General features: G+C 45.7%; 2 protein-coding genes across 2 annotated transcripts; one reads left to right on the forward strand and one right to left on the reverse strand.

The window, feature by feature from the left end:
- Positions 1-6,551: 6,551 nt before the first annotated feature.
- Positions 6,552-36,889, reverse strand: LOC135376593 (uncharacterized). Its single transcript, XM_064609121.1, has 4 exons — positions 36,646-36,889; positions 21,562-21,663; positions 17,645-17,677; positions 6,552-6,723 (listed from the first exon to the last, which is right to left on the reverse strand). Exons 1-4 carry the CDS (start codon positions 36,871-36,873, stop codon positions 6,604-6,606), a joined length of 483 nt encoding a protein of 160 aa, XP_064465191.1. The 5' UTR covers positions 36,874-36,889; the 3' UTR covers positions 6,552-6,603.
- Positions 36,890-69,447: 32,558 nt separating this feature from the next.
- Positions 69,448-69,999, forward strand: LOC135394599 (uncharacterized). Its single transcript, XM_064625419.1, has one exon. It carries the CDS (start codon positions 69,448-69,450, stop codon positions 69,997-69,999), a length of 552 nt encoding a protein of 183 aa, XP_064481489.1.
- Positions 70,000-72,089: the final 2,090 nt, after the last annotated feature.

Here is a 72,089-nt window from a genome sequence, read left to right on the forward strand (position 1 = left end):
CAGTGAGGTACTACACATATGCATATTAGAAGTGGATATTGGTTTGGTTCACTATTTTTGCACTCAGCTATTCAGGACATGTTGAAGACAGGCACAACACCAAATTAGAGGCATTGTGGCATTCGCGATAAATAGAAGCATGATTGCAATGTGCATGCGGGAGTATATTATAAATCGTTTAGCATGATTCCATAGGAATGTGTTTTCCCATTCTTAAGATTTACCTGTACAGGATACGAGACTACACAACAAGAGTGCACTGATCACACCACTGTAAAGCTGCAGTGTCGTCGAGTAATTTTTAACATTCCTGCTCACAGAAATGATGCAGAACAGCATGCATACATTTTAGCTTGAAAGAAAAGAAGGAGAGCTAGTGTAACATGGGTGCATGTTTACCCTGCGTTGCTACTGTCATCAATATCCACACTGAACACATACACACAGAAATTAACTATGGAGCCATACGTCAGCTGTCTATAACGTAAAAGAACGATAGCTACTGTTAACATGGGATTGTGCTTTCATGTTCTCGTGTGCTCAGTGTATATATAGAAACAGCTGCACTGGCAGGACAAATCTGTACCCATGCTAACAGAAGCTAACTTTCTTTTAAGTAGTTGACAACCGTCATGTGGCCATGTACAACATTTCCATGCACTCATGCTACAGTTATGGCAGAACCACATTTCCATTTTGATGTTGCATGTACCAGCTGGCTATTATTATAATTGTCAATACCAGATAAGTCCGTAGCCTACATTTTGTTATATTTATCTGGAAAGTGTTATATGTAGTAATTGCGGTTGATCTAATTTTCAACTTGCAGTGCAGTGCAATGTGAGCAAGGGAGCTCAAAGTTTCTGTACACATTGCCCTTGATTCCTATGCAATTCAGCTCTTTTGCAGTACACCTCAGATATATTAGTGGAGTCAGCATGTGGAATGTAGCAAGGATTTTTTTGCTTGTGCACCGTTGCTAATGTTTTGTATGTTGCTTACACTGTTGCTTATGCTTTCACGTGACCTCACGGAGTAATTGTGCAGGGTATCGAGAATGCATGCCTGTATGAAAACAGTCATCCTTGTGGAACTACGTAATAGCCTTTATTGTCTGAATATAAAGAAAAATCTCACGAATACAAAGTTGTTGTGACGAATGAGTCCACAACAGATATTTTTTAAGATCTCCAGAATATCTGTGCTTATACAATGCAGAAAAACTGTCAGTGATTGGTTATGGCTATGTACCTGCAATAGTTAACCTGAAAAGGTAATGATGCATCCAAAAGGTCTCCAGCCTCCTTTAGCACACTGCTGTGTAGTGTCTTTTGCAGAAACAGCCCTACAAAAGCAGATCTACTGTTACCATACGATAAATCAAAATAGAAGTAAGGAGCTGTCTTTTTGAATGTGTTTCAATGTAGCAGTAGTAACACAATACCTGAAGAACTGTTTTTCATTGGTCTCCTCTGCTGTGGCATGCTGAAATAAGTAAAACACACATTTCAGTTTCATCTATGTGAACTACAAATCTATTACATGTGAATTCAGAAAAAATGGGGACCTCGTTCGGTTTGATCCAGTATTTTCATAACCTGGGAAAGCAAAATCTGCTCAAATTCCGTGCTAAGTGTAGTGCAACAACATGCATATTTCCATGCCTAGATAGTATCCACACAACAGCCGCAAGACGCTAATGCACTTTATGATCAGTCCTATTGCACGGTTAAATGTCTCTGGAGATAAGACACGCTGCAAAGAGATGATAGATACTGGGACGGTTAATAAACATGCGAGTGGATAACGCCCGTCAATTTCTCCATCGGGATCGCAAAAACTATCTAGCACGTTATTGCTCTTACTGTAGAATGACGGGGTGCTTACAGTGTGTATCACAGGAGATGACATCATAATAAGCGCCAGCGCTATGCTTTGTTTTTGATGATGCACATTGACGTTCGGCCATCCGCACGCTCTATTGGTACATTGGATTGGTATCTGGATTTTGTCCAGTGGCACATGTCGATGTCTCTTTGACCACACTTTAACGGTGTTTTTTACGTTTGTCATGCAAAAGTTCGCGATAGCGCCTTCTAAATACAACAGCCGCATTTCGTACCCCCGGTCAAGCGTTACGCCGTTTTCGTTTACTAACCATGCATTTAAAACGATTCTGCTTAATTTTTACCAGTTAGATTTCGAATTAGTGAAACATCACCTACCACAACCACTCTACAATAGTTTATTCAGCACACGTTCACAGTTGCAACGTACTTAGGCCGACGTTAAACTAGCCTCTCGCCTAGTTTAAAATACGTCCTATTCAAATACATGCGTCTTAAACCACCGGTTTAAGTAGCTTGGGTGGATGATCGAAATGGAATATTTGAATCGAATATTCGTCCCATTGCGATAAAATCTACCTCCTGGGCGCTTCTAGTAACTGTATCAATCAAAACTTACCCAAGATTTGATGAAAAATTCTTCGTGAACCGGGGATTAGGCCTACCGGCCTCCATCGCTTCTGGCAGACCCTGGCGAAATGCGCATGCGCCGTGCAGGAAGCTCGCTATGTGCGGTGCCATTGGCTTCACAGGAGCAGGTTGTAGAGCATGGGATGGTGATCCAGGATTGGCGAACGAAAGTCTCACGTGATCAATTTAAACCCGACGTCACTAAACCAATGGTTTAAGTAAGTTGGTGAATACGGGTAGGATTGTCTGAGTGAGGCCTCCACATATTTTTGATCATCAGCATGACAACATCAACGTTACACAAACAATCTTTAACAAAGTTTAACACCGCATAACTTCATTCAATAACCATCATCATATTTACAACAGAGACAATTGATACGTTATCCCATCCCAAAGGAACGGCTCAACCGCTGACTACTTATGTCTATGAAGGTTGAGCATGTTGATAGTTGACAGAAACACCCCTATGAAAATGCATTTTGCCTTTCTGCAGACTTCTTGTTGTCTTCTGTGGCCTTTCTGCAGAATTTGTGGTCTTTCTGTGCACCTATGTAACAAGTTTTTATTTCGACCGTTTTATCTTATAGATGGACGGATAGCAATTTCAGAGTGAGTTGCAAAAAAAAAAAACAACAACACATATCGGGTATACACCCCTCCTGGGAAGTAAACATACGCTGTCAACACGATGTCTACAGATTCGTGTTATCGGCTCTCTAAACAAAGCGGTGTTTGAATCTGAATTTATGATCAAATGTAGTAGCTTGAATGCCACTTTGTCACCTTTTAGCTGCACATTAAAACTGTAAATTAAAACTATAAAACTAAAACATTTTTGTTGGCTTTGAGAAGGCTGTTCCTCGTATTATTTATACTTCAGTTCAGCATACAACGACCACATGAGGATCATGCACATGCGACCGACAGGTTTGCTCCACATTTTGACTCTGCGCCTCCGTGCTCGCCCTCGCCTTGTCACGAAGGAGTCATCGCGATTAGCATCATCGGAATGTCGTTGGAACGGTTACGACATGTTTCAACTGGCTCGTCCATTAGTGAACAAAGGAGGACGTGATTTTGCGTCGTAAGGGGTAAGCTGTGTGATCGAAGTGTGTTCTTAGGTTTCACTTGTATTCACACCATAACTGTTGTGCTGTAGGCTTTTGTTGTTGTTTCGAGTAGCGCCTGCAGTCTTGAGTCTTGTCAGGTAAGTGTACAAGTATCACTTCGTGGTCGGTGTTGCTTCTGCTAATTTCATTCTCGTTTTTGCAGGCCATGAAAGAACAAAGGAGGATGTGACTCTGCGCCGTATGGGTAAGCTGTGTGATCGAAGTGTGTGATTAAGGCTCACTTGTATTCATACTATGACTTTTGTGCTGTAGGTTTTTGTTGTTTGCTTCGAGCACCGGCAGCAGTCTTGCGTCCCGTTCGGGTAAGTGTACAAGTATCAGTTCGTCGCCGTTGTTGCTTTAATTTCATTCTCGTTGTTGCAGGCCATGAAAGAACAAAGTAGGATATGATTTTGCGTCGTAATGGGTAAGCCGTGTGACCGAAGTGTGTGATTAAGCTTCACTTGTATTCACACCATGACTGTTGTGCTGTAGGTTTTTGTTGTTTGCTTCGAGCACCGGCTGCAGTCTTGCGTCCCATTCGGGTAAGTGTACAAGTATCAGTTCGTCGCCGTTGTTGATTCTGCTAATTTCATTCTCGTTTTTGCAGGCCTTACTTTGTTAAACAGTAAGCTGGGTGAACCAACCTTGTTGTTCCTATGGACATTTTACTCAGTTTTACTCACCTGCGTTTGAACATTATTAATTTGCAATTGCACGCCCTATTTCAGACACATTTCTCCCCTACGCTTGGAGACGTCGCTTTCGCCGAAATTCAATGAATTTTGAGGCCCAGCGTTTAGTGTTTCATCGTGGGTCGCCAGAAGAACAGCAGATCATTGACTGTCAATTGTGCGACGCGACACTGTGTGGCACGAAGCATGTGTACTTGTGAAATACTTCACTACTGTGTGCCCGGGATGTATTGTATGATTGTGTTGGTACTGGATACTTCTCTCAAGGTATGCATTTTCGGAATAAAATAGATAAATATAGTTTTCGAGTACTTAATTTCGTGCAATTTATGCGTGCAGCGAGTGAGTGAACATATGCACTCATAGAAATAAAACTTCACCGCATAGCACGCTCCTAGCCGATCATCAACTCGAATTATATTGCTATGTGCCCTGATTTGTTCAAAACGGTAGGCGTACGCCTTTTTTGTGACACTTACGCTGTTCATAATTGTCACAAAAATGGCGCACGCCTCCCGTTTTCAGCAGATCGGCAGATAACGATATCATTCGAGATGTTTGGCCAGGAGCGTGCTATGCGGTGAAGTTCACTTCTAAGAGTATAGAGTCACAGGAAGTCCACAAAAAGTCTTCACATCATACGCCGGATAGTGTGTTGACAGTACACATAAAGTGAACAAAAATCGTACATCTATTCTGTAGCCAAATGTCTACAGAAAGTTGAGGGCCATAAGTCAACAAGAAGTAAACATACGCTGTCAACACGATGTCTACAGAAACTCTGAAGAGAGTTTGCTACCCATGTTGACTAGGGTCTGTAGAAAGTAAACAGAAACTAAACACCCATTTTCATAAGGGTAGCTCATAGCGGCGGACGTGATCAACTCTTTTGTTATGACGAAATGACGAAAGATTGTTATCTGCTAGCAGTGACGGTGCCATAGAGGGACTGCCCTCCCCGCCACCGAAACGGTTACCGGTATTTTTCTAACGGTTCAGTTGTAGCTCAGCTCCAAAACTGCGTCGGCGGTTGCGATTTGGTTCAGTTCCAGCTCGGCCAAAAATAACGGTTAGTAACAGTGTTCCTTTCGGATTATGTTCGACTCTCTGACACAAATAGTCTCAATAAACAAGTGCACTGTTTATAACCTATGCATGGACGCAGGAAAGTGGGACACTTACACTTTTTGTCCTCTATGACGAAGCAAAAAGCTCAGGGGAAGAAAAAAATGTGCAGTGAACCACTCAATAAGTTTGTGAAGGGTACCTGCTATCAGGGCGCAAAACTATTCCACTAGTAAAACCGCGATCTAGCACGTTGAGTCTGCTGACACGGTCCCTTGATAGAAGTAGAAAGTAGCCAAGAGGTGCACGAGGCAAGTAACCTATTCGCTTTCTCCTGCTACGTATACATAAACTGACAATATATAGTGTGCATGTTTGATGGATTGCTGTTTGCGATCTCACTGATAAAAAATGAACGGCCACCGTGTCTGCGAGATCACGTGCGTTGAGCCATTCCATTCTTTTTCCCTGGTAGTGCACATGGACTGGATGGCGTCACAGCCCGGGTGTCACCCGGCTGGTGTGCAAATATTTGCTGGAGAATGGTATAGCTGACTATCCGGACAAGCAAGCTGCTTTGAAACAAAACTGAAAATAGCCACTGAGGTCGAACACCCTAGTACGCAACTTTTTTTTTTTTGCTCTTCACATTTCGGTTTGAGTGTGCTATTGTCATCATTTACCAATTAACTACCGGCGCAAAAAGAATTAGTTTGCTGTATTCGGCACTGAGGAGTGCTCAGTGTTCGGTGTGATGCTCACTTTTAAAAAAAAAATCCTTGCGGAGTCTCTCTTTAACCTAACCCAACCGAACCAGGTGTACAAGTACAAGTGTTATTGCGTATTTATAACGCGTAATGTGTCATAGTTATCTCTGTCCTGTCGTTCGCCATGCCATTCGCAAACCAAATTTAAAACCATTCGGATAACCTACACTTACAAAGTAGTTTGATGGCACTCACAGCGCGTAATGTAGGATCACCATCCAAGAATCAGCCACGTTTCGAGTTGCCTCAAACTTTACGCAACCTCACGTTATAGATCTTGTAGCACAGTTTCAACGATCATCACACACAAGTGGCAAAGGAGAATAATAGAGCCATAAATATAGAGCCACATAGTCCACAACTGTGACCAGTTCTGAAACAGTGTCTCAATGCTATATTGAACACAAGACTGCGGCAGCAGCCACTTAGTCGAATCGAAGTAGAAAGCACGACACGACCAGGTAATCTTGAGCTGAGTAACGCCACGTCAGGGATATTTAGCACAGGCATCCATTTCGTCGTAATGGCTGTCTGGTATGTTCCAGTTACGACGGGACAGCGCTTTTATCTCGCTGTATTTCTTTGCACATTGCTTCCAGAAGCACAGCTGTAGGAAAAAAAGGAGAAACGATTATTGCTTAGCACGGAAAGTAGAGCGACTTTGTCCAATATGACATTCAGGTGACTTGTGACAATTCGTGCGTAAGCCAGACGGGGAGGTACGTTAATGATAGGCTTATGTAACATGCTACATCTCTGAAATCAGGGACAGGAAACAATTTGGCGCTGCACTGAGGAGCGTCTGGCTACTGGCCGATGTTAGGGAGCACTCGGGTTTTCGCCTGACAAAGAGATCAGTGCACTAGAGCGATATTCGAAGCTCTCACGATGCGTGACAGAAAAGAAAGCTGTGTCAGTGCACTTTGCATTGAGTTTCAACTACGGGAGCTTGCCTATGTAGAGGCGTGTAGCCTGTGTAGGCCTGTGTAGCCAATGTGCCCTGTATTCCCTTGTTCCCTCCCATTTCCCTTTTCCTTTCCTACGGTGCACAGCATAAACTTCAGCTGTTACTCAGCGCCTGTCGTCGATGGTTGCTGCGCTGTGTTGTTGTGTTCATTAAACATATCGCACCGTGGACGTACACATAGATGAACGCCTGTGTCTGAATCCAAATCGCGGTCCAATAACGTGAATCGTACGAGAGTTATTCAACTTTAGACCCATCGTCATTTCAGCTGACTCGTTGAAATGAAAGCATCGGCACGCGAATTCTCTTTTTTTTTTGGCAAAAATAAACAGTCATGTGATATACGTAGAACTGTACATGAAGACGTGCGACGTTGTCCAAACTCACTTGGATAGCCAATGACTTTTCGTCGTGTATTGTGCGCTATTTGAGTACAAAATGCATCTGCGCGGCTATATGAATCTGTTTTCTGTTTCGTGCCACGCAACCAGGGATTGTGACGGGAAACAGATGCTGAAACTATGAATTATATCTACCTGAATTTCATCGGAAACAAAAGTAGAAACAGAAACGATAATGGTTTCGTTACTAATACCAGAAACCGAAACAAACAAAAATGTATTTTCTTTCGTCTTACCAGAATCGGGAACAGAAACGAGAACGGAGCCAGACACTGAGCTGAGACACAAAAAACAACCGAAATACATACTGCAGGAACGGAAATCGTTACCAATATTTAATCACCAATGAATGAAAACGAGTACAACCAGCGGGGAACTTCGAGGGACAAAAAATGGAAGACTGGCTAGTCGCTGACGGCCGGTAATGACAAAAGCGGCAGTCCAGATTATGTCCCCATTGGACCAAGATCGATAGTGATGGATAAAGCTATTGAACAGCAGGCGTTTTATGAAAGACATTAGCTCGGTAATAGGTAGGACGAGCTTGTCCTGGTAGAGCGACTGATTTTCCCGAGAGACTTCAGTGGCAAAGCGTTCCACCGAACTTGCCCGTAAGATTTAGAAAAAATAAAAATAACTTCTTGTTAACACAATCATCTGTGATCGAAGCCATAAAATGACGTAAATGCGTCACGTTAAACTCGCATATATTGCTAATCAGCCTTAGACGGTGTTCCGCGGCGGCGAGAAAAAAGTACAAGGTAAGGAACTTTCCTGATCTCCAAGAGGTTACAGCTTGGGAGACAAGCTCGCGAAAATTCTATTCTGCTCCGAAAAGGAGGTGAACGCAACAGTGACTACTGAACTGAAAACACCCGGTTTGACTTGAACACCCCTCGTATAATACGAACAGAAAGACCATGCAAATATTCCAATGGTCCCTGTGTTCACACAACCATCCGCATTCGCAGTCTGCAGCCAAAGTCTGCAGCCTGCTTGTTCTTTTCCTGGTCGTGTCCCGATCGCTCTGAATCGCAGGGAATCGGAACCGACCGAATATGGAACCATCTTACCCCGTAACAGAGTGGAACTCCTGTCGACCGCGCCATGTAAGGCACAAAAAATTTAATGACGGTGTCGCCCAGCTGGTCGCGTGATGGCACAGTGGTGGTCCAGATGATATCTCCATTTGGGAAGGACAGATATCGATGAATAAAGGTGTGAACAGCAGGCGTGCTAGCAAAGCCGACTTTTATTCAAGTTAGACGTTATAGAGGATAGCATTAAGACTTTAGGTTCGTAAAAGGTCGAATTAGAGCTCGTAGATAATGATGCGTCGATTCTGGCCTATGAACTCTCGTGTCCTCTCCCATCGCTTTTATGAACGCGACGGTGAAAGTGATGAAATGTCAGAGGGAGTGATGACGACCATGATGATGCTCACACAATGTTCTTTTCAGTAACAATCACTGCACATAACGGCAAAGGTGGCTTTCTTGAAGGCCAACTAAATCATACGGATAGAGGTTAGAAGGAAAGGCGGGGAGGAAGACCAAAAGAGAGCAAATGAGCTGAACGGGGCTCTAATCTCTCTGTGGGTGGCCGCAGGAAGGCATACCGAATCAGTCGAGGGAACGTAGCGCATTTTTAGCTGGTGAAAGCAGGCGCAATTCCGAAACCAATTGGCAACGCTTGCTCCGGAGCTTCCGTCGGCTACGGATTTTGTCACAGTGTGCTTCAGTCGAGGATCGTAGCCAAGGCTAGTCGGGGCAGTGGCGGTGGTGTGGCGGTGGTGTGGCAGTCTGGGATGTGTCATCCACCCGTCGAGATTCAAACTTGTTCGACCGCGTCCTGGCGGGAGTGGATGGTTCTGCGGATCACTTTCGAACTTACTTTCGCTGAGCCTCTTGTTTATATTCAGTCTCAGCTGCTTAGCATTTCTCTTAAATATATATCGAGCGACCAGACTGTACTGAAAAAGCGCTGTGACATCTATAGCGCGTGTTTTCAGGAGACACAATATTGACCCACAAAGGGAAAGCGTTGCCAGGATTTTCCCAATATTGGCTGAAACTTGACACAAGGGCTCCATATTGCCATGATAGGCAAGCCTGAGCGATGGGAAAGACACGTAAATAAACACTAACACGAGGGCTCAAAACCAGCTAGACGCATAATACGTAATAACGAACTTCCTGAACACGTAGACGGTGCGTGGGAAGACAGAGAGGAGGAATAGGGAATTGAGGACAAAGTGAGTTGAAGGAAGGTCAGGCTTGAAGGCCGGGTGGATACATACAGACGGCACACTAATACAATTGCCCACACTCTGTATGGCCAATGCTTCTCTCAAAAGACGTTTTCGCCTGTCTGGTTCCCACGCCAGCACCGCCGTCTGGGACCATAGGGGTTGACAATTATTACAGAGTCTTAGATGATCCGACAAATTTGAATCTGGGCTGTTTTTATGCTGGCCCAACCTTGAGCGCGCATTGAGTGGATTGACCTATGTATACAAAGCCATAAGGTAGCGGAATTCTATACACAACATTTTTTTTTTGCGGATGGAACAAACATGATGGTTCTGTGTTCAACATTAATTGCCATTTTTTCCTTTATTTCGTTCATTGTGCTTCTTAGAAGACTCGTCTTTCCTTTATCTCCAATGTGAGAGGGAGAAAGAGCACACTATCGCCTCCCGCGTCCTGGAAAAAGATTAAAAGGAAACAGAACATGCAACCCAAGATAAGGCCAGTTCCGATAGAGTCACCCGATACATTTGTTTTTGTTTTGTTTGCGCAAGTTAAAGCTCATCTTCGACGCAAGAGGCGGCACTGTGCTCCTTCCTCCTCTCACGTTGGGATGAAGGAAATACGCATCTGCGAAGATGCGCAATGAATAAAATGAAGAAAAAAATGGCGTTCCTTCACTAATTTTTTGCGGGCGATCTATGGAACGGATTTTTGTTCTGAAAACGGCTGCGATATCAGGTGACCGAAAGGAACAGATGATCCGTTGGGACAACTTTGTAGCTTTTATAATTAACAAGCTAATTAATGAAAACTAATTAAGACATTGCCTTTGGACTTTGCTAATGCCCTCTTAGGGAGTGCCCTTCAGCATATGCTACATTGCAATTGATTTCATCTTGGAAAAAGTGTTGTAACGGCTCTGGCGTTACAGTGTACGAACGGAGCCTCAGATAACCACACCCTGGTACGGTCACGTACGGATAACCTTTTTTCTCTTTCCTTCTTCCTCGTCCTCACACATCCTACATTACATACTCTTCATCGTCTTCCCAGATCTTACATCACATGCCCAGTTTTAAAAGGTGCCGACCCGGCATCGTATATACAATAGTTACAGTGGCAACATTAGATCATATACATATTTACATCATAGGAGGCAAGAGGCCTCAGGTAGGGCTTTAGTCTTTCAACATGAACGATGTCGCTCCAGGCACAGTCCTCAGGCTCGATTTCATAATTGACCGGAGACAGACGAGACACTATGCGAAACGGTCCGCGGAAGCTCTTGGAGCCCTTGAAACCGGTTGGGGGCGACTTGAGGAGCACCAACTGTCCCTTCTCGAAAGTGACGTCCTGACGTCGCCTGTCAAAGTAGGACTGTTTTTCTTGAGCCAGTTTGATGTTCTCGGCAGCCAGCTCTCCTTGCACAGTTCAGCCTCTCATGAACCACGGTGGTGTATGTCGCGGAGTCTTTCAGCTCGGCGAGCTCCTGTCGGTTAAAGCCAACATCGAGGGGCAGCACCGGATCGCGGCCGTACACAAGAAAGAAGGGAGACTGTTTGGTGGATTCTTGGAATCCAGTGTTGTAGCAAAATACAACATAGGAGATTATGTCTGCCCACTTCTCTCCCCCCGCCGTTGCCAGCGTTGCCAGCGTTGCCTCAGCTGTTCACAACGGCGCTCCTGTAATTTCCGGGATACGGAGAAAGCGCCCCCGTTGGGAACCTAGTTTAGAACTGGGTCCTAGGTTAGTTTTCAGAGGTTAGGTTAGTTCAGGCTTGTTTTTGACAGTCCACCGTCCACAGTTCATCGCATCGTCCTCATCACATTATAACTGGATATTCCGATATCCTAAGCTGTTATTTGAAGAAACGTAATTGATAAGGGTTTCTTCGAAGGGAGTTCTAAGCTCGCAGCGTGTCCTAAGCACCTCTTTTTCTGTAACTTTTCACTCGAACATACGGAGCAGGCAATCAGTGTCCTGTCCTTTTTTGTTTGTTTGTTTCTTGCTTCTTTTTTATTCAGCTAAAGACAGGAGGCCACTGGTTATTTACAGACCTTGTCATTCGCGAACAGCACGGCCTTCTGGCTTTTTACGCTCTCCCATCCGAAAGGAAAATAAAGTTGAACAGAACAATGCGGAAGTATCCCACGAAATTGTAACGGGACCCATTACTTCAATTCCCGCTTCACCTCCAGCAATGCGGTAGAGTATCGCGCCCGGCGATGAAACTCCCGACCCATCATCCTGAAATAAAGTTGTTGTTGTTGTTGTATCCCGCGAACAAGTGGGACGCATACCGAAGAAAATGTCTTCAAGTTGGGAACAGCCAATAGTGTGTGCTTCTTCTGTGCACCCTTTTCATTGCTGGCGACAGGGAACGATGATAGTGATGTGTGCACGAAAGGCACTCGAAGTCTGAATGCTAAGAAAAAAATTTCGAAAGCAGATGTATTAACAGCCATATAAAATTTTAGTTCAATATTGTTTAGAGTATGCATGTGTTTCGAACGAACCAATAAAGAATCAAACGACCGCTGCTGTCTCCATCAAACGGTGTTCGATCAAATGGCTTTCGACCAAATGCCCCGCGTTCGATCAAACGGCTTTCGTTCTTGCGGAGATTGCTCTAGGGGACATTTTTTCCTGGGGAGGGTTCTTCCCGGGGACATTTTTTCCGGGTAGGAAAATCCGGCATCTCGGGCGAGCTTTGAATATATGAAACGGCTTCTCCCTGATCATTCCTCCATTTGGCAACTAGCGCTCATATTCATCTCTGGAAACGCCAATTTTGTAATTGCATCTGTGTTGCCCTACAAGAATAGTGATTTTCCTGACCCACATGATAACGAGACCGAACTGCAGTTTTTGCAACAGTCAAGCAAGAACCTGTTATGTTGTCAGGTGATTATTGTTAATATCTTTCTACTCTGTGTCCTTTTATTTTTTGTCGAATCGTTCCTCTTGGCGTCCAGAAAAAAGAAAAAAAAGTTGGGAATATCGCTGCGAGGCCCCGCCGCTCGACCTTTCCGTATCTTCCTTGGTTGGGTCGACCCGAAGCGTTTATCGCCCTGGGCCTCCTTTGTACGGTTTTGCAGACTGGCACACGAAGGCGAGAAGAAGGGAGTCCCCTGTCACTGGGGGTTGTCGACTGACATTTTTCTGAGCCGATGTAATGTGAAAGAAAAAGAAGAGGGAACTTGGGGGAACGGAATACTGAAGTTTTTGGGTAAAGAAGTCTATTCTGCGATGAAAATTTTGAAAAGTATTTTGCACCAACGCCCTGTAAATGAATTCAAATATTTGATAATGCTTACTTACCAGAAATATACATTCCAAAATGTCATTTTTGCATGAATAATAGAGTTATTATCAAGGTAAATTGCATGTAAGCGAGTGCAAAAAAAAAAAGAAAAGAAAAAGGGAATACTGTTTCGAGCACTAGATTTACGTGACTTGCATTCTAAGCGCTTTGTGTTTATAGCCTAATTTACAGCCGCTGGTACATCCAGTTGAGAGCCTCCGAGATACCGACATCTCGGGCGAGCTTTGATAGCATATGAAGTTACCTTTCCTTGGCTAATTCCTCATTTCTTAATTGGCAATCGCCTTGTGCTCAGACTCACTGCTGGCAACTTTCTTTTATAATACCATCGGTGTGTGTACTGCCCATATTATAATACATTTTGTTTCATTGTTACGTCGAACCAGTGTGTGTAAGTTTTCTCAAAAAATTTATTGAAGGATCACACACCCAATATACCCCTTATAATTGTACTTAATGAAAATAGCGCTTGGCAGAAGTTGGTATCAGCGTTCATCCAGAAATCATTGACAGTTTTAAAATGCCAGAATGTCAGAATTTGTCAAAATGCTTTTGCCATTTCATGGCTCTGAAATGTTCCCGATGTCGTTGGATGTCAAAGATCTGTACTATTCTTTTAAGAAACCTTTGCTGTTGAATCGCGTTTGGGTCTTTTGAACGAGAATTTCGTACGTTTCCAGTCTCAGGTTGGCATAGCTATAAGTGATTTTTTGGAATTGCTGAATTTGTACTTGAATTTAACGTAACTTTCATAGATGGCGTTTTATACACCCAAATAGATAGTGTTTTCATAGGTTCGTCTGTTTGCACCGTTCTTATCTGAAATCTATTTAGGTTGCCTCGACTCTCATTTACGTGCTTTTGTAAATTCGTGTTCGCCTGACGCTGTTTTGGTGGCTAGATACGTTGATGATCTGATATTTATGGCTCGTTCCCGATCCTGCTTGGTAGAACTGCAACGTGTGGCTCGTGAATCGGCCCCCGAATCTCAAGGTTTTAACCAAAGGTTGGGCCAGCATAAAAATAGCCCAGATTCAAATTTGTCGGACCACCTAAGGCTCTGTAATAATTGTCAACCCCTATGGTCGCAGACAGCGGTGCTGGCGTGGGAACCAGACAGGCGAAAACGTCTTTTGAGAGAAGCATTGGCCATACAGAGTAGGGCCATAGGGGCCATACAGGGCAATTGTATTAGTGTGCCGTCTGTATGTATCCACCCTGCCTTCAAGCGGCTCCTCTAACCTTCCTTCTACTGACTTTGTCCTCAATTCCCTATTCCCCTCTCTCTGTCTTCCCACGCACCATCTACGTGTTCATGAAGTACTACATATTGAACATCTTGCTGGTTTTGAGCCACCGTGTTAGTGTTTGTTTACGTGTCTTGCCCGTCGCTCTGGCTTGCCTATCATGGAATTTATCCACGAGCTAGCCTGCATTTACGCCATTTTGTCTATGCTCCATATTGCCAAGTGTGAGCACTAATGGGGAAAATGTCGCCCCCCCCCCCCAATGTGGGCTCATATTGCAAAAATTCAACCAATATGGGGAAAATGTCAGCAAGATATTACTCATACCTATATTACCCACGTGCACCCCCTAATGATGAAAATACAGATAATGGGACGAACCCGTATTGATACCTGTTCCAAATGGCCAAGTCGCACGGCAATATCGGAATTTGAAGCGTGTGAAGCGCCCTACTCAACGCGTCGTTACATTTCAATAACTTCCCGCAGACTATACACATTGCTCGAAACAACATATCTGGCAATGCCACTGTAATATGCACTGGAACACCTGCTGGTATACCTGCTGTAATGAGTCACCACCTTGATTGATGCCAATCGGTCGAAACCGCAGAATAAAACAAAACGTTTCAAATGTCATTTCAGCGAAATCGCGGTAATTATAGAGGGGCGTAAAAAGTTTATAGCGGTGACGAGGATGGATGTGCCTTTGCAATTTCGCTACACCTGCATCGAGTCAATGCCATGCTAAAAATAATTCCGACATAATTTCCTGTCAACTACTGTGTTTTTAATTCAGGATGTCAGCTCTACTGTGAGTACCTGCTAAGTAGAGCTGTAAGGCCATTCATCTGTTGCTTGAAGAATGCTACGTAAATGCTTTGCAAAGCGAGCAACACGCGAATACTACGTATTCACGCTGTATCGGACGTTCAGACGCTATTTTTGCTTGCTCCCAACGCTATCGAAATACTACTCAGTAAAATAAGACTGACAGTAAAAAATAGATTGTATAAACATCCTACAGATCCGTATCGAAGACGACTTCCCGATGACATTCGAGCGACATTCAATGAGTGTTCATATCCTGGTCTCTTGGATAGTCCAGGAACTTCCCCAGGATATATGAACTGCGCTTTATACATCGGAATGCAAACATCCAGAGCGCGATATTCTGTACACAGACATGTGCTGAGACATGTGTTGTTTACTGGGTAGAATCACAAGGTAAATGGATTTGTGGGATATCCCCTACATGTCACAACGATATCCGGATTTTCAGGACCTTCGTGACCAGGTAGAGATGTTCAAGGGATATTAATGAAAGAGGTACATTGATTGTTGAATTTGATTTGAATCAATCGTTGAATTTGAGCAACAAAGAATACGAAGAGGACAACACAGGACTCAAACCAGCTGTGAAGCTTTAATGCAGAGGGTACCGGAAAAGTGTTTCGTGGAATATCGTTGTCTCCGGCAAGGCTCGCAAGCGTAGGAATCCTAAGCAGTCAGAGGTATATTCTTTTTTTGTGTTACAATTTTCTTCTCCACTTCGTTCTCTTTGTTCGTGTTTAGTATGTCATAGGAGAGCTTCAGGTAATTGTGCTTGTTGATTTTGCGGAATACGTTGCAACTGACAACTTAATGCGATAAATTTCCTCGCGCCACTAGGCTCCCCAACGGAGAGTAACACGACACGGGTGCTACGTGGATTGGAGACAGACCCGCTTACAGCCAGAAATGTATGACCGAGAACCGTGGCTGTCGTACGATTTTTCTGTTGCTAAGGTGGTCGAAAGTGTGTAATGATTTCGAGTACTAGAAAGGCATTAATAAAGTTCGAAATAATCGAAAATATATAATTCATAAATAACATGATAAAATAACGGAAGGACAAACAGGAATGCTAAGTGTGAACTAAGTGGGACTAACGAAGGAACCCCTAAATTCGCACTTACTATGCTAATTAATTTATGTATTCTATCTTTCAACACCAAACAAAGTGCAATACCATTTTATGTTTTTGTATTCAAGCTCCCGAGTTGGAAAATCGTGACAGTCTGAGTGATGTGTGAAGGGCCGGAGAAAAAACCTCTCCGCTCCCTTCCTCATTCAATACCGGCATTCCGCATCAGCGCACTGGTAGGTGGAATACCTCTCTACGGCAGCGAGGCCAGGGGGAGGGGGGAGAAGGCTGGCGTCCCTGTTGTTGCTTTGCAGTTAGTGGTAGTTAGTAACAGCTAGTGATAGTGATTCTTACGGGTAGATAGATTGGGTAGTGGTGGATAGAGCTGCGTAGTGGTAGTGGGTGAACGGTGCGTCCGCAATAAACGAAAAAAAAAAAGAATACGCGCATCCCGCCGCATTAATGATGCATCATTTAATCGTACTTCGATTTTTGCAGTGAACCCGTTCCCTGGGGTAGCAGAATTTTGTAGTAGAAATTGCGTGCGTAAATAGTGCATACGTAGTTCAGTTGTTTGAGATACTGGCAGTGGTCACACGCACACGCGCGCACACACACACAAATACACACGCGCACAAATTGTTCATCAGTGTACTTGTTTCACGTATTTACTGTTTATTTTCACAGGTGCCTGCAGTATCTTGGATGGGGTGATGGAAAGTATAGCGGTCTGTCCATGAAGCGTCTGCTTGCTAAGTTGTGATTGTGAGATCATCCTATCAACTTGGTATCAGTCAACTCAGTAACTCAGTCTCAGTATCAACTACGTGGTGACTATCGACGTGGTGACTCTCTTGATGTTTCAGTGCCCTCTCGTCCTGGAGGTTTCAACCAAAATAGGTCGAAGTCAGGGCTCAAGTATTTGCCATATTAGCGTAGGACAGCCGCGTTAAGAGAGCCAGGAGAGTGGTAGCGCACAAGTACAAGACATTTTAGGCCCTCCTGAGGGTTGTGTTACATGTCTATCACCTCTATATTTAGATATGTTTTGAAGGTATACTAGTCGAATGACGATTGAAGGACAGAGCGAGCTCTGGAAGGGACGACGTTTCTCAGACGCTTCAAACGAGTGCGTGAGCTGCAAGCTGCGTCACCGGAGACGAAACGGGCACTTCTCTCTAGACATAAAGAAGCTAGGTGTCTGCGTCGTGTCTGCCTGTGTCTAAGCGTGCGTCCTTTGGGTTGTTTTTGGCGCTTTGATTAAAAATTTGGTATCAATGTCCTATAGTGCCACCATAAAGCATTCAAGAGTGTTTGACGGAATGCCAAAAGATGCAACCAGTTTTCACGAAATATTTTGGTGCTTTCATCTGGTCATGGCTTAGCTAATAAAGTTGGTTGTCCAATTAGAAGATAAAAGTGCACGTACCACATGGTCGTCGTCGAAGCATGCTTGTCGGGACTGGAAGGCAATAACGAAATGTTAAACAGTTGTGTGACGCTCTCGTACATTTGGATCAGATCATAGCACACTCAAGGGTACAAAGGAAAATGTTTTTTTCTGTTTTACAGGAAAACATTTTCTATGCCCCATCGTGTGATAGATCATACAAAGTTCGGCACCAACCCCTGATGTGAGAACAGATAGGGTATCGACCATCGCATTTGTTCTCGTTAGGACGCTACGCTACGTCACCCTACGCTGCATGACGATACGTCATCCGTGGATGTCTCACTGACGGCGATGTCTGCCGTGGCCATGGCCGTGGTATCTCACAGAGTAAGCTTCCGTATTCGTGATACATATTTACACCCTGCTACCCCGTTTACCCTGCTACTTCGTATTGGGTTCACATCAGAGCAAATGTACCATGCTTAAATTCGGGTATGTAGTTATTCCTCGAAAATATTCTGGCACAGCGTCGATGTATTGTGTGTACCGGACTGTACTGAAAAAGCGTTCTGACATGTGTTCCCACTGTTCGACATGGTCCAGGACGGTTCTCAGCACACCAAAAACCCAGGCAGCACACGACACCGGGCCGATATCGGCAGCTAGTTGGGCATGTCGGCCCAACATATCCCCGACACTGCCAACTTGTGACCGATATACGACAGAAGTTGGCAGTGTCGGCTCGATGTTGATGGAACACGCGACATCTAGCCGACACTGCCAACTTGCGACCGATATCACGCTGAAGTTGGCAATGTCGGCTTGATGTTGACCGACACCAGCGAGATGACGCTGACAATGTCAACGCGCGATTGACATCTCATAGCTTGACAATGTCGGCTTGATGATCACAGAAAGGAGAGACATGACGCCGACACTGCCAACTTGGGACCAACATCCCACTGAAGTTGGCATCGTCGGCTAGATGTTGACCGCAGCAAACAACATGACGCAGACACTGGCTTTCCATCGACCTACTTGGTGTCCCGCGCTGAAAGCAAGTAGGAAACACATTCGTGTCTAGGTACGTTGATGTCGAGTTAATATGCGAAGCAATTCCTCATTCGAGCCTTGTTTGTATGTATGAGCGAATCAAAATGAGACACGTCACCTCCACCATTTTGATTCCGAGACGAACAGGGCTCTCGAATTTGCGGAAGCTCGTAAGACATGAAATATATAGTATGTGTTTTCGTTTCGAAAGGAATACCGGTACCTTTTGAAACTTTCTTGCACTTCGTTTTTTATGGAGCAACTTTTTTTCGTCTTGCTTATTGTAATGCCGCGCTCATTGCACCATGGGAAATACGAGAAATAAAGGAAACCATCAGAAAATAAAACGAGTAATAAACAATGGTAGAAATAATATGTAGTTTCCTCGCAAACAGCCAGTCTCACATTGTTTTGATCCTTATGATTGCCAACACACGAATAAAAATACAAAATTGTGTTGGCGCAACATCGGTCACAAATCGGTAGCATGTCGAAATGACATCGGCAGCATGTCCCAATCATATCTGGCCAATATCCTGACCCGACATCGGCCCAACTCTGAGCGGTGTTGCAAAGCGTATGTTAGGCCGATGTAGGGAGCGTCGGCAGCAGCACATAAGGTTTTGCCAGGAGTTTCCCCGTATTCGATTAGACTTGGCAATAGGGGCTCCATAATGCCAAGTTTGAGCCGTTAACGGGGAAGTGTCGCTAATAGCGCCCTGTATTGCAAGTGTGCAACCCGTCCCAACGTCATTCTCTCGTATGTTTAGCGGCACATAAAATAACTTTGTTCTGTTTTTCTAAAGGCGTTCTGGAATTTTGACACGGCAACAGCCAAAAGACAGCAGCGTATTCGTACGAACGGCACGATTGTTATCACCCAGCAAGAGAACACTGATCATGTGTAATCCCTGTGTTCCGCACATGGTGCTAAGGCGTCGCATCGCTAATGACGACAACGGTGTAGTGGAACTAGACGCCATATAACAATGGCACGGGGAAAAAATCCGCGCCGGTTACGCTGTATTGCGCTCTTCCAACACCAACGGTTTGGCGGCCTCTGCCAACGCCACCTAGATACAGAAGGTCTGCTTATTACCTTGTCTCCCTCCTTCTCTACGTGGACACAAAGCCTGACTTCGTCTGATTGCGGTTTACCCTGTTACAAACTCCGAAATGATTGCAACTAACTTGGGGCCTGTAGACACGAATCTGTCGATAAAGAGAACGCTTTCCACAAAATTACTCACGATAGAAATATGGGACAGTTTTGAGCTTGATTTTGAAGTTTTTCTATTTACTACGCCTGGACGGCAGTGGTTCGTCTACGTGGCTACGACAGCTAAAAGCTTTGATTTGATTTGATTTGGTTTTTTTGTGGTGCATTAGTTAATAAGGCCATAATGCGTCAAATAGTACTGCATGTTTTACCTAGGTAAAATTTTTGTGCTTACTAAACCTGTGCTAAGTGCTAGGTTAGTAATTAAAATCACAGATCCTTTAAAAACTCGGTATCTCTAAAAAAACATGTATACCTTTTCAAAGGGTACAAAACTTTCATTGCTGAGCTAAAGAGCCGGGTGCAGTGGCTCGAAGTTTCTATTGCACGAAACAAAATGGCGTTCACGGAGATGCTGGTAGGCTGGGCATACAATGAGGATGTGAAAGATTGAGAGTTGTTCCCCACAGTCACTGCATTCGGGACAGTCTACTTCCCGTAAGAGATAGGTGTGTCCCAGGCGGAGCCGACAGGATAGCACCTCATACAGTTCATTGGATGCAGATGGAGGAATAGGTTTTATAGGTTTTATAGTGCGTAATAAAACGTCCCGTCTGTTGGTCCCGAAAGCTCTGCCAGTGTCTGCTGCTTTTTAAACATAGCCTGAGATCTTTTGATGGAATGTCAAAGGGCGTTATGCTGTATGTTAGGGCAGTACCAGCTGCTCGATCGGCTGTTCCTGGTATCCCAACATGGCAGGGTACCCAGCAGAAAAGTAACCGAAAAACTCTGTACTTGCTAGGTTCCTTGCACGATGGACAATGGGGTCTTTTGTGCAATAAATGCTACAGATAGTCTGCGAAGTCAAAGAATCTGGGTATATGACTGATAATTTCATACGATTTTGTAAGATATAATTAAGGGCTAAAATTATGGAATACACTTCTGCTGTGAAGACAGACATGGTGACCTTCACACGATGTGACCATAGCGCATGATACCTCGGAAACACCCTTTGAACCATCAGTGTACAACTCTATGTCGCTGCCAAAGCTATCCTTTCGCACCTCAAATTCCTGTTGCAGTTTGTTGTTTCACAGTTTCACGTTTGTTGTATCTGGAGAGGTACATGTTACATTTTGGAGGGGCTGCCATGAATGAGTTTTTTACTTGACTCAAGGATGATAGAGTTGTACTCTGGAAAGCCATAGTGATCACCTGGTTGTGACATTCGAACGCTAAAAGAAGACAGGGTTGAATGCCTGTTCAAGAAATGCTGTCTGAACGGTGTGCCTCTCACACATTGATATGTTGGGTTCTGATGGTCTTGATTCTTAATGCAGATGAAGCAGCCAGGTAAAACCTGCGTTGCTCTAAAGACCACTGATTTGATTATATGTATAGACATTGTATTGGCGAAGCTCTGAAAACTAAACGTAGTCTTTGGAGGCCTACTGGGCCCAGAATTTTAAGTGTTGATGGCCGTGCTGAAATGTACACAGCACATCCATAACCCAATTTGGAAAAAAGAGTGGAGATGCTCCCCAGGACCGGTGAAGCTGAAGTTTCGACCGGGATTTGCTACCGCCGTGAAAAACACTGTTCTGATTGGCTACGCCACATCCACGGGTGACAAGGCTTTATCCATCTAGATAGTGTTGACTCTGCCCTATGCACTTACAGTCTGCGGAGCCTTGCATGGACCAAGGAAGTTGGTGTTATACGTGTGTCCCGAAACCCCACACAGCGTGGTACACGATTCGCTCACTGTAGAGCCTTGGCCCTAGAACGGTGACAGACGAGACGTGTATTCATCACTCACCATATCATTGTCACACATCCAACATGAAAATGACACCCATGAGCATTTTCAGTAAAGTTTCAGAATCAACAGCATTAGATGAATTTTCACGGGGCCCGGGATTGGACTGAACTATAACGTCTTATTTTTAGTTTACTTCGCGCTAGCGCCAGGACTTCACGCAGCGCATGACGCCAATTGCGTGCTTCGGATCAAGCCTGAAATCAAATGCATGTGATCATCCCTACGGCTATGCGTCTTTTTTACTCGACACCTTATGTGGCACACTTGTGTGAAGTTTAAAAGAGTATTCTACTTTCGGCATGGATATAAGGACGGTTCTCGCCGAAGTCGGCCTAACAGGCAAGGAAATTCCCCTGCCTCGACGGCACAGGTGCAGCGTCCAATCTTGCTCCATAGACGAAAACGTGCTGGGAGAAGGCAATGCATTTGGGACAGGTCCTCGTCGCACGTCACAGGAAATGTCAACCCACACGTGACTATAAATATGGCCGCACCCGTGAGTAGTATAGAAAGAAGTCCTATAGCCAAGAGTTTTCTCTAATCCAATTCCAATCCAATGCTAATCCAATTCTAATCCAATTCCAATCCAATTCTAAGCCATAATCCAGTTATAATCCAACACAATCCAGTTCTAAGCCAACGCAAGCCAAATCCAAAGCCATCTGATTGGCCGCCATTAGCTCCGCCCACTTCACGTTGATTGGCCCATGCTAAGCCTACTGATCTGATTGGCCTCCATTAGCTCCGCCCACTTCACGTTGATTGGCCCATGCTAAGCCTACTGATCTTTGATTGGCTGCCCGTAGCTCCGCTCCTTTATGCTAATTAGTTGGCTTGGCTCCGCCCAGTTCACGCTGAATGGCCCGTGCTAAGCCTACTGATCATTGATTGGTTGACTGTAGCTCCGCCTCTTTATGCTAATTACTCGGCTCTGCCCACTTCACGCTGATTGGTGCATGCGTATCGCTGAGCACAGCTCCGCCCCTTTACGCCGATTAACTGGCTCCGCTGATTGGTCCATTCGAAGCCTACTGATCACTCTCCACATTTTCCAGACTTTCTAAGCCCTCTGATTGGCCGTCCCCCATTTAAGCCTACCGATTGGCCCCATTCTAAGCCCACTGATTGGCTGACTAAGCCCGCTGAACATAGCCTTCGTTAGCGCCCGCCAGATGGCGCACTCGGCAGCGACCCTGCCGCGGCTTTATCTCAGACGTCCAAACTTACCTCATGCCACCAGATGGCGCGACTCAGGTGCATCAACTCCACGCTGTTCCACTTCGAGGCGTCACAGAAGGCGTCACAGAGAACTTCGTCGAGATGTGCTGCCACATATTGCGCTCCCGTATCACCGCAAACAAGTTGCGGGAAATCATACGCGAAATCTTGGATGAGTACCTGTCGGCTTACAGGGAGCAATCACTGCGCGAGCTTCAGGAACTATGTCAGGAAGTCCTGGAGACGATCATCAATCACGCTAGGAGCTATGGATGAAAATAAAGATGCATCACACCTCGCTACACAGTCTGCTCGAGTTATTCCACGATGCGCATGCAGTTCCAGCACCCCGCTCGAATTCTCATCTCCGGCGCCTCCATGTGTGGGAAGACGGTGCTCACGCAGAATATAATGAGACACCCCGAGTTATTTAGCGTTCCACCGCAGAAGATACTCTACGTACGAAAGTATGCAGCCGGTTGGGAAAAGGATTTCGACGGTGTGGAGTTTATGGACAGGATACCCGCAGATTGGGATGAGCGATATCCCACTCTCATAGTTATTGACGATCAAATCACGGAAAAGGGGGTTCTATCGGAGGTAGAGTCGTCGTTTGTATGTGGTAGCCATCATAAGATTGCGTCCGTGATCCTGATCACACAAGCCTTGTTCTATCACAATGCCGCTTTTCGAACGATATCGCTGAACGCCAGTTATATCGTATTGTTCCGGAACGCTCGGTCCATACAACAGATTGAAACCTTCGGACGTCAGGTGTTCGGGAAACAGGGGCTCTCCTATTTTCTCGACGCATATAACCAGGCGACGGAGAATGCGCACGGTTATTTAGTTGTGGATCTGCACGCGCAAACACCTCCCTCTCGTAGCCTGCGAACGGGTATTTTACCGCACGACCGGCAGTTCCTGTTTACGCCCGCGAAATGACGGCCGATCTTAGAAGACATCTCACGCTCCTCAAAGTATTGGCCGCCAGCAAACCGACGCACCGCGCAGAGTTACTTAAAGAGCTCAGCTGCGACGACATTCGAATCCTTTCGGAAATCTGTCTGAATATTCTACGCGGAAATATCCCACTTTCGACGGAACTTGATACAAACCTGAAGAAACGCAAAAAAATCCTCCGCTTCCTCGCCTACAAGTCACTTCATAAGTGCCCCCGGCAGTTGAAGAAATATATTAGGGGACAACGAGGTGGTCTCATTCCCATACTTCCACTGCTCCTCTCAGGGCTATCAAGTCTCGTGGCGGGAGTCGCCGGGCGAGCGATATCCAAAGCCATCGGTCATGGCTCATAGAATAGAAATTGGTGAAGTTCTGAAATCTAGCGATTCGGACGATGTAAAAGTGGGCAAAATACTGGAAGCCCTCTATTACTTGCTGAAGCGCGCTCACTATCATCCTCCTCCTCCTCCTCCTCCTCTCTGGAACCTGTCCATTCGGAGCCTGAACCGGAACCCAATCCATTCGATTTTAATCTTCTACCCTCCGGCGTTGATAAAGCACGCGCAAAATCTGTGCTAAAAGAATTGAAGAAAGTTTTCACCTGGCAGGCGGATAATGTGCTAGTATATAGAGGGAAGCGAATCAATCGCTCAAACATTGTGGCTCTCGTGAGCTACTTAGCACGTCGTAGCGCACTCATCAAGAAACCCCGCTGGTACAAATAAGTATCGAAAATTATAAGCGCTCTGAAAATACACCGCATTGCTCACTGGAGCAAATATGGGGCCCTATAGAAAGATCAAGGAGAAAGGGTTAGGTGGAGTGGATCGGTACCGACGTTATCACAAGCTCACGCGCTCAGAAGCCGTGGAACAGCTGAAAAAAGAAGATGCTTACACCCTTCACAAGCCAGTGAAGAAAAAATTTAAGCGGCGCTCCATCATCGCAACTCACGTGCGGGATATATATCGGGTAGACCTTCTGGATATGCGTAAATATCAGAAATTTAACAAGGGCTTCAGGTACATCCTAACGGTCATAGATACGCTATCGAGGTATCTGTACATGGTCCCCATTCGCACAAAGCGCCCGCAAGACGTAAAGAAAGCCTTCCAACGAGTTTTCCGTCACGGAATTCCGAAGAATTTGCTCACTGATCGCGGGAGCGAATTTTGGGGTTCCCCCGTTCGTCAGTACTTTCAGTCGCTACTAAATCACTATAGCACACAGAGCGGAATGAAAGCGGCCTCCTGTGAACGCGTCCAGAGAACAATTAGAGAAAGAATAGCCAGGCATTTCACTAGTACGGGAAGTTTAATTATATCAACGCGCTGCCGAAGATAGTGGCCGACTATAATGACTCGTTACACTCCGTCACGGGCGAAAAGCCGAAAAACGTGAACGCCGGAAATGCAGTAGCTCTGTTCAACAGATTGAATCGTAAGACGACCCCGCGCGAGAGCAAGTATAAAGCAGGGGACCAGGTGAGGCTCGCGTTAGATCGCGGCGTGTTCGCCAAAGGCTACGATCAAAGGTGGACGGCCGAAGTGTTCGAGGTGTCACGAACGAGAAAGACCGATCCGCCCGTAGTGTACGTGAAAGATTCGACGGGAAAAGAAATACTGGGATCATTCTACGAGCAGGAGCTGCAGCCCGTCCACCATCTTTCCTCGTACGATAAGAGACTCATATCCGCGGTGATTAGAAAGAAGAAAATTAACGGGGTATTGCACTACTTGGTTTGTTGGTTCGGATACGCCAAAGATGACGATTCATGGGTGCCCGCCAGCGATGTCAGAAAATGAATTTTACGTGTATCTGCTCTCGAACGCTAGCATGGACCTGTACCCGTCCAACACGCTGAATGACTTAACGATCGCGTTAGATAGGCCGCTACACCTGGATGATTCGTACGTCGTCGGTCTAGAGGGATTTTCCATTCCCAACAGCTTCCTGAACGTGAACCAAGCGCCTGATAACCTGATAACGCTATCAACGGAGAAGTGGCAAACAAAACAGCTCACGTTCGAAGACACGGACACGCTATTGAATAAAATATTCCCCGAATATGGGATAGAGTGGACTTACGAGGAAGATCACTACGCGTTTAAGCTACCGTCGCGCGTGCGCTCGGCGAAACTAATCGACAGACCGCTGCATCTCGCCTTTGGAATCGTCGACATCGATGGAGATCATCCGGAGGGCGGTAAAGTACGCGCCGTCCCAAACGTGTTACCGCTCGCGGAGGAAAGAGCCGTTATGATGCGAGTTCGCCGGGTGATAGTGATCAATAACGATCTAATTTTAGAACCCCAATCGCTCATTACCGACACATTCAACGAATTCTTCAGAGCGACGAACGATACAGAATCAAGGGTGGAATACAAAGACAACACTTACTCGCTCTCTCTCCCGGTGAATTTCAACTTGTCGACCGAGTTCCTGGACCTCATTCAGGGGAAGCACGTCCGTGTTGAAGGATCCCGAAAGCGCATCACGTGTAATCCCATAGTGAAGACGTACCGCATCCACATAAACACTCGAGAGACGGAAAGTCGGCGCATTTCACTTCTACCGAATTACTACGAAACACCCGAAGCTCTCGTGAGCGCCATCCATGAGCGTGTGCAGCCAGAGGCTTCCCTCAGGTACGATGCATGGGCGAGGAAGTGTTCGTTGAGCTTGCGGGAAAACGTGTCGCTTACATTATCCGATTACTTTGCGTACCTACTGGGTTTCGGCGCAAAAACCGTATTTGCCGAAAACGATACGGGCGTCGACGAAGTGACCATAGATCTTCCCATTAGCTGTATTATGATATACACGGATCTCGTCGCGCCCTCCGTAGTGGGAGACGGGCGGCATCCGATACTGAAATTAATTCCATTCGTATTCGATAGAACGAAAGAACAACTGAGTTTCAGCTTTCTTCCCGTTCAGTATTTTAAGTTAGTGCAGCGCGAAATTTCCTCAATCACCGTCTCCATACGCGACGACACGGGTCGCAAGCTACCGCTACAAAATCGCGGTAGATCGACGCTGACGCTGCACTTTAAGCATGTACACTAAAGCGGTACCAATCTACGGATTTGGCGTTCCAACGGTATACAGGTCGCACGTGTACCAGAGGGGAGGCAATTTCTTTTCTCAGCTCGGGCGTTTCGCTATTCCACTCTTTAAACGCGTATCGCCCTACTTAAAAAAGACGGCTGTTGCGGCCGCTAAGCGCGTGGCCAAAAATCTGTCGGAGGGAGACTCTTTCCGAAGTGCGCTTAAAAGATCGGCGAAAGATACGGGCCGTGAAATTCTCCGCGACCTCGGAGGGGCTGGCGGGCGAAGAAAGAGGAGAAAACCGGACGTCTTCGACGGCATAAATCACGCTGGTTGCGCAGCCACAATTTAGTTGCGAGATGGACACGATTAACGTCGTACATCCCGACACTCCTCTGTTGGATAAGTTGGAAACACAGTTATTTTCCGTGCCGGGAACGCAGTGGCATATACTGAAGGGGGAATATGAGGTATTCTACCCGGTCGCTGACATATCCTCCGTCATAGAGTTCCAGCTTTCGAATTTGGGGCACCACTATCTCGATTTGAACTCCGCGTACATAGTGACGAAAGTCCGCATCGTACGTGACGATGGTTCGCTACCGGAAACACAGGCTGGCGATCGGACGACCTACGACGAGGTCTACCCCGTCAACGCGTTCGCCAGCTCGCTTTTCAAGAACGTAGCCGTCTTCTTGAATCAGACCATGATTACGAATAATGATTTGTATAGCTATAGAAGCTACTTGGATATTTTGCTTCACGCCAGCACCACGGAGCAAAATACCGTGCATAAAGCAGGTCTGTACACGCAAGAAGAAGCGCGTCAAACGGAAAACAACATTCGCGCTCGTGGACCGGCCGAACGATACAACCTCACACGTGGCGGCAAGACCATCGACCTGGTTTCCAAGATCAACTCGGACATTTTCCTGCAGCCTAAGCTACTCATATCGGGAGTGGAAATTAGGCTTGTTTTTTATCAAGGCTCCGACGCGTTCCGCATTATGAAGACCGATCAGGAGCAGCACACGCACAAAGTGGAAATCATGAGTGCCACCTTGTACATAAAGAAAATCACCGTGTCTCCCAGCCTATTCCTCGGACACGAAACGGAATTGCAGAAGCGCAAGGCTCTCTACACACTGGCCGGAAGTGAATCGCGTATTCGTTCGCTACCAGTTGGCAACCTGGATGCATGCCTGGAAGATTTATTTCCTGAGAAGATACCCTCTAAGGTGGTGGTCGCATTCGTGCCCACCCTAGCCTACCAGGGAGCATTCAATCGGGACCCGTACCGATTCGTGAACTGCGACATTGAGTCGGCGACGCTCACCGTGAACGGGACGCAGCGAATAGACACGTTCGACTTCAGCAATAACCTGAACCACCGAAGCTACTTCAACTTCCTGGAGCAGCTCTGTGAGAAGCACGTCTCCTACGAATACGACCACTACGTTGGAAACAAGTTCCTACTGTACTACGACCTGGATCCGGATCAATCCTCCGTCCACCTGTCACCGATCAGGCGTGGAAACGTTCGTCTGCAACTCAAGTTCCGACGTGCCTTGGCCGAACTCACGACCGTATTGATACTGTCCGAGAGTGTGCGAATTATGTCCATAGATAAGAACAGGAACGTCACACTGGATTAGCAATGTTCGAGCAAGATATCGAGAGACTCCTGAAGTACAACGATTACACTTCGGCGCTCTTTCGCGGTGTATACGCTCGAGACGACCGTCTGCCCGCACTGGATAGACCGGGTATAATCGTGGTGAACACCGATCGGCGACAGCAGGCTGGGGAGCACTGGATTCTGTACGCGAAAATGAAAGATGACCACATCTACTTTGATTCCTTCGGATTGCCGCCCATCGAACCCGAGTTGAAACGCCTCACCGTCGACGAATATAATGATGTCTGTATCCAAAGCCTGTATTCTCCAATGTGTGGTGTGTACTGTTGTATCGCGGCGACATTGTTGGCGAAAGGAAAATCACTGAAGAGCATTGTATCCCTGTTTTCCGATAATCTCGCCGCTAATGACCTAAAATCAATAAAGCTGCTAGAAAAGTTGTTTGTCGCTTAAAAACGCCTGGTGTCCTTTATTCTCTATAGCTCCCCCACAAACTATACTTGCTTAGTCAATGAATACACGCTATAGCTCCCTATCATATCATTCTATCAATACAGCTTCCCATCATATCAGCCTATCTTCCTAATCCATTACAATAACGCAACACTTAAAATGAGAAATACATGTATTTTTATTTTACTGCTAATTACATATGGGACGCTCGCTGGTCTCGCGGTCACTTCTTCTTCGCGTGAGTAAAGATGATGTCGGGCGATGCGACTCTTTTACCATCCCTGAATCTCTCCTTCTCTAGTTTCAGATCTGGTAATTCTCGCATTTCTTGCAAATCTTCATCTGTGAGTCGCTTACAACGACTGGGTAGGTACACCTTTACGCGTTTATCGTTGTCCGTCAGGAGTTCCACGTACACGGATTCCCCGTACATAGTATCCACTTTGCGCAAGTCCAACACGTCGAGCTTTTCGTTGTTCGGAACAGTGCTCATTTTCTGAATGTCCCTATCACCGGGTTTCTTCAGTTTATCCAGCTTCTCGAAAATAGATGACATATCTCTCAGCGCAAGTTTCTACGCACGCCAAATGAACTGAAAATGAGGACAACTATTACCTAACTTTCCTCATCTTGAAGACAATAGTGAAACATACCTTTCTCGTTGTGCGCTTCACCGAGAGTCAACCGACGGAAGTAGCTTCACAGACCTCAAATGAGTTGTATATATTGCAACTTTTATATAAAGCACCCCTGGAGGAGCGCAAGGGTGGTGCGATTCTGTTTACACAATCACGCAGGAACAGCATGTGATTTATGATGCGCGCGCGCACGCGAAGGACATTTGGAACTTCTTGGAAACCAAAGTGCATAAGCGAACCCTTTGTTTTTGGTTACAGAAAGCTTGCTGATATAAAACAGATGGCCCAACTTGTTGAGACATGCAGCGCCGCGGCCGAGGCTCCATGACCTCATTTCTTGACAAACATGATTTACGACCTCCAAAGCATGGCAGTACGCGAGCTTTGATATAAAACAGATGGCCCCAACGTGTTGGGATGGCCGATGAAGCTCCGTGACCTCATTTCTCCTCCGTGACCTCATTTCTCGGAACACATGATTTACGACTGCCAAAGCATGGGAATATGCGAGCTTTGATATAAAACACATGGCCCCAACGTGTTGACACGTGCACCACGACCGCGGAGGCCCCTTGACCTCATTTCTTGGAACACATGATTTACGACTACCAAAGCATGGGAGTACCCGAGCTTTGATATAAAACAGATGGCCCCAACGTGTTCTGACGTGCAGAGTGGCCGATGAAGCTCCGTGACCTCATTTCTCGGAGAACGTGATTTACGACCTTCAAAGCATGGGAGTACACGAGCTTTGATATAAAACAGATGGCTCCAACGTGTTGGGATGGCCGATGAAGCTCCGTGACCTCATTTCTCCTCCGTGACCTCATTTCTCGGAACACATGATTTACGACTGCCAAAGCATGGGAATATGCGAGCTTTGATATAAAACACATGGCCCCAACGTGTTCTGACATGCAGCATGGCTGCTGGTTTATAAGCCGCGCGATCGCCTCAGGGGGGAACAGTCTGCTTTCACTCGCTTCAAAAGTAAGTTATTCGCCTCACTTGTTGCACGTTTTTTACGGATCCGTTTATTTTCAGTGCCTCGGTGTGTGTTCTGCTTTTTTGATCCGCACGATATCGAGGATGAATCGGACGACGATTCTCGGGACGGCGCACCTCCTACACTGTCTGCTCACGTGATGCGATCGCACCCCGACGTGGATACATCTTTCCTGCCCTTCTTCCAGACTGACAGTGCATTTAGAAGTGTCGTTAAAAGGTACGTGCTATTGGCATCTGTTCACGATCAGGGAGTAGAGGATTTGCGACAATATTTAATGAGTCACTTTCACGATATGGTCGCTATATTGAGAGCGCAAAGAATACCCTTTAGGTTTTGCATTTGTTCGGATGTTTTAATGGTAAAGGAAACTCGTGGGGAGATAATCGCGCACATTGCCCACTTTATGGCGTTTGCTCGCGAAGTCCACAGCGACGGAGCCATCGCGAATACCCTGATGGATGTGATTCAGGAGTCCACGGGACGCGTAGAAAATTATCAGCGGGAAGGGAGCGGGTTCGTGTCCACCGACGTCCAAAACGTTCAAATGTGCATTTCCGCCGTGAAAACGAAAAAAATCGGATGCAATGGGACACTTCCCGATCATTTGGCTAAGCGCAGGAACGTGCTAACAAATATTCATTTACCGTCACGTAAGGAGGGTGAGTGTTTTAAATACAACACGCTCGCCCTCCTGCATCCACAGAGTTGGAATACATGGTCAAAAAAATATGAAAATTATGCAGCGGAGTACTGGTGGCCTAGTCGCTTCCCCGTTTCCTACTCTGACCTGGACGAATTCGAAGACAAAAACATGATATCCGTGTACGTATATGACTACGTCGATCAGGGAGTGCACGTGTCGCGACCTCCAAAACTCGAGTATGAAAAGAAAATTCACTTATTGGCTATAGACCAGCATTTTTTTGGAATCAAGTCCCTCGAGCGGTTACTGATTAGGAAAGACAAGCGTTTCGTCTGCGAGCGTTGCACGCGCTCTTTTAACAAGGAAGAGAGCATGGCGAAACATCGTCGCCTGTGCGCGGACGTAAACGAAATCATATTGGAATTTTGCGAACCTGGCAAAAACTTTGTAGAGTTTACTAAAATACAGTACAAGCAGCAGTACAACTACGTCGTCGTGTTGGACACGGAGAGCGTACTCGCGCCCAGTGGTGTTGGCATGCAGCGTCACGCCACCTCGAGCTTCTGTGCCGTGCTCGTACGCACCCACGACTCGAAGGTGATGCGCATCAGGACGCACCACGGTGAAGATTCTGTGAGGCAGTGCGTCAGAGCTTTGATGGAAATGCGGGACGAGATGATCGCCCTGAACGCCTGCCCCGCGGAAATGGTGCTGAATGATGAGCAACGAGCACGGCACAGAGCCACCCACTGCGCGTACTGCGGGCGGGAGTTCGCGCAAGATCTACCCCGTGTCCGGCACCACGACCATTCCAAGCGTTGTACTGCCGGCGAGACAAATTACATCGCGACGCTGTGTAACCCCTGTAACGTGGCGTGCACGACGCGGGAAAAACTGCCCATCATGGTGCACAATCTGGCCTACAATTTGGCCGGACTACTGCGGGAATTTCACCTTCTCGGGTGGAAGCGAGCTCCCTTCATCGTGGCCAGTTCCATGGAAAAAATCCGATCGTTCGAAATTGGCACCTTCCTATTCAGAGATACCATGCAGTACCTAAATTCGTCGCTGGGAGAGCTCGTGGAAACCGTCAAATCCATGGGGGGCGCAGAGGCGTTCCAATGCCTGAAGCAGGTATTTGGAGACGACTACAAAATTTTGCTTCGTAAAGGTGTATTCCCATACAGCCACGTTAGCTCTTTCGCGGTCTACGACGAATTGGCTCTGCCGGCAAAATCCGCCTTTTGAAACGATCTGACGGGGGAGGATATAAGTGATGAAGACTATCAGTACGCGCTGCACGTATTTGAACGTTTTGGATGCTCGAATCTGAGGGATTATAATGCATTGTACCTGAAAACGGATGCCCTGTTACATGCTGACGTAATGCAGCACTTCCGACGCCTGTGCTACGACGCGCGCGGTTTGGAATTGCTTCATTGCGTTTCTCTGGCATCCTATTCGTGGCAATGCGCTCTAAATTACACGCTGGCAAAATTGGAGCTGATCATCGACGAGGACATGTACCGGACCATCGAATCGGGTGTTAGAGGCGGACTCTGTCAGGCGAGCAGGCGTCATTTACGGGCTAACAACCCGCTGTGCAGTGGCTACGATCCCGATAAAGAGGAGGTGTACATATCGTACATAGATTGCAACAATCTTTACGGATTCAGTATGATAAAGCACCTCCCCGTCGGCGATTTCGAATGGGTCGAGGATTTTAGCTCCGTGGATTTTATGCGTCATCCCACAGATTCGGATGTGGGATACGTGTACGTGTGCGATTTGGAGTATCCAAAATCTATCCACGCGCTGACGCGGTACTTCCCCCTGGCTCCTGAGAAGGCAGTCGTCCCGAAGGAATGGCTCTCGCCATTCCAGCGAGGGCTCCTCGAAGAGTTAATGTATCAGCCGGCGAACAGCAAAAAGCTGCTGCTCACGTGCAAGGACAAGGTCGAGTACGTTGTTCATTACGCGCTGCTCGCTCTCTATTGTAGACTGGGCATGCGGGTGACAAAAATTCAGCGAATTCTAAAATTTCGTCAGGCACCATTCCTGCGTCCCTACATCGAGGACAATGTTGCCAGACGCGTCGCATCGAGCACGACGTTCGATAAAAATTTCTATAAAATCTCAAATAATGCGGTCTTCGGGCGTACGCTACTAAATAAATTTAATATGCGGGACATTCGAGTAGCCTTCGATGAGGAGACGGCGAGTCGCCTCGGGAGCCAGGTGGAATGCGCGCGAATGGAAATTTTGTCCCCCGATTGCGTGATGTACGAAATGCGCAAAAGAAAAGTGCGATGCGATTTCCCCCTGCAGATTGGCTTCACGATTTTAGAACTGAGTAAGTTAACCATGTACTCGTTCTACTATGAAACCCTGTTGAGTAAGCTCACTTGTCCGGTGATTACGTGCTACTTTGACACGGATTCTCTGATCCTCGGCCTATTCTGCAAGGACTATGAAGATCAGTTACGCGCGATCGCCGACGACCATTTAGATTTGTCTTCCTTCGATCGTGATCATCCACTGTACAGCGAGAGGAATCGCGGTAGACTTGGCGCGTTCAAAAGTGAAACGGGTAGCGCACCCATTGAGGAAGTAATATGCTTGAAAGCCAAAATGTATTCCATCAAATTAGCCGGGGGAAAACAAATTGCAAGAGCTAAAGGGGTCAAAAAGAACATTGTGCGCAAACACCTCCTCCATGATACGTACCGCGATACCCTATTCAAGCACGCTAGCGTATCGCACGAACAGGTGTCAATAGTGGGAAAGAAACAGTGCATGTACACCATCAGAAATGTGAAAAGAAGTCTGATGGCGTACGACGACAAACAATACCTCTACAATGACGTGGACTCCTACCCGTACGGAAGCTGCGAATATGGTAAGCTCGAGTGGATGACGTAGATAGCGAGATTTCACCTGGCGTTCTTTCCCCCCGCCGCACAGATAATGCAGTGGATGAGTAGGAGTAGCATCATTTGACCTGCGTCACTGGAAGGATGTGGCACCTCGTTCTCTTCTCGCTCGTCTCGTGCGCGCTGGCGCTGGACGCTGGCAACTGTACTGCGAGCATCAAGCTGGAGAAGGATAAGCACACGTACGCGCACGAATGCCCTGGCGACATCTTGGCCATCAGAGAGTGGCATGTGGTACCTATGCGATCCGGTATTAACCTGAATAGGAACGCTACTGGATCGCTGCGCGCGTGCCTTCACTCGCTGGACGTGAGCGACAGCTACGAAGATATCCAGTGCACGCGGATGTGCCAGCTCACGGAGGACGAAATTTTTCTCAGCCGCTGTCTCGGAGACGTCTACATGATCCGTCACTTCCGTGGAACCATGCCCAGCATCAAAGGAATCAATCTCTCCAAGACCGCCATGCTTTTTCTCAAACATGTACTCAATAAACGTTGAAAGGTATTTTTTCCCTGTCTGTCTGAGATAAAGCCGCAGCAGGGTCGCTGCCGAGTGCGCCATCTGGCGGGCGCTAACGAAGGCTATGTTCAGCGGGCTTAGTCAGCCAATCAGTGGGCTTAGAATGGGGCCAATCGGTAGGCTTAAATGGGGGACGACCAATCAGAGGGCTTAGAAAGTCTGGAAAATGTGGAGAGTGATCAGTAGGCTTCGAATGGACCAATCAGCGGAGCCAGTTAATCGGCGTAAAGGGGCGGAGCTGTGCTCAGCGATACGCATGCACCAATCAGCGTGAAGTGGGCAGAGCCGAGTAATTAGCATAAAGGGGTGGAGCTACAGTCAACCAATCAATGATCAGTAGGCTTAGCACGGGCCATTCAGCGTGAACTGGGCGGAGCCAAGCCAACTAATTAGCATAAAGGAGCTGAGCTACGGGCAGCCAATCAAAGATCAGTAGGCTTAGCATGGGCCAATCAACGTGAAGTGGGCGGAGCTAATGGCGGCCAATCAGATCAGTAGGCTTAGCATGGGCCAATCAACGTGAAGTGGGCGGAGCTAATGGCGGCCAATCAGATGGCTTTGGATTTGGCTTGAGTTGGCTTAGAACTGGATTGTGTTGGATTTTAACTGGATTATGGCTTAGAATTGGATTGGATTTGGATTAGCATTGGATTAGAATTGGATTGGAATTGGATTAGAGAAAACTCTTGGCTATAGGACTTCTTTCTATACTACTCCCGTGATCTGCTCGAAAATCGTTTGTAAACAGTCCATTTACTCTTTTTGTGCACTGTTCTGGGCGTCATTCGATCTCGGTAGTTATATTCATCCGATAATCTCGCACTAAACACTGTTTTCTACGTGAGGTCTCCTACTGTTGACCACTTTCAAAGATGCAATGACGACGTACTATTACACACTGAGTCGATGCGATTGGCTTAAACTGAGGGGCAATCTGCTACTATGTCTCGAAAGAAGCATCGTATAGTTGACGTTGCCAAAATACGTTCGTCTTCTGGGATGAAGCCAATCGGAATATGTCGACAAGCGCTAAAACGACATGACCACAGAATAATGTCTATGCTTTGACGCCATGCTTAATGTTGCTTCACGCGTGTTTCCTAACGTGGTGCCTAAGCAGAGGCCTCGTATTCTCCACTTTCGGGGCTTCTATAAAACGCACATAAAGGACACATCTTTCAGAGTGTTGTTATAGCTGAAACCGGTAGTATTCCCATATAAATGAAGCGTGCTTATCCTGAAATGCCTTCAGGTGTAGTAAATAATGTACCATTTAGTGCTGAGATCCGAAATAGCACTGATATACTTGTGTTGAGCAAAAAATGTATGCATGCCAGGAGTTTTGTTTCTCTGGTTGCGAGGTGAAGGATCCGCCTGAGGTAGACGACTTGCTTTGTGAGTGACGTATTCATTGTGTCAGTAAAGTATCACTAATCATACGTGAATGTGGACACCCTGGCAACCACTCCACTAGGTTTGCAACATTGGATTTCCTTAAACCTGAGTGTAGGATTTATTCTTTGGTTCCATCAAGAAGCGGTCCGTCCGTAGTACCAGAGTACCTCATCACTAATAGTCTGCTGCTGAGACGCTTAGAGCTCGCACAATACTAATCAATCAAATCGATCGCTATTAAACGTTAATGCCGTCAATCCTCGCATCTTCTTTTCATCACGCGCGAAGCAATTTCCTTGGAAATGCAGTTACGGGAAAATTCAAAACAAAGAGTTTTCACGGAAAAATTTTAAAGGAATTCGAACAGTCGAAAAAAAAGTTCTATTACTTCGCAGCACTACGACCTCGTTTACATTTCCATAATTTAAACAATACGAAAATACGAAAGATATGATTTTTCCCGTAGTGATGCTTACCGCTGTTAGTCCATCTAAAGTAGCGGCCGCCTTACAGAAATTATCTACGTTGAATCCCACTACTCCTGAAAATGTAGGCGCCCTTTGCGTGTCTGTCGTTGTGTAGCATAGGCTTCTATTCAAGTCATCCCTGTAAACAAACAAATTAGCGTCCAGAAATTTTGGTACAGGCAGAGTAGCTACGCTATGGGAAAAGAGCTGTCCAAAAACTGGAACTAAGATGGCCATCTTCAACACTCTCGGAGCTAATCATTCTTGAGATACATTGCTCTGACTTCTTAGTTGTTGTAAATGCGATCCGTATTTGTGTCTCCGTGCTAAGCGTCTATGCTCTGCTCTCCGTTGAGGGGCATCAGGCAAGGGTACCAGTGGGCTCTGCGACTGGGACAGAGGGCGTCATGCGGCAAACATATTTTGCCCTGAGTTTTTATGAAAACAATGCGTCTATTCAGCAGCCTTCCTTTCATGTTTGCACTCCGACGCAAGCCTACATGCCATCATTCCCATGATTCCATGTCTATACCTTCGAACGGTATTGCTTACGTGCAGTGTAGAAAACACGTAGTTTATACGTTAATGTAAGCATCTTCCCCTTTCATGGAGGCCAACTGTCCCATTGTGAAGGTAAGTAATCGTGATCATAATCATAGTCCGGAATTTTTCTTTAGCGTGCACCGAAATCTCGGCACATGAGACACAAGATTTAATGTCAGTCGCGGGAGACAGCAACTTGTGCCCTTCCAAAGAACTTACCATCGTCATCGGCCTGCTTTGAATCTTACCAGATAACCAGAAACGTCTTATGAACATCCATAAGACGTGTAGTCCTGGATATTGTGCACTTGTAATAGATATCCATTTTAATCCACTGGATAGTCCATGGACGTACTATTAACATGTAAAAACCAGCCACAGCGGAGTTCCTCAGCGATTTGTACCCTTCCAAAAAAGTTACCAGCGTCATCGGACAGCTTTGAATTCGCTATCTTTGGATCGGCGGGCGGACACGCTACCGACACATCCGCCGAGAGAAGCCATTATGAAAGATGAGCCTTACTTATATGCAGGGATGAGATGTTGGTAGCACTGATCAAGATGCTTTTTATGGCATTCACCCTCCTTCGCTATCCTGCAAAACGAGAGTCATATGGTCATGTGAGTTTGACTGGCTCGAGACTTCGTGGCTCACATGTGGCAATCTCCAACTGCTGCAAGCGTACAATACTTTCACGTACATTTAGAGCCCCTTGCTGAAGAAAATGAATTGAAAACAACGGCAATCACGAAATGCTCAGCGCAGCGGAATGTTTTTGTGCATTTGTTTTCTTCCTTCTCAAATATTTTCAAATTCTTCCTGCGCGCATGATACTGTGCTGATGCGTCCACCTGTACGTTGACTTTTCTTTATTTTGTTCATTGCGCATCTTCGGAGACCCGTCTTTCTTTCACCCCAAATGTGAGAGGAAGAAAGACCACACTGTCGCCTCTTGCGTCCTGGAAAAAATATCAGAAAAGAGAAAATGCAACCCCATACACACGCTTTTTTTTTGTACAAGTTAAAGCTCATCTTCAATGCATGAGGCGGTGCTGTGCTCCTTCACCCTCTCACACTGGGGGTGAAGGAAAGACGCCTCTCCGAAGATGCGCAATGAACAGAATATAGAAAAAAATGGTGTTCCTCCACAAATTTTTCACGGACTATCTACCGAACGCATTATTTTTATCAAAACGGTAACGATATCATGTCACCGTAAGGAACAGATGTTCTCTTTTAGGACAGCTTCGCAGCTTTTTCAACGATTCTTAGGTAAGTAGTCATTTGACGGTTGAGCAACATATGACCAAGAATGTCTGCCGGCCCAGAGAGAATAGTGAAAGCAGCATGACTATCGAATATATATACAGGGTGTGTCAGATAAATCCCCGGGCTGAATAGTTCGGGAACGGCACCATCTATCGGGAAACTTTCTTTTTTGTTACCATCTCTGAGATATCGTCCACCAGCCATGCAGTGTGATGTTGATGTGCGCACTTTCATTAATTAGCTAAAAATAAAAATCTATTACCCGGAAGTGACAGCTTTCAAAGTATGCGTCGGTACCGCGACATCTACTACAGCATTGGGGATACCCCTACATACCCCTCAGAGAAAAAAAATCATCGGGTCTAGTCATTTTCGCGAATAATTAATTAGTTTCGGTTTACATATTTTCCTCGCGTAGGACCGCAAACACAAGTTCTTTCACATTGCTATTCGCCTCGGAATTACGTGCTCTTCCGCATGTTTGGCAGCAGGGAGTGCTGATAGAAAAGTAACAGCCGCAGAACCCGCTTCGCCAACCTTCCTTCCTGTTTATCTGATTGATGTACAGTCCGCTCTACGGGGCCGTCGTGTAGTCGAGATAACGTGCTTTTATCGCCAAAACAAAGAATGTACGCACGAAACAAACAAGCAAAACAAAGGAGTGAAGCGGGGATTCTGTTGTTGTCCTGAGCTTTCGTACCATGAAATAACAAGACTTCTGACCAATTGACCTTCTATTCACTTTCAATCTCGAAGCAGGAGAAATTATGCGTATCGTGCCATTTCCCCACTTGGTTTAGCTTCTGTAATGCCATAGTCTCTGAATGTCCATAGGCGACCGTTGGACGATGTATCGACGGTGGTGTGACAGTGCAGAGAGCGATGTGCTCCTTATGCACCGCCACGATGTATTCTTGTGCTTGAAACCGCAATGAAGATTGGTTCTTTACTTATAATGAAGGCAACCTCTTAAGTTCAGACTACAAAATTAGGAAAACACATCTGATTTATTGCGGCACAGAAATCACAGGACGTGTTCAAAATGCCTTCCTTCCGCGGCAAGTCACATACGGAGCCGCTTTTCACTAGGACGGACAAAAGCATTTCGTAGTCTTGGACAACGTTCCCGAGCACTTCACCGATGTACCTATGTGAAGTTAGGTGCACGTCAAAAATGTATGGGCCAATGACGCTGTCACCATGAATGCCACACCAGACATGAAATGACCACTGCCACTGGTGCTTACCATGCAGCAGCCAGTGCGGGTTAGTAGGATCCCAGTAGTGCTGATTCTGGACGTTGACATTTGCGTCGCGCCCAGATCGCGATTGTGCCGTAGTCTTCTGCCCGTTCCGCGCAGATGGCTCTCTCGTATGGGGCTTGACGAAATTGCCGTAGATACACTGCGCTGTACTATTCACACTTTCTGCAGGGGAATTTGGTGCCCTATTGGGATGGCGGAAGGGGCTCCGGGGGCTACTCCCCCCCGCCCCCCAGGGATCCTCAAGGGGCTCAATATTCCCCTGCAGATAGAGCGCGAGCTATGACGGTTCGATGGTAGTACTTCCCACACGTGAATTCACTTTGTGTATTCCGTTTCACGTAAAGGCTCACCGTGCCAGAGCTCGAAACGGGATACTAATCCGAAGAAGCGCGAAGAAAGCGATAAGTAACGCCGCATTAACCTGTGCCGAGGACAGTAGCATCTGCCATTCTTCATTTTCTTTTCTTTACTTAGACTAGCTCGAGTTTGCGGGACGTAGGCATGAATTGAATGTGCATGGTGGTTGTGTCTCGGCTGGGGGAGGGGGGCACCGTTTTGCAGGTACCCAATAAATTCCGTACGTTGTAGCGCCCCTGGTGAAGTCAAGTTTGTCTTGACAATGATGTGCTGATATCACTAAGTTGTGCACACAGTGAGACTGGCCTTGATCAACGCGATCTGCCAGCACCTGACTTCGTACATGACATTGATAGGGTAAGATAAATCGCACTTTATCGCACATGTGACACTGATATGTCTTCTTGTTTTCATTGGGCGCAACTTCGGTTTGGAGGCAATAAAAACCCCGGAATATTGCGCCATGTCAAATGTCAAGATATGGGTTCGTACTCCAACGAAGAACGAGTGGACATGATCCTGGCCTTCGCGGAATCTCAGAGGAACGCATCTTTGGCTGCAAGAATTTACGCCCAGAGGTTTCCCCAGAGGCGCGACCCGGATCATAACACAATATTATCCGTCGACAGAAATCTTTCGATCTACGGCACCTTCGTCAAGCCCCATACGAGAGAGCCATCTGCGCAGAACCAGCAGGTCACGGCCAGTGTTCTCGAACATATCCGCGATCATCCACATGCAAGTGTCCGTTCCACAGCAGCTGTCCTTGAGGTGAGCCGAGCCACAACATGTCGCATATTGAAAAAGGCCGGTAGATATCCTTACCATCCCCACATACATCAAGGACTCATTCAGGCTGACTACGGCACTGGGCACTTGCCATGCTAGAGGACGACGAGGACTTTCTATCAAAAGTCATAATGACCGATGATGCGCGATTTGGGCGCGACGCAAATGTCAACACCCAGAATCAGCACTACTGGGCTTCTACTAACCCGTACTGGCTACTGCCTAGTAAGCACAAGTGGCAGTGGTCATTTAATGTCTAGTGTGGCATTCATGATGACCGCGTCATTGGCCCATACTTTTTGACGGGCACCTAACTTCACATAGGTACGTCGGCGAAGTGCTCGGGAACGTTGTCCGTGACTACCCCGACGAAATGCCGTTGTCCGACCAACGCGGCGTCTGGTATCAGCACGACGGCGCCCCAGCTCATGATCGCGGACGTCCTGCCTATGGTTAGACTTCGTTTTCGGAGACAAGTGGATAGGCGCAAGAGGTCCTGTTCCTGGCCAGCCCGATCCCCTGACCTGACTCCTTTGGACTTTTTTTGCGGGGATACATAAAGGACAGAGTGTACGACACCGATCCAGCGACGCCGGAAAACTTGAGCCGAAGGATCGAGGAATGCTGCGCGCAGATAACCGTTGAGCAGCTACGAGGAACCGTGGAATCAATTGAAAAGCGGCTCCGTCCGTGCCTTGCCGCGGAAGGAAGGCATCTTGAACACGTCCTGTGATTTCTGTGCCGCAATAAATCAAATTTGTGTTTTCCTAATTTTGTAGTTTGAACTTAGGAGGTGGCCTTCATTATAAGTAAAGAACGAATCTTCATTGCGGTTGCAAGCACAAGAATACATCGTGGCGGTGCATAAGGAGCACATCGCTCTCTGCACTGTCACACCACCGTCGATACATCGTCCAACGGTCGTCTATGGACATTCAGAGAATATGGCATTACAGAAGCGAAACCAAGTGGGGAAATGGCATGATACGCATAATTTCTCCTGCTTCGAGATTGAAAGTGAATAGAAGGTCAATTGGTCAGAAGTCTTGTTATTTCATGGTACGAAAGCTCAGGACAACAACAGATTCTCCGCTTCACTCCTGTGTTTTGCTTGTTTGTTTCGTGCGTACATTCTTTGTTTTGGCGATAAAAGCACGTTATCTCGACTACACGACGGCCCCATAGAGCGGACTGTACATCAATCAGATAAACAGGAAGGAAGGTTGGCGAAGCGGGTTCTGCGGCTGTTACTTTTCTATCAGCACTCCCTGCTGCCAAACATGCGGAAGAACACGTAATTCCGAGGCGGATAGCAATGTGAAAGAACTTGTGTTTGCGGTCCTACGCGAAAAAAATATGTAAACCGAAACTAATTAATTACTCGCGAAAATGACTAGACCCGACGATTTTTTTTTCTCTGAGGGGTATGTACTCAAGATCCCCAATGATGTAGTAGATGTCGCGGTACCGTCGGACGCGTACTTTGAAGGCTGTCATTTCCGGGTAATTGATTTTTATTTTAGCTAATTAATGAAAGTGCACACATCAATTTCACACTGCATGGCTGGTGGACGATACCTCAGAGATGGTAACAAAAAAGAAAGTTTCCCGATAGATGGCGGCGTTCCCGAATTATTCTCCCCGGGGATTTATCTGAGACACCCTGTATATATATATATATATATATATATATATATATATATATAAGTGAAAAAAATAGCATAGGCTTTTTGGCTGCAAGTTGAACATATGTTTATAAGTCCCAAACGTCGCCACACCAGCATTGGACAGGTGTTTCGGCCTTAGTGGGCCTTCATCAGCAATGCGTAGGTGGGCGACGTTTGAGCTGGTGGCGTCGGAGGGTCACGTGGAACGTGATGTCCTCCCGTCAGGGAGAGAAACTTATAAACATATATATATATATATAATCCAAAATATATAAACAATACACCCTGTAGACGTACATACACCTACAAACACACATCTGTGTGCTGTCTGTGATAAGTAAGTAAAAGCACAAGGCTATCTTCCGACAGCAGCAGTACGTATATTGTGAGCTCCTTCGGCCCACTTTGCCGCTAGGGGCGCAACCATCAAAGTTTTTCTTTTTGCATCGCAGTCATACACAGCCAACCCTCCCCCTGCACCAGCAATTACCTCATGCATATAATACATGGATGTACACTTGAAAATATTTTGTGTTAAAAATACATTGTGTAACGTGAATTACAGATGATACTGACGTACTGACAATACGGAGTGCAAACTATTCCCCTGCTCACATCAGCGCGCCGACAAACATGTCGTACATACTTGTAGAATGAACAGTTGAAAATATTTCTTAATTATTTCATCTGCATGCTGCGACCCTGCATCAACTTCCCGACCACACATGTGCGCCAAAACGCGAGCAGCTCATGTATCCGTATACACAGATAAGTGACAACACATTGGAACAAGAAACAGACACAAAAAAATTTGTGTCTGTTGTCACCTTTTTTATCATTGGCTCACGGTTTTCCTATCATGATTCGCGCTAAGTTTCTGTTCTCACAATAAATTTGTTTGTTTGTTTATGTTTATACCACCAGCCTATTGCGGTGTCGAAGGGAATGAACAGGCGGACAGCGCCGCAGCAGCAGCTCTCACGTCTCCGAGACGGACCCTTATTGCGCTGCCGAGGGGAGATTGTCGTTCCGTACTTCCACGCCTCGTCACTCCCCTGGCTTCCTGCCAATGAACCGCTGACACCCCAGATATGCAGAGCAAAGTTGATTCAGCGCTCCGTACACCTGTCATAAAGATCCCCAATTAGTTCATTGAATGGCCGTCGATGTCGGTTTTAGAACGCGTGACTCTCCCCAGTGCTGTCACTGCGGTGCTGTGGGAGATCTACAGCATATTCTCCACCTTCCACACCTTCTTACGTGACCTTCTGACGCCATCCGCTCAAACGCTGCCTGCCTGCGTACTGCTGATGAGGCCCAAGAAGGCCGAAACAGCTGCCCAGTACCGGCATGGCGACGTTTGACTTACAAACATATATATATATATTATATAATCTGCGGAATAAAGCCATTAAAGAGACAAGTAAATGACATTAAACGTGTTTGAAATTCAAAATTGCAGATTAAGATAGCTTCTATCGCTGCACGCAGAGAAACAGATACTCATGGAACGATGCGACAGCATCAGAGGACACGTGTTTCGCCGTGTTTGCGGCTCGTCAGATCTGGGTAGCTGCGCATCGTTCGGAATTGGCAAACCAGGGGTCACTCAGCGAGCGATATACACCTGGGAGGCTGACTGAGCACTCCTCAATGCCACAGTGCAAGCCAGTGAAATATCATCTGTGGAAGAAAGCCACTAAAGAGGCAAGTAAATGACACTACACGTGTTTGAAATTCTAAATTACAGATTAAGATGGCTTCTATGGCTGCACGTAGAGAAAGATACTCATGGGTTGTGTGGTTGCGGTGCGTTTGCGGGTACGAATTTTCATACCCGCACTCATCACTACCTATAAGCTCATGCTTCGTCGTCATGGACCCCGTGGGCAAACCTTCCTACGCATGTTCTCTTATGTGTATAGTGCGTACTTAGTGTATGCTACATTGGAACTTGCGTATTCCCGCATAAAAGACGTACCTGAGCAGGGTGTTCTGCCACATATATTGTGTAATAGCTACGTAGGAAAAGGGAGGGTCGTAGTAGATGTCGGGCTGAAAGTGTCCTCCACAGGGTCCTGTTCCTCTTTGGTACGAGTCTGAAACAAGTCAGCACACTGAAACAATGAAGACACAATGAAGATATATTGATACTCAATCTACCACAATCGAAGAATCACGTATTTCTGTACCAGAACGCCCCGGCAGACACAGCCGTTGCAGTCAAGTTCCGCCAGCAATTCATTTCGCTAGACACACCTTGCCTGACCCAGACACACTCGGCAAGCCCTAGGCAACATTTTTACATTTCAAATTGAAATTCGGAACTGAACGAAATTGAAGATGGCCACTAGCACCTTCAAGTAACGGAGTAGTGTGAGAGGTGAGTGAAATAGGTTCTATCTGTATTTCATTCTTTCATTGTATTCTATTTGTATTAGGATGAAATTAATTCGAAACAGGAAGGTTGAAAGGAGACCCCAAACATTTCTCCCTCCCAAGGCCACTGCGTACAAGCAGTATACCCAAGCAGCCCCAGCCTGCTCAGCGACATATATAAATGCTTTCAAACATGAGTAACCCGCACGCTTCTCTCCACCACGCATACGCCACATGGCCTATACGCCACTCCGCCATAGGCTACGTGGCCTTTTGCAGTTCGGGATTAGCTCTACGCTACGTAGGGACGTGACGTTTCAAATTTCCAGCCAATAAACAGACTTGATTACCTGCTGTGAGGCGGAGTGTTCAGTTTGTTTCTGTGGAAGTACATTTCGCATCCGTCGTTCCGAAATTCAGTGTCATGACATCTCTAACACCTCCGGCTCGACTAAGCAATACTAAGCGCCCAATGCCGAGGCGAACGTCAATGGTTGGGTTGACGCGATTCCCACCCCGGGTACCTCTCAGTTACAACGTCACATGGGCAGCACACTAACCACTGAGCCACGCGAGCTGGTGACGCGATGCCGCGTGGTTCAATCCAAAGTACGTCAGCCCAGTCGTCGGAACCATTCGAAGGTGACCAAGACGACGACCCATCGCTTACCTGAGATTCGGGAAGTGTACCGCCGTATATTCATTGGCGCTTGCGGTGTGCTGCGTGTTGCTGCGCGGAAAACGTAGTGCGCGTGTGATAGCTAAAGTGAACGCATTTCTTTTCCAGTTTGAGGTTTGAACCGTTCAGGGTTTAATGGAATATGATTAACATTCATCAAGTCAATTTCCGCAAGTGAAGTAAAATCATTCGAGGAACCCTTGATCATAAGTTCGGTTCGATTTCCGAAAGAACACATCGACTGAGCTGGCTGTCTCAGTACAGAAAGGAACCGTACTAAGAAAACATTGAAAAGAAACTCATTACTCAGGAAATTTTTATTGATTCCAGCAAAGCATTTGATTCCTTTTCACATAGGATACTATTACTAAAACTGTCGCGTTGTGGAATCCGGGGCCCGACACTTTCGCTGTTCTCGTCATATTTAGATAATAGGTATCAGAAGGTTGTCATTAATGGCTACTCTTCTGCACTGCAGCGCAAGGTAGCTGACTTGGTCTTTTGCTCTTTAGTGTTTACATGAATGATATAGTGTGATCACCAAGAACGCTAAGTTGATCATATATGCCGACCATGCGAGCATCTTTTTTCACGGTTCAGACCCTGACGGGATAGTGACATATTGAAATAGGGTACTGGAACGGGTAAAGTATTTGGCTGATCCTAACTGTTTGAACATTAACGCCAGTAGAACTAAGGCGATTTTCTTCAACGCAAAAACAAGTTCAGCCCTCAGTATATCTCGAAATAGATAACACAGTTGCCGACATAGTAGGAAATGCCAAAACTATCGGCGTAACTTTTTCTTCTACACTTTCTTGGTCATTAAACGTTAATGACGTGCATTCCAAGGCATCCTGAATCTTTGGTTTTCTGTATAGATATCGTAAGCATCTAACCAAACGAATTATGCTACTCTACGACTCATTAATGTACTCACATTTTAACTACTGCTTCTTGGTATGGGAACAACCAAAATGTCCCACCAAGATAAGTTGCTTGTGTTGATTCTTCCGAATTTTGGATTGTCTACCATATAACCACACCACAACTGGTTTGTTTGAACGGTGCTCGCTGATTATTATTCATAACCTGTACCGATATAAACTTTTGTGTTATTACTGTACAGCTCATAAAAAGTCCTTAGATAATATCTTATCGTTGTTTGACCTCAAGGAGCACAGTTATTCCTATAATCATCGCGCCAAGAGCTTTTGTCATATCCCCCGATGTAGAACCAGATATGGTGAACAGAGTGTTCATATAGAGGGTGTTCCATTTAAGATTGACCCCACCTTTAAAAAATAATGAATCATCGCATAAGAATGAAACCAAGTGCATAGTGTCACCAACGCAGAGAGTGGGTGCAAATGAAAAGGTGTAAAAGAGCGGCTTCATAAATTTCATAGCCCACAGCTTTTCTTTCTTTCTTATTGATTTAATAATCTCGCGCTCGTGGTTCAAGGTAAGTCGTGAGCAGATATCTTCCGCTTCCCCTGTTTTGTGTCGCTTCACGCCTAAAAAACAAAGAAACGAGATAAAGCGCCGCAGTTACCTCGCTAGTGTCCCCGCACCCGTGACAGATAACACCATAGGCGGGACGGACGACATCAATGCTTGTTCGTCAAGCGGCCGTGAGAAAGCGCTGCAATCAAGCGCTCTTTTCGCGCGACGGAAACCGATTCCGTCGTAGTTTCGGAACTCCGGGCCCTTTCTGCTGGCCCGGGAAAAAAGACTCGAATGAGCTAGAGAGTTGCAACACACTGCATTCGCTTTCTCATGTCAACGCCCACAACTTCACAGTTGACATCTCCGGTGTGATCCTCCTAATTAAAAAGTTAGAAAACTAAATTAATTAATTAATCAGTTAATTGCGCGACAAAAAATACTATTAAATGCTCCAGGTCACTGGTAACACTATGCACTTGGCTTCATTGATGATGATGATTCATTATTTTTTAAAGGTGGGGACAATCTTAAATGGAACACCCTGTATATTGCTATGTAATTTGAACGAGCCCCCTATTGATCCACTGACAGTATCAAAGAAAGATATTCATATTGCATGCATTTATAGTTTACCTTGCACGGATGCTTTTCGTGTTACTTAGCCAATGCCATTTTGTACGGGAGCTGTGAACCCGTCAAGTCGTTACTGCGATTTTTTTTCATTCTTTCATTCATAATTGGTGAGGCAAGCGCCGAGTCAAAATGACTTCAAATGAGATCACAGGCTGGAGCTAAGAAGCGACAGAGCGCATTGAATATGTCATCCATATCCAAGTGCCTTTCGGATTTCAGCGATAGTAAGTACAACTAGCTTTAACTGCATAAGTTGCGCTGATATAATACGGAGAAATGCGCACCTTGTTTTACTGCCCCTTTAAAGCAGCATGGAAAGTGGGGAGAAAAAGTTCACTGCTCGACCGCGTTGAAATGCCTCAAAACTGTCCTACCAAAGAGTTTGTGACCTATGCGAACGTTTCATGCCCCCGCTCGCGCGAACCTCTCCGCTTAGTTGCAGAGGTCGCGTGACAAGGCAAGAGAACGCGTCGCACGATCTAGCGAAGCACCTGCAGTCTCACAGGAGGGATGTCACTCGAAGGGGCATGCAGGTTCACATGGAGTGTGAGAAAGGACCGCCTGCGAATATTATGCAGGCAAGTCCGAAATTTAAGCACATATGAGACAGATAGCGAATATCTTGCAGCATGTAGTTGAGACAACAAATGGTCAATAAATTGATATTTGAATGATCCTTGCGCAATGTGTTAAGGCGAGAAAGTAATACATCATCAACTTAATAATAAATCGATCAAACACACACAACGTGTCTCTGAAAACCATAAAACGTGTGAATGGCATTACTTATTGCGCGCCGAGTGACGTAGCAACGCCGACTTCATCATGTCATCATGATTCGTATATATGGCCGTGAACGATCCATGGCCGGAGTCCTAGTGTTCTGATTACATGCCGGTATATCCATGATGACTTGCTCTTGACGACCCTTACCAGCCGCACCTCGCTTTCTTGGGGAGATCGTCGTTGTTTGTTTTACTGCTGCGCTCAGACGGTATGAGCGGATGATGCGCAGATGGCTGCTTCCGACGAAACATCAGGCTTGTTGGAGTTTTTCCATTGCTGCATGACATGTCGTATGCTGCTTGTATAGAAATCGCCAAATCCGACAAGCTACTGTTCCTGAGGGTCTTCTTGACAGGGCTCTTTTAACCTCGCGAACCGTTCTCTCGGCTTGTCCATTAGTGGCAGGGTGAGAAACAAGAAATTTAGGACGGGATGATGGCTTGCGATACTCTACCCCATTGCTGGTGGTGATGCGGGGAATGAAATAATGAGCCAGTTCAAAATAAGGATCAAAGTCCTGTAGTGTCCAGAAAGGTGAAGAGAACCTTGAGGGCAGAGCGTAGGTGTGATGGATGTGGCCAGGGACCAAGCAATTTTGTGAGAGAGACGGGCAGGAGTCTAGCTCATTGAGGGATGCGCAGAGTACGGTTCAGGGTGTGAAGATGCTGGTGTAACATGCTTTACACCATTTCTTTTGTGGAATACCTGGATCTCCTCGGATACAAATGTCGTCCCATTATCCAAAACAGCCTTCCGAACACGGCTGCCGAATTGTGAGTCTTCATGTGCCGTATTTCCGCCCACTTACTGTAGGCATCAGCCACCAGCAACAGGTAATGGCCTTCAACAGGCTCAGCAAAGTTCATATGAATCGTGTAACACGTTTATCTGGGCGTGTCCACTCTGGCCGTGGGGCTCTCGCAAGGGCCTTCTGTGCCGCACAGCATGCTTCACATGACTTAACCATGGTTTCAATGTCTGTCTATGTCACTCCATCAAGCATAACCCCGCTCAAGCCCTGTCAAGAGAACGCTCAGGGACCTTGGCTTGTTGGATTTCGCAAGCAGCGTACAACATGTAATTCATGCATTTGTGGTTACTATACCACGGTGAGAGAGGCGGAACCCGAGATAAGGAGGGAAGAAGGACGACACAACAAGAATTCTCGAAGATTCTCGAACGAAGATTCTCGAACGATTTCGTTCGAAGATTCTTGTTGTGTCGTCCTTCTTCCCTCCTCGTCTCGGGTTCCGCCTCTCTCATCATGCACCAGCTTGTCAGCGCCCTCTCACTTCTTTCTATACCACGGTACCCATCATGCACAAATTCAAGGGCTTGCTTCTATTTCCCTCGTGAAATGGCAACATTCAATCCTCGAAGTATGCGACCACAATGTAAAGGAAGTTCTGTCGCCAATGTCGGATATCTTCGTAATTGTGCATCCTGTAGCTCGTCCGGTGTCCCCACATTAATAGCAACCTGCTTAATACGTGAGAATTGCAGTTGAGCTTTTCCGGCCGGTAGCTTAAGTAGTAGCTGTAAGCTGCTAGCATCCTGGGCAGATCTGTTGCGGCACAGTATTTGTAGCTCCACCGATGCTCACCATGGGCTTGTGGTCAGTATATACTTAGACGTGACGTCCTGCGAGGTGCATGAGAATATGCGTAACCGCATGTACAATGACGAGTCCTACTGCATCTGATTGAGCGTAATATCTCTCAGCTTGATTCAAACTCCTGGACGCAAAATTAACCGTCCTTTGATTCCCTTCCTTGTCAAGTTGTTCTGGCACTGGCCCTACACCATACGTGGAGGCATCAGAGAAATAACGGGCGTTGAGGACCATAGTGGGCTAGCATAGGAGCCCTGCAGATTTGCTGCTTGAGTTCCTCAAAAGCATTTTGGTGCTCTGTAATACACCAGTTATTCAAAAAACGTTCGTAGAGCGCCTTCATCCCAAGGAACGACAGCAGAGTTTCCTTGGATGTAGGTTCTGGCGCATTTAGCATTCTGAAGCGCATGTAGTTTAGCTTCTGTTTGCTGAATGCTTAAGGCAATTATTTTGTTCTCCAAATCTACATTTCGACATCTTCAGTCTCGGCCTTGACTTTTCTAGTCTGTCAAGTAACAACTTCAGGCGGTGATGCGGCTGCAGTGGGCCTGCTCTGCTGACCATTATGTCGTCCAAGTAGATTGCTATGCCACCAATGCCAGCCAAAAGCTTGTCCATGTGTTTCTAGAATATTGCTGGAACAGCAGACATTCCGACAGGTAAGCGCTTGCCTTGGTACAGTTCCTTAATTGTACTGATGGTCAATCGTTCAGCCGAGGATTTCGTCACTCGTAATTGCTGGTAGGCTTAACCCACGTCTAGGGTTTAGAATAGCGTGGCTCCTTGCAGCTAAACTAGGACTTCACTTGCAGTCGGCAACAGGTACGCAGCCTTCATCGATGCGGCGTTAACTGTGCTGCAATAATCACCACACAGTCGTATGCTGTTGTCCTTCTTTCGTACACACACTAGAGGAGTCGTCCACTCTGCATGTTGCACAAGCTCTAGATTCGATGTTGTTCCAAGCATTGAACCTCCGCACGTACCGCATCCTGAAGTGCAATGGGCACCGGCCATGCCGTGAAAATTTTGATGTTGCATCTGTTTGAAGCTTGACGTCAACAACATTGCCGCTGTTACCTTGGATGGCACTGCCAAACACCTCTAGTGGTCGGCTAAAATCTGTTCAAGGGAACCGCTGTGGAAGCAATTGATTCTGCGTACTTCTATCTGCAGCGGGTGGAAACAGTTCCTTCCTAGCAAAAGTATCCATGGACAGTTTGGTCATGTCTTACAGATAGAAGACAGTGACGTACAGTGACGTTGGTTGATCCCAAGATTTCTAGTCCTTCTCCAAGCCAAGTCCTGAGATAGTTTTGTAGCTAGTGAAGGTATGTTGTCGTACGAAGTCTGAATGTACGTTTCTTCACTTATCAAATAATAAGATGCGACTAATAACGTTGCGAGGAACTTGGAACTCGAGAATTTATGGAATACCTGGTAGAGGTCTTCCTGTCACTGTCCTCTACAAGAAAATTTGATGTCCTTGTCAGCTGATTTCCCCTTGCGACGTGCTCATGCTATATGACCCAACATCTTAGAGCATATACACTGCGCAAGTCTTATGCTAGCAGGCCTTGGCAGAATGTGGAACGTCACAACGACGGTAACGAAATTTGCATATCTCTCTCGTACCTGATGGACATTCAGTTTATGAACGTGCCCCTACGATACTCTGGCGTACTGTTGTTCATCAGTTGCACCTTCTGCTCGTAATGCAAAGTCCAGTACTTCACTGAACGTGAGCTCCTGCTCAACAAAGGCACAATGCTAGAGGTTGGCGTCCAGTATGCCGCAGACAAATATATCCCGCAGCATTGCATCAAGCGGCAACATTGTAGATGTAGACCCAGTCCCCACTGTCATGGTAGTACCTGCACGTCCTGTTGGGCGATGCTGTGTTATCAGCTGCTGCTCGGGTGGTTACAGAGCGAAAGTTAATCTGCCACCGGCTTCCTTAGTACTGTAACGTAGCTGTTGATCGACTCGTCAGGTCGCTGATCTAGCTTTTGGAATCTGCGTCCGTGGAGCACCTCGGAAGGTTGTGGACCACAGTGGTGCTTAAGTAGTGACTCGACAACCATTTCGTAGGTTGCGGCATGTAACTGTCGTGCAGCGAACAATGGTCGGATTGTTGCAAACGTTAACCCACATTTCGTGAGTAGTTGAGCTTGTTTCTTCACGGGATCTTCAATTCCGTTTGCTTCAAAGATGGAGGTCAGACATGCCGCCAATATAACCCAGTCTGAATTGTTCCACAGATCCGTCAACTCTTGCTATTTTGCTTCCGTCTCAACGCCGGTGCTACGCTTATCCTTGATGGGTTCTTGATATGGCACGATACCGGAGAAACCAAGCCGATTTACAACGATTTCTTAAATTACATCACTGCGCCACTCGTGCGCCACCTCGCATTTCTTTCTCCATCGTCGTCTCGAAACGTACGAGAACATGTCATCCAAACTCGCCTGCATAATACTCCTCCACTCCACTCCAACAAATGTGGTTACATGCAGGAAAGCTTCAGCCCATATTCTGTTTTACTCTGTTAGCACTTATTCAAAATATTTTGAATGATTCTTGTATTGATGCAATCGCAAACCGGAGACACGAAGCAGCAGCGCAACGTCACCAGCACTGAAAACGTTGACTATCCATTATATAATGTTCTCAGAACCAATATGCATAAATGTTCGAGGGCCTTCTACATTCTTTATCATCAACCACAGGCACCTAAACAGATCTGTCTCTTGCCGTTCGCTCGTCATCCGTCCAGTAACACGCTCTGAACACAAGAGTAGCGGCCACAATGACATTCCATGGTGTTCTGCGGCCGCTATACGCCGGTGACGCCGCGTCAACTGGAGGCAGCGGCGACAGGGGCAGGTTTGGAAATACGCCACTGAGCATTCGAAATAGGTCTGTTCCCCCATAGACCACAATATGCGATGCAGCTTGGACCCCGTTTCAACAACCGTTCAAATTAGTTACCCACAACGTGTGAGCCTATACAGTTTGAGCATCAGCGCAAATTTCGGAATTTCAGTATTGGGCTGACCACCTTGGTAGCTCAGAGGCTAACGTGTTGACTGGCTGAGCCTAAGATCGGGTTCAAACCCGGCCGAGTGGGGCAGGAATGTGGGGGAGGGAACACTGTCTATAGCACCATGCGTCGGAGATTTTAAAGGAACCCCGGATGGTCGAAATTATCCGCAGCCCTACACTGCGTGGCGCCCAACATGTCGCCACATTATAGGCCGCCAAGCCCTACATGTAGCGTAATTGGTCCATTGTTGTCCCTACTAGGTTGTGGTTATTACTTGCTCTGACTTGTATACTTACCCCAATACCACTCGTGAGAACTTTCATTGATGATGACCTTTCTGAAAACGACACCATGGAGTCACCATGGAGTTTCGATGGAGTCATTTTAATGACCACTTTCGCACTGACGATCGGAACGATAGCAGCACACCAGCGGAATATATAAAACAGAACGATGGCTTTGGTGAAAACCAAGGAATTAGACACGTTGAGCAATGGGCAACTGTTTATGCTAAAAACACATTCTCTTGCATTCGTCGTGAAACGACTTGCAATGAATTTTCTTGTAAGGGGTCTGCGGTCTAGGAGAGACATCTTGCGTCGTGTGCTATTCCATCGACACCCACCTCGTTAATACGAAGACGATGTCGGACTCGTTGGTCCCAGGGTATTCAACAATTGAGCTATTAAGCGCCTCAACGCTTTTATGTGAGTCAATTGACTGAACGTGTCTACCAGGAATTTCCACGAGGTCCTTTTTCTCCTGTTCTTCATTCATCTGGAAATACAGAGGGTTAACAAAGTCATTTATGTGTCCCTATGTCATGAAATTCCGTGGTTTTCTATGATAGTATTTATCATCATCACTACCGCCTGTGTGGTCGCTGCGTGGTTTAGGCTCAAATTTTTGAATGCGATTGTCCTTCCACTGCTTTGGTTCCTTTCCTTAGGAACCCACAAGGCTACCCTCGAGAGAAGGTAGTCTTCTTTACCTAGCTATAGTATTGAAATCTGCTTCTGTTTTCCTGAACTGCTTCCAGCAGTGCGTCTGATTGTGAGAGTACAGAACATAACTTTACTAACCGCGTCCTAAGGACAAGCCATCGTCCTATATTTTGAACCTAAAAATCTACACTACATGGGTTTGAGAATGGACGATTGCAAGAAATCTCAGTGCTGAATGAAGCACGCGTTACGCCATGGGCGCTTATTGAACTGAGAAAGATAGAATTGCCGATTGTGGTTTCACTTTTGATGACTTTGACACATGTTAACATTGACGTTGTAAGGATACCCATATTATATCCACTCGGTGTATGCTGTCAAATGTAGCATCATGAACACTAATACACCATAACAGATACGGCAGTGGTCCTGCTTAAGCCAATAATGACCTACAAGACCCTGCTGTACAACAAGAAAACCGATAGCGTGTCGACGGAAGGCGAGAATGTACGAATGCAACGAATGTAGCCCATCAGCAACCTTTGTAAATGCGGCCCTTTAGTGTCTGCGAACGTAAGGATTGTCTGAAACTGGGTGGAAGGTTCTCTGTCGGAGCGAAGGATTGGTCGGAAACGAAAGTAGCGTTTTAAAGTTCTGGCCTTATTTTTGCCAATTAATGATGTGCTGAATTCGAAACAGGGAACACCGCATATCAACGTCCCTTGCAAACATATTCCAATAAATTGTTGCTGCTATGAAATTGCCTTGCCCTCAACCTGGTTTCATGCCAGCACCTTGGCTCAGTATGTGCCGTCTGTATGAATAGGGCCACTGATGCTAATGCATGACGGCAAGTCGAGTATAAGATCGTACCACATAAGTGTCGTAAACCTTCATCTTCAGCTTGATGTTATTTTCTGCAAAGGCTGCATTGATCTGGAACGTAAGAAGAGAGATAGACAGTGTCCGTTAATTGGTATATTATGAAGTGTTTTTGCCATACCCGTCGAAGTTTGTCATACGCGTCGAACTTGCGATTCGTACATTACATAGCGGTAAAAACTGCAGAAAAGAATTACGTTCGTCCACGAATAAGTTCGAACAACATCGTATAGTGTGGCTAATGGAGAGTTCCAACGCATTGGGTGGGGTTTAAGCAGTGTTGTACAGCTTGGGAAAAAAGAGTGCACGGAACAGCACCGCGCCGCATGTCTACATATCAGTGACATCCAAACAGGAAACAATGGCGGACATACATACTGATACATGAATAGAATAGTCAGTCACCCGTTTTTGACTGAGAGCTATTGGGTTCGAATCCTACCGCCGACTGTTCTTACTGAGGTTTTCCCGGGGTTTTCCTTAAACATTCCCGACGAATGTTGACCCAGTTCCCCCTGAAGTCGGCCCAGGGCGCATACTAACTCCCCTGTCCCCAACTTCTTTATACTATCCCCTGTTCATCGGTCCACATCTGTACACCGCCCACAGCCACAGTTACTTCGCGGCGCTAACAGGGAATTTTAAAAAAAGTCACCCGTTTAATATTCGACCTCTTCCTGGTATAATGCAGACGACCTCTGCGATGAAGACATGCGCCAGTGCCATGCATGCCAACTTTTGTCACAAGCTGTACGTGGCGGTACCGGACATGGACATATACCGTAATGGCTCTGTTTTCCGTTTGTGAGTAGAGATCTCGCAACGTTTCTAGCGAAGAAAGAATTTTCCGCTGCAAACATGGGTGGCTGCGGGCTCTCTCTCAGCAACCTTCTGTAAAGCACACAATTGAAAAACAGCAAGGAAGCTTCAAGGAAGCTTCAAGAAGCAAGGAAGCTGTATTCATTCATTCATTGTTGTTTTTGAATTGTTCTCTACTAGTTGACCTGACCTTTGCAGGTGTACTGATGTATACCCCATCTACTTTCTGTAACATGGAAAATGCAGGGCAGCCAGGTCTAACGCGATGGCAATCGTTCAACTTCACACAAAATGCGGGGACACCTTGAAATTGCGTGCAATGATTTGCAGATATGAGTTAAATGTAGGACCATACTAGAGAGAATAAAGCGCTGCGAGTTTGGCATTAAAGGGACCATAAAATGATTTTCGCGAAATCCGAGTACTCTGCAGGAAACCGTGATCCGTAACTATCGTGCACACGTCGACTTTTACCCGGCCCTGACTGTTGCCTTATTAAGTACAACGGAGGCGCAGGTACTAGGCAAAAAATAGCGTGCTGACGTCATCGCCATTCAATCCCATCAGCCAACTATGAACGACGAGGAGAACACACCCCGCGGGGCCTCGCGGGTACATAGTTTCGGTTTCGACAACAACGACGTTGTAATATCTGTTGCCGAACTGAATTGAAATATGGCGAAAGGCAAATTATGCAATGATCAAACAATATATTATGCGACACACACAACGTCTAGGAATCGTTCGGCATGTAGCAGCTCATAAAAGGTCACCGACAGAGACATTTTCTTATACAGAAGTTCAGGGAGGAAAACCTGCTCTTGTAACCATGCTGACAGTCAACGGCTATATCACATTTCTCGTAGGATTATGTCTCAACGGTTAGATATAATCAAATAAAACACATGTCATGGCGAAATATGCAAGCTTGCTTGCAAATTTGCTCGTTGCAGTTTGCTCGCAAAAGCTTGTCCGCCAATCAGCAACATGCGGTATGCATGATGTCACGGCCAGTTCGCCTCGCAGGGGGGCGTAGCAGCTATCGTTCGTCCGTGGTTGATGTAGAATATTTTTGCTATGTGAACCATTTTCACCTTCATATTTCACACAGTGAATGCTTTGTTACAGAGGAACTAACTAAAAATGATCATAGGCTTGTTGTTGGCAATATCCTTCATGGTTTTATAGTGGTAGCTGTTAACGGGAACGTGTCAGGAAGCCGATGTGGTTGTACCACAAAACTCTAGTTATTCAAATCAACATAGACATGTCTACACGTAATGAAAGCGGTTTTGAAATGTGTACACTATCCCGGAAACCGTCTCGATTTTACAGCGTTTCCTGCCCCGCTAGTGCCACGATTTTGGTAATACTTTTCTCCCGGTAATCCCAGTTGTACATATCCTTACTTACTTCACAGATGACAGGCCAGCACTTCTCATTCTAAAGTAGTTGTGCATATATCAGCAGTAAAAGTGTAACATCCACAGTCCGACACAGCGGTTACCGCCGAACTTTGCGTTACGTAACTGTAAAACCGTCCTGTAATTTTAGACGGACCATGTGTACCGTAAGTAGCACGCATCATGATCAAGAAAAAGGTACAGATACACCGGCTTCACGTAACAAAAGAACAATTTACTTCGACAGACGTTTCGTCCCCCATGCCGGAGACATCAGTGCGAGCACACACGTGAGAATGACGTCTAACCAGAGTTCGAGGTAACTCGTTCCTTTTTTTTGGTAACTTGTAACTTAACTCGGTACTTTTGCGCCGTGGTATCTTTCAGGGGAACTCGTTCCTCTTTTAGGTAACTTTGCCAAAGTAACTTAAGTTAAGTTCTAAGTTACTTTTAACTCGATTTTCACTCACGTCCACATAATTTCTTGCTTTCTCTCCTTTGTCCTCTTTGTAAACACGGTCGTTTTCAGGTACATAGTTACATAACATTTTTTGCCATAAAACGTGATATTCAATCAATTCAGTATTTTATTCAGGAAGTAAGAACCGCTGCCATTGAAATGAATCAACCATTGTGCGCCCTCAGGGAGTAAGACGCAAAGCGTTCGAATAGACCTCTACCAGAGGAACGTCATCATGACATACAGCCTGAAACCGAAACAAATCGGAAGGAGACGGCTGGGTTCCACGAACGGGCACTTGTTCGCTGCCTCCCACTGAAAGAAAAAGTAGGACCGAGGGTCGCGTCCCTTTAAGGGACCATATCGTAATTCCCTCAAGACCGTGGCTCTTGGGCGCGACCTTGTTCACCTCTAGCTTCGAGCCTAGTTCAATTCTACCAAATTTTGGCGCTGTCGAACACTATGACGTCATTTGTTTACAAACAGAGAGAGGTCTATTGTTGGACATAAACGAAAACGATCTAAGCGTGTTGCACTCCTCCGCAGGCAACTCAATGTCTAACTCTACTGCTCAGGCGCGCTGCACCTGCGTAATGCTATTTTGTGTCCGAAGTAACTTGGAAGTAACTCATTCTTTTTTTAAGTAACGCAGTAACTGCGAGTTACATTTCAGGCTGGAGAACTTCGTTATTAAAGCTCAGCTACGCCGATTTTCGAGTGTTACAGAATGGAATGGTACTCACACGATGTGTTCATAAGGGAACACTGATTATGTATGCAAAATAGTTATCCCAAACTCCTCGCGGTTTTCCTAAAAAGTGAATTTTTAGTTTCACTGACATCCCGTCTTGTGGCCCGCAAACCCTGTGTCGACGACACATTCGTGGTCTGCCCGCGCTCCGGCTTGGCATGACTTTTGGCTTGGTTTCTTCCGCCAAGCCGGCCAGTTTCTTCTCCCGAGCCGTCTGCTGCGCAGATTCACATTGGGGAAGTGATAAAGAGTTCGCTATTAGGGAGCCAGTATATTTCTGGACCCACGAGGAACGTGAGTTTTGCTTCCTTCGACTGCAAAGCATTTGCTAGGCCAGTACAGACTTCCTGGTGTGATTCGCGTTCTGTGCTGCGTGCCGAGAATGCGTGAGCGTTTTGCTCCCGTCTGCAAGAACACTTCAGGATGCAGTTCCATCCGAAAGGCGAAAGAGAAATCTATTGACTGCAACAATCGGTTACAATTCCGACTGGGTGCCACATTCGAAAGCAGCGATATGATCTGTTCATCTGGCTCATACGAATGTTACGGAAGCAATACGCAACTTGTTTCACAAGAAGCCGAAGATGTCTCGTCCGGGATGCTGTGCCAACCTTATCTGCAGCAGGAGATTGCAGGGGCAGGACTAGGCAGCAGATAAAGGTAAGACGCCTAATGTTAGACAAGTCAGTCATGCGGTGCAAATTGCATCACGTAGAAGAGAAAAATACGCTATCTGTCAGTTACTGCTTCATCCTTTGGAGATTACGCCCCAGCGGGTGTATTCTCAGTACAGATTTGGAATTGCTTTATTTGTTAAATGATTTCGCAGGCATTCCGGCACCACCGAAAAGCTTGCACTCCACGTCTCAACTATCGCCGTCTGGGTTTCAAGCTGAAGGCTGTCACCAGTGCCAACCAGACGCCCCTTCAAAGTTCATCTGTTTTTGTTGACGGAAAAGTGACACCTGGTACTGAGACATTTCATTTTCTGATTAATCAAGTGCATTCCGTCACTTGTGCTCGACTTCTTGTGTTCGTATAGCCTTCCTGTTGCTCGCTAGCTTAGAGCAACCATGCCTGAGGTGCCAGCGCTTTCAGAGTACATTTAAGCAGTATCATCGTATCATATGCACGGCAGCACATCTTGTGTATTTTGACTAAGGTATAAATTCAATGTTGGCTCAGCTCTTGTATTTTGGTCAAAAATAAGGTGTTCTTCCAGAGCGCTCAAGGGCAGTTCAAGCAGTTTCATGTGTGCAACAGCACATACTTTTTCTCAGTTTTGACTAGGGTAAATCGAAATCTTCCAGTTGATGTCTTTCGGTCATAAATTATGTTTTTCGAGACATTCAAACAGCATCATGTGTGCAACAGTACATACTTTTTCTCACGTGAAGTAAGGTAAATCTGTCCGCCGTGGTGTTCTGGTAGTGCAGCAGAAGCTTTTGTTGCATTCAAGTGGTATCATGTATACAAAAACTTGTTTTATGCCTTTCTGTAGCTGCTGTACTAATATTGTGAGTACAGAGACATTCCTGCAGAACATATCTGAGCATCTTCTGTGCTATTGTTTGTTTCATCTGCAGCAGTATATTGATAATGTTAATTATTCAATGACTTCACCTAACGTTTACATTCTTACTTCCAGGTAAACCTGTCACGCAGATGCCCTACCCCTTGGTATGCATAGTTCAAGATTGTACCGAAACAATCCACCTGGAGCATTATTCTTCAATTGGCAGTGGCATTACTATCACAACACACCACATACTGCATGTCTATGGTGCGTGTACAATGCATCAAACCTATTCTCAGGTACAGGCCAGCTGGTACGCAATTACAACATGAAACAACTGACACAGAGACCGTAAAGTCATGCCTTTTCCTCCGCGCCTCGGGTTTCATGTTATTATCCTCACATGCAGCTCAATTTGCCTTGCTGTGCAGCATGAGCAAAAGCATATATTGTTTGTGGTCACATGACACGGAACATAAATACAGTGAAACCTTCCGATGTTGGACACCCGCGGTGCAGCCGAAGCGTCTCCTACTTATAGAAGTGTCCGAGTTACAGAATATGACGGCAACAAAAAATGGAAGAGATCACAGCTGTGAGAAATGTCCCCCTTCTTCAATTTAAGGTCCTTAGTGGTACCTGGTGGTGGTGCCTGGTAGTGGTACCTCTACCCACTCTTCACTGATAATTATTACTGATTTTGGTATATTCAATTCCGTTCAGATTATACTCAATGGCATTACCTCTTGAGCTTTTCGAGCAGCAAGGACTTGTCTCTGAAGCGTCAGCCACTTCTCATAGCTTTGGTGCAGTGCTCGTTCAAAGGCTCTAGACAAACTGAAGACAAGTGCTCACATAAAGAATTACAATGTAGACTGACAGCACTTGTTTTTGGACTCTAAAAACTACAGCAACAAAATGCTGAGACCAGTATAGGGGAAAAAGGGGGCAAAAGTCAAGACCACTGGCTCATTTTGGGTCTTTTTGGTGCAAAGATGGGCCGATATTGAGGTAATTTGGTCAGGGTTTTGTCCGACTTTGCAGGGAAAACCCTATCCTACTTCCAAGATAGGGATGTGTCCGACAGAGAATTTCGTCCCCATGTAGTTTCAATGGGAGCCTGCCCGTGCAATGAAATCATGGGGAGGTGTCCGACTTTGGAGGTTTTACTGTACTATAGAGCATTCTACATCATGTAATCTAACAGTTGTTCACGTTTGAATATTTTAACCATGGAATTTACCCTGCATGCACCATACCATGTCCAAACACGAGCAACTGCTAGACAGCAGCATGTACTGTTGCCCTATAGCACTTATGGCTTGCGTCCTGTGATCGGAAACAGTGGTATTTTTTTCTGCTACAATCGGTAAACTACAGTAAAGATTTAGAAATGCTGTGTCATACCATAAAGCACTATGGGAAATGGCAGTTTGAAAAACTGGAGAAGACGGTCATTAGAATGGGGGACATGAATTTTTTGCAGTATGTGCTGTACCACGTAATGCACTGCAGGCCCACCACAGTATGGTAACGCTCTGAATACTGATTTGCTCAAAAAAACGAACGTGTGCATTTCTTGTACTAACTTCCCCTTATGCGAAAGAAAAGTGATGTTGTGAAAGAAAGAAAAGTGATGTGAAAAGAAAAATTTTTTCAGCCAATGGGGAGGGAGAGGACATCATTGTGGAGTCTCGTTGACCTACAGTGTGTCGTGTGTGAAGGTCATTTTGAAGAGTGTAGGTTGTACAAGACTGTGTTCCCACATTCTTGGCAGTGTTGACTAATAACCATAATAAAGTAGAGGGTACAGTTGTTGCTTCATATATTTGTGTCATGGCAAAGTATGTAGAGATACATCTGTCTCAACATGCAGGTGCCAAAACTGCTTTTTGTGCCTAAAATATGACAAATCGTTGTCTGCTCAACACCACTAATCATGTGCCGGCCTCCATGACATGTCTGTGACATTCCAAAGTGATTAACATGTACCATAGATGTGTGCAATGCTGAAGATGACTGTGTACCTTCTATGGATTCTTGTTTCAAGAAAAGTACTGTGTGATTTGTACCTTCACAATTGTACATAAAAATATGTAAAGTTTCCGGAAGGAAACGTCATGAAGGTCCATAGCGAAAAACCCTGAGACGAGGGATAGGAAGGGACATACACAATGTCTCAACATAGTGTGTTTATGTGCCTTTTTGTATCTCCTCTTCAGGTCTCGCCAGCTCGCTTGCTGTTGAACTGTTCTTTCAACGATAAGGGTCACTTTCATGGACTGGATGGCAGCCAACATGTTGTCAATAAAAAGAATAATGCAAGGAGCTCAATATGATCCTTAGGCTGTGCGTGGTCATTGCTTTCTGACAAATGGTGACTTAGAATTTCAGGACAGTGCCTGCAGTGGTAGTATTCTTGTGTTCTCACCCTTGACGCCCATTGTGTGTCATCGGTCACCTGTAATCTGCTAATATGCACATAGCTAAAACAAAGTGTATTTGCCCAGGCAGCACAAACCCTCGGGAAAAGAATGGGAACGCAATCGGGGCTTCGGCTTCTGAACGGGCGATAGTGCCCGACTGGTTCCCAGCGGTGTGGGAACTGAGGAGGTAGAACATAAGAGAAGATAAGGTAGTCCCCCGACGGTGCCCTAATCATTCCCCGCTCTAGTCTCCTTTTGGTCACGTAAACAATAATATAGGATCGCTCCCCGATGCTGCTCTGATCATTTCCCGGTCTGGACTGACCTTGGTCATGTGACCAAAATATAGGATCGCTCCCCGATGCTGATCTGATCACTTCATGATAATCAGTCACATGACCGGGGTGCAGCAACGGATTTCTCTTCCCAGACTGTCAGGCGCCGAGTGATGCAATCACGTAACCGACAGTTTCGAATCTGGCCAATGATGTTCCTCGATCATCCAGCCGTGTTTGCACTGCCGGAGTCCCCGTCGCTCTCGCTGCGAGAAACGAATGTATCCGGCCGTGCTCCCGAAACTTTCGAGCAATTCCAACATTTTTAAGCGATTCATCGAGTGGTAAGTGCTATTTCTTTTTGTAGTATTCCTCGCATTGATAAACGTTACTCATAGATGCTTTTCAACATGAGTGACACCGTTCTAGCAGGCTTCTCTCGAAACTTAGCAGCGCAGCATCGCATAGTTTCGGTTTCAGTGATCCATTGTGGTTTATGCGTTGCTTTTAGGATAATGGACACCGTTTTCGTGAAAATATGGTTCAGTAAAGTGTGGAATCGTATGTACTGTGTATTTGACATCAAACGAAATATAACCATTTCTCAGGACGACTGCGTGCTGCAGCTGTGCTTTCCATCTCCTGCGTGCGTACAAAACTGGAATGCTGTAGGACTTCAGCTCAAGGTTCGTTTTTGTAGTCATTCTAAATAAAAAGAAAAGAAAAAAAGGAACCTCCGAAGTGAATAAATTATTCCGCTTTAATCCGTTTGCGTAATGTGATCGACGCATGATATGTCAATTTGTTTGAAACTGAGTGAATGAAAGCTATCCTGATCTTTCATTCAGAATGTCATGCTGGACCACTACCAGAGCGTGCTTAAAGAAATCAATGCCTTGATGAATGTATCACCGAAGTGCCCACGACCAGATCTCTGCCCACGACCAGATCTCTGCCCCAGAGCCAGTGATGATGGTCAAGATTTTTCTAGCGGATCTTGTCATGTCATGCTGAAAACTGTAAGTTTAGCTATTTGGTCTGTATTCAATAACGTGTGCATCTTGTGGTGTGGTGTACTTTTCTCAGTGTAACCCTGACCTCAAGCTATCTTCCACTTTCAGAATCCACCCCGCACTTCGGTTACAACACTATGAACCTATCGCGCTGTGATGCTTGCTTGAAAGGAATACAATCTGGTATGCTGTGTCGTTTTTCTTTTAAAAGGACTTCAAGTATCCATAATAAGAGGCCTTCGTAGCAAGAAAGCCATAAGAAAAGGCATCTTCTTGATACATTAATATTTCTCCTAAAGACAAGGGTACGAGTCACACTACATGTGCCATACTGCACTCTCAGAAAAAGGGTGGAGCAATTAGACCTTTTAGGAGGTAATAGTTGTCGCATATGTTGTGTCTAAAAGGTTGCAAAGTTGCCTGCTACCTCACTCTCTGCCACGAATAATAGGGTTACCGCTTCTGATTCGGTGAGCGAGGGGGGCGTACACCTTTTTGTTGTAATTTGGATAGATGATAATATCTTTACCACCTTTTTACACCCCTTATCAGACGCTATGTTGGCTTAGGAGGTAACTAAGGGAGTTACTACCTTCTCACACCTTTTTTCTTAGATTGTGGTTCCCAAATTGTGTGCATGTTGCTCTCGTATTAGCAAAGGTGCGCAAATATTTCTACTATTTTCTTCGAGAAGGTCTAGAACGATCATGAAACATGTAGTACGGATTCTCAAGTTGTTCACGTGTTCCATGTTGTTGGGCGTAACTCGTTACCAGCAACTCGATACTGTAACTAGGCTACTCGGCTTAGCTATGTTTCAGTAACTTTTTGCATAGCTCTTTGCTTTTGAGCTCCAGTAACTTCTTGAGGAGCTCGTTCCTTTCTCTTTTTCTTTTGTTTCGGGGGTGGGGGGTTAAGTTCGTCAAAATAACTTGAAGAAAGTTCAAAGTTCCTTTAGTTCGATTCTGGTCTACAAACATCGCAGGCTGAGTCCTCCCCCCATACCTTGAGATGGCACGTGCACGGCGCCACTAACTCCCGTTGTTACACGGTGAATGTTACAAATTATGTTTTAGCCGAGCATTAGGAAGCTCAGGTATCGCGCATCTTAACGATAAGCAGTGTATTGATAATGATAGAGAGCACTGAGTAGCAGGATTAAAACTTGGCACGGTTCTACGATATGTATGTAGGGGACAACTCGTAGAGCATAAACTTGCTTTGTGCTTTCTCATGTGCCTTATTACGAGATCAAAATCATCAAATCCCTCCCTAAAGAAGCATATAAATGTAGGCTTCTTTTGTCAAACAACAACTCTATTTTTGACCTTGGAGAGTGGGGAGTTTCATCGCCACAGGGGATTGTCTCTATATTGTCACTGTCTATATATTAATATCATTTTTGTATATCAAGACTATTTTGAAACGTCTTGAATCGCCCATTGTGACAGCAAGGTATGAATTAATATATAGAGAGGTCTAGAGCTGAAAAGTATATATTTTGAGTAGAAAATAACTTGAAGGTAACCTGTTACATTTCTAAAGTAGCTTAGGAACTTCACGTCCATTTTCATTACGTTTTATTACGTGTAACTGCGTTTGAAATTTAGTTACGGGCCGGTTTCACGTCAGTTCAGGCAGGGAGGTCCCATCGGCCTCCTGGGTCTTCAGTATTTTTTTATATTTATAAGCTCATCGTATATTATGCTCAACATTTTTGCCGAATAGCTTTCGTGCAAAAAAAATCGAGAAAATCCGGCCCTGAATTCGGATGTTTCAGTTTTGTCGTGTTTGCACGCGTATACCTCCCGAGTGTTAAGAGATATTGTGAAATTTTTTATGCTGCTTTATTATGCCTACAGGCTAGCTGTCAGAGAGCAAATTTTAGCGCGCAGGTACAACGCTGTGTACTATAAAAAATGGCGATCATGCCCTCTCGCGCACTTTTGTCCTAATTTCGACGCCTGATATCTCTGGCTATAGATGTCCCTGATCGCAATACTTGGTCAGCTCACTCGGCTTTTAATGCTCTTTCATCTGATATATCTATCCTGCATATACTTCCTAGCGGCATGTGCTGAAATAGGCAAATGTTTAGGCATAATTCGAAATAAACATGAATTTTGCGCGTGTATTTCTCAAAAAGGTCCCACCTGATTTCGTATATATTTTGCCAGGATATGGCCCGACGTTAGGCCTTTCATCTAACGCAAAAACTTCTTCTCCAAAGGCGTATACTGCTGATTAGCGCGTTAAAATGCGGCCCCACTGCCTACGAACGTGTCCGAGATATCTATACAGCCAGCGCAAGAAGCGTCGAAGTTTGAACAAAACTGCGCGACAAAGCATGTTCACCACTTTTTATACGATACAGTGTTGCACCTGTGCGACTAAATTTGCGCTCGGAGTGCTGGCAGGTAGGTATACTAAAGAACAAAAAAATTGCACTACGATATCTTTTATAACTCAGTATGTATAAACGTGCAAAGACGGCAAAATTCCAACAGTCGAATTCAGGGCTGGATTTCTCGATTTTTTGCAGGGAAAGTATTCGAATGATTAATTTTGCCAATGTTGATCATCATCTGCGATGAGCGTCTAAATATATATATAAAAAATCATAAAAATTCAGGAGGTCCATGGGACCTCCCTGTCTGAACTAACGTGGAACCGGCCTACAATTATGTTCTGGCTAACCTTTTCAGTGACTTCCATCTTTCAACAGTCTAACTTAACTGGCAACGAGTTTCAACTTCTATCTCTGTTCCATATAACCTGTGTTAAGTGAATATTTTAAAGTAAATAGTACATATGCGGGACTGGTGGTTATATACTTTCAATGTAACACTTTTCTTTTTTCATCGCTGATGAAGTGATGCATTAAAGAACCCATGTATCTTGTGACTATGATGCAATAAAGAGTTGATTACAATGACATATTGATTTTGTTTTTAAAAATCGCGCAAATTAACTCTTGTTTGGGGGGTAGGAGGTACCCGTAAGTGTGCATTGGCTGCAATTCGGGGAATTGTTGGGGTACGATACAGGCTGCCGATAACGGACCATTAACATCCCCGTGTTGCAAACCGTATGCCGGACCATGGTCGGGAGCCGACCCTGTCGGGTCGGTCGCCGCCGGCGCACCGACGTTGGGTCGTCGCGCTGTGCTGCCTGGGTGTATTTCTTTGAATACAGTTGGTACAGCACATTGTTTTTTACATGTTCTTTGGAAAACATAAATAAAAAATTCTCTACTCTGCAAGTCTCCTGTGAGCTCTACAAAGCAGCTTCGAATTTCACTAGAAGCCACGTGTGAAACCTAGACCAAACTAGTGGTGAAGGTCCATATAGGTCATAGATAGATATTATTATTATTATTAGATCATAGGTCTGGCTTAGGTCCTGGTTGGTAGCAACGCATTTGAATCTTATTAAAAATTGGTGCAGGAGGTGACCAACATAACTAAATACACCAACTGACTCACACAAATTTTGTGGTGTTATACTTTTGAAACAACATTAATACGCTGCAGTGGTCTTTTCTCCTTTGTTCTTTTTAACCTAGAAATATTAGGTCTTCGGCATCACCAGCCTTACTTGCTGAGCATGCAATTATTTACGTTGAGCACTGCAGTTTCATATTTATTTCTCTGGACAAGCAAGCGCGCTTCCCCATTTTGATAAGGATCTTTCAGCTTTGACAGGGCATTTGTGGACAAGGAAAACATTTGGACTATTGTGTATTTTGCTATGAAGTGCACCGTACAAGGCAGAGGACACCATCAACCATTTCCACCAAGGTTATTAAATTTGTGATAAAGTACATATACCTTGGTGGCAAAGTTACTTGAGTGGCAGTTGTGCAATTTTAAGCACATGTTTAAAAAAAATAGGATATGGGAAGTGCTGACTGGTTGAACATGTGGAGTACCCAATATAATAATTGGGGGTTTACGTCGCGAGACAAATGAGTGTGGAATACACAGCACAGTGTAATGTTCCTTATTCTGGCAATGTTAGCATGGTTCAAGAAATGGGAAATGTTGCACTACCCTTAATAACATCTGTTGGGCCCAGCAAACAGGATACACATACCCTGATCTGAAGACACTATGCCTAACTCAAAAGCAATATGAGATCGACCCGTACGTGTTTATTTGCGAAACTATTATGAATGAAATATGGCCTGTGTGGTATAGAACAATGCGCACACTCAAGTAAACATCCAAAAAAATACGTATAAGGGCTCTCGACCTACATGCCGCGATGCGCTCTACGAGATAAACAACACACTACAAAACTACATCCAACACTTTTTGTGCGGGGCAACTCTAATGAGCACTTTCATATGACCGACGAATGGTTCAACGAATGCAGTTCGAGTGGTCACGATACATTCCTACGTCGTTCATTGCAGTCGCGCTATGATGCTGCACAATATATGTATCTCGTGTAACAAGCCTGGAAATCGCACGATGTGCATCGGCAGAAATACGGCCTTCTTTCTTTGAAGACCAGTCCTCTGCAGGTATATGCTCAAACGATCACGTCTCACGTTGTTGCTCAATCGCTCCCATTCCTGCACTTGTAGTAAAACCAACAAACGGGTTGACGTGAATGGCAGCTGAACAGTTGAACTGCGAAGTTCTCGAGCACACAATCACAATTTCACGCCGAAAATGATGTTGAGGTGAGTTCGCGGTTGTTGTTTCCATCGTTCAATGGCTCTCGGGATGACCTCGGACGAAACATTCATCGTAGCCGGCGGCCATAACTGGATTTCCTCGCAAACTGAAGAAGACGCCAGGGAAGTCAGAGAAAGCCTCAGCTTTCATCCAATCAGACGCACGATTCTCTATCTACGTAGATGGAGCAGGTTTATCCCATTTACGTCACAAAAATGGCTGCGCCCATGGCTTGTTATGGTTTCTTTGATTAGTTAATTTTCGTAATAGGAAGACAAAATTGAGAAGCGAAGGTGCGTTTCGGGGGCAGTTGATTGTGCTCGTTCTGAATATCACAACCGTTTCAACACATCGGGAAATCGGCGTAGCTGACCTTTAACTTAGTTACATTTTGCACACGGTAAATTAACTTCCGAGTTAACTAAGGAGTACGTTTTGACGGGCAATTTCTCAATCTATGCATCTAACCCAGTTTATAAAGGCCGCTGTACGTGTCTAGGAGAGGGCCGCGGTTGACATTGCACTCTCAAACATTGACATTGCACTCTCATTGTACTCAACAAAGACGACTATCACAAGAAAATGCAAGACATCCTAGACGACCCTGCACACTTTGCTAGGTTGCAGCACAACCCCACACCAGGAACCGAACATTCTTCGGTAGACCAGCTGCGTGACCTCAAGAAAAAGGGACGGTTGGACGACGCCGCATACCGACAACTGTTTTCCTCGGCTGCTTCCATTCCCCGAATCTACGGACTACCTAAGATTGATAAACCCGAGTGCCCCTTGCGTCCAATTGTGTCCTTCATCGGATCGCCGACTTACGCTCTGTCTAAATTCCTGGTCGAAATCAACACCCCTGTAACCGGAAAAACACAGCTGTCTGTCCACAACTCGACTGAATTCGTACAACTGGCCCGTGACCTGACGTTGGAAGAAAACGACATTATGGTGTCCTTCGACGTTGTATCTCTCTTTACCAACGTCCCGACGGATGTGGCTATAACTTTGGTCGAGGCAAAGGTCCGCGCACGTCCCTAACTGTTGTGGATGTGGTGTTACTTCTGCGCTTCTGTCTCAACCAGACTCATTTTGCTTTGCGTGGTCAAATTTACCACAGATTGCTGGCTGCCCCTTGGGTAGTCCTGCGTCACTGACCATGGCAAACATCGTAATGGAACACGTGGAAGAGACCGCCCTGCAAAGAACACAACACGTACCCAAGTTCTACAGACGCTACGTCGATGACACTTTCGTTGTTCTTAATCAAGGCCACCTGAACGACTTCGTTTCCATTTTAAATGGTGTGGAGCCCACAATACAATTCACGCAAGAGGTTGAACAACACGGCACGCTCTCTTTTTTGGACGGCAGCGTTCGCAGATGGGAAGACGGCACGCTACAAACCAGCGTTCACCGTAAGCCCTGTAACAAGAGGAATTTCTTGAATTTCGATTCCCACCATCCGTTGGAGCAAAAACGAATCGTCGTGAGAAGCCACAGGTCTGACAAGTTCGCCTCGACTGCTGAACTACTCGCAGCCGAAGAAAAGACGATTGCCGACTCGTTGACTAAGCGGGGATACCCCAAGTCATTTATTGCCAACACAAGACGACGGATGCAAGAGAAGAGATCACACGACAAGAGTAATCACAGCCAGGGCAGTGTGTGCATTCAAGACGACTTTCAAACCTGTCATGGAACTTCGTAGTTTAATTTCCAAACCTAAAGTAGCCGGCCCACCCATGTCCCAAAGCAGAACCGTGTACGAGATAAAATGTCACGATTGCAACGCCACATACATAGGCAAAACAGGTCGCAAATGTTATACCCGGTTTAAAGAACATACACGGGATGTGAGAAACGCAACAAATGCGACGAGGTCGAAGACAGAACTAGTCGACCATTGTTGGACAACGGACCATATTTTTGACTTTGAGAACGGGAAGATTTTGGCTCGTGAACAAAGGTGGGGTCCCCGGAAACTGATGGCATTTACGGCGTGACCCACTTGCGTGCAATATCAACCGTGGTCCTCTCCCAGACATGTACAGCGACCTCCTTAAACTAGGTTAGATGTCATTCTCTCGTGTGCGCTCGCACTGATCATGTCTCTTGCATGGGGGACGAAACGTCTGTTGAAGTTTGACCTTTTTCGTTATGTCTATTCCCGGCTTGTGGAACATTTTTGCACATCACAACACACATAGCACAACAAAGTAGAGCAATGTGAAAAGTGCAATTGGTCCCTCAATCATACTCTTTCAGGTCACTATTCTTTGGGTCTGAGTTGGAATATACTGCCTCCGCATGGGATTCTTCTCACAGCGCTATCTCGAATTCAATAGAAGTATTACAAAATGGGGCTATCCGATTTAAATTCGGTAATTACAAACGCCAGAATGACGGTAGAATCTCAACCGGCCTCTGTTTTCCACTTGCCCAAAAATAAGCCGCCTCCGTTTGTTGGTGTCATTTTGGCTATAATACTGTCAAATGCTTAATTTGCTTTATTTATGCGCAATTTGTTGATGTGGTCTCTATATCTGCTCTTGTTAACATTGTACTTCTATTAAATTATTAAGGTTAACCATTTTCCTATGTATTCCGTCAATCCCCCTAGACGTGTTGCGGTGGATCATCTCCTTCCATCGTCATTCGTGTAGTTGTTCTTAGGCAACTAATAAATCAATGAAGGTATTCAACGAATGAATCAATGAATCAAATCATTTCAAGGTGGCATAATAATGCAGCTGTCCACTTTCCACCCGGAAACCAAGTAAGTGGTCCATTTTCATCCTGTGGTTTATTCCTGATTCCCTAAATCAACATTTTCCGGTTCCTACAGCTGATGCTATACTCGAGAACACACATGGTCCTCAGGATGTCCTCACAGTGTCATCATGTATTGAGGTGTATCGCCAGAACGTCCTAGGGATAACGATCGTGGACTGTCCTTGAAGAGTAATTCAGATTCGTCCTGTGCCCGTCCCTGTATGTAGCTAGCGGGGCGAGCAATGATACTTTACCAACAAATTTACCTGCTCAGACTCCCTAACACATTTGTTTTGTTTTCTTTTTTCGGCCGATCCTGAGACAAGATGGACATTTCTCTTAAAGAAAGGGTGTTCCAACGTAAAACTCGCTGCCTCCAAAAAGGACGACCGTCTGTGATACATGGAGCATTTCTCGTGGAAAGGACAGTAACGCGCGATTATGTTGCAGTGCAAGAAACAGACATTGAAGCGATCCAGAGCTAATACTTCGATCAATTCCTCGCTTCGTGTATTTTTTTTTCTTTTCGTAATCGAAAGAAACATGGGCAGCTCACCCTTTGTCGCAGGCGAGCAGGACTCTCGAATTTACGGTGCGTCGAGTTATAAGCAATTAATAGGACCTGTTTTAGCTTCGGTAGATAATAACACAGAAAACATAACTTGGCGCTTGTATCTGTGTGACTCCTCGCTGTCCGTCCTGTAAAACTTTGCAGCACTTTTTGCACCTTATTCCTTTTATTTTATTCGACAGAAGGACATGTATAGTCCGAGTGACGCTCCTGAATTTTTGAATTGTGTAAGCGAGAGGTTACTAAAATCTGTTAAGCGAAGGGAGAGGAGCGTAGCGTGAGCCTGGGAGAGAAGAGGGTAGGGATACCGCATTGCAAGCGTTATCCCACAAACCTACGAAGATTAGTTTAGAAGCATAATGCGCCACTGGTGTAGGCCAATATAGGCTTCATAGACTGTGTCGAGTTTTAACGCCCGTGTTGCCGGAAGAAGCATGCAGGGGATTTTGTTGAGT

Source organism: Ornithodoros turicata, chromosome 1, assembly GCF_037126465.1.
Source record: "Ornithodoros turicata isolate Travis chromosome 1, ASM3712646v1, whole genome shotgun sequence".
Lineage (NCBI taxonomy): Eukaryota > Metazoa > Arthropoda > Arachnida > Ixodida > Argasidae > Ornithodoros > Ornithodoros turicata.

Coding starts and splice junctions, on each gene's coding strand:
- LOC135394599 (XM_064625419.1), top strand. CDS start 69,448: ATGGCAAACATCGTAATGGAACACGTGGAAGAGACCGCCCTGCAAAGA.
- LOC135376593 (XM_064609121.1), bottom strand. CDS start 36,873: ATGGCCATCTTAGTTCCAGTTTTTGGACAGCTCTTTTCCCATAGCGTA. Junction 21,664..36,645: donor CTTTAGATGGACTAACAGCG/GTAAGCATCACT, acceptor TCACCGTTCTAG/GGCCAAGGCTCTACAGTGAG. Junction 17,678..21,561: donor CATGCAAGGCTCCGCAGACT/GTAAGTGCATAG, acceptor ATTGCCTTCCAG/TCCCGACAAGCATGCTTCGA.